Source organism: Rutidosis leptorrhynchoides, chromosome 11 (genome assembly GCF_046630445.1).
Source record: "Rutidosis leptorrhynchoides isolate AG116_Rl617_1_P2 chromosome 11, CSIRO_AGI_Rlap_v1, whole genome shotgun sequence".
In the NCBI taxonomy this organism is placed as follows: Eukaryota; Viridiplantae; Streptophyta; class Magnoliopsida; order Asterales; family Asteraceae; genus Rutidosis; species Rutidosis leptorrhynchoides.
The window spans coordinates 311,223,423-311,295,511 of NC_092343.1; positions in this window are offsets into that span (position 1 = coordinate 311,223,423).

Consider the following 72,089-nt stretch of genomic DNA (forward strand, 5'->3'; position numbering starts at 1 on the left):
AGGACTCTCAACGGAAAATAGCGAAGCATTAAAGATGAATGCTGGTCTTATTTGGGTGCCTCACCATAATCAATTTAGGTCGATAATTCCTAGTCATGCAATGCTCTTTTAGAAATTTGGTTCATCCCAACAAGATTTCTACCTTACTTAAGCCTTAATTTTATTTACAAACGTTTCAAGTTTTCGAAAGTATTTTTTCAGAAAGGCTTTCTCTTGTTAAAAGTTTTTGAAATTTGGCTTAAGAACTTGGAATCTTTGTAATAGGTTATTTTAATATAGCATAAAAAGATTATAACAACATCCCACACTTAGACAAACATTGTCCTCAATGTTCCTAGTGTATCTCACACTTAAGAGTTTTAATTTTGGGAATATGTGTCTAGTGTTTATTTGGGTTGGAATCTCACAATTAGTGATAAGCTAGGATGTGGCATAATTAAAGTTTGAGCTAATAACGAGGAGAAAGGAGTACCCCTATTAGATGGTCGTGGTTGCTTGTGAAGAAACTGCTGGACAATCTTGGAAGTTACATCCTTTATTGATCGGCTCATTTGTCATCCCTTATTCTTTTACTCTAATTTACTGCACGGGTTGCCTCCCAAGAAGCGCTTTTATTTAAGGTCGTTGGCTCGACCGTGAGGACGCCTAAAAAGCAGACATTCCCCGCTGGTAGTTGTAATCTTGGTCTTCTCGAGGGAATGTGAGTCTTGGTGTATAAATCCTGAGAAAGTTTCAGACCAAAAGTGGTAGTAGATCCAGCACTTCTCTTGAAGATCTTCTAAAAGATAGGTAATGTGCAGTTTCAGCTCGTGACAAATCTTGAATTCCGATGAGAATATGATCCACGGCTTTGCTGGTTGACCCATGAATGTCAATCATTGAGGCAGTGCTGGTGGTGATTATTTCTCTGATAGGATGTTCATTTCGGAGGTCTTCAAATAGTGTCAGAAATTGTATCTTTAGTATTTCAAAATCTTTGGAACGGTGATCTCCATAGTAGGATTCTGTAGCTTTCCACGGATTGGTCAAGAGGAGAAGCTGAAAAGAAGTGAACAATAGTACTGACCTAAGCATTAATGTCACCGTCTTTGAGTATATCTCCCAACACCCAGCTTTAAATATGAAACTAGGATCTATGGATTCGTGGAAGATACGTTCTATCTTCTTCGTAACGTATGTGGCAATGTTAACTTGGTCGGGTTCAAGATGTGAAAATGGATTGTTACGTCTTACTTCTTCCAATACTACGTCTCGTAACTCTTTGATAATCAAATCAGCATGGTGATCAATTGTTACGTAAATCACTAGCCTGTCTGGTGTGCTTTCGAAATTATCTCTTTCCAAGAGGGCGAAGAGGCTGTGAATATCTTCGATCATTTGCAAATCAGAGTGATAAGTCGGGCGTCCGGTGGAAAGATCCATATGCTTCCGGATGAGAGTTAGTAGTGCTTGTTGATTTGCTGAGAATGGGAGTGCAGATCCTGCTAAGGCGTTATAAACCTTAGAGTAAATGATCTTCTGATCTCGAGAAGATCTTGTTTTGTGAATAGTGTGAACCACTGAATTGTGCTCTCGTTGCCTTTCTTCATAGTAGATATGCTCGTGAAGAGTGTTGATGAAGTTTTGAATGGGCCCTTCTAAGATTTCAACATTGTTATCTTCTCTCTATAGGTAGAGGTTGTATTCATCTCGGATAGCCATGATCTGTTCTGTTAAGCGTAGTATGAAATCAAATGTTGATTTACGGATGGCTTCGAGAATATCTTCAAATTCATCGTTGTTTTGATGAAAGTTATCATGTCGGCGTGATTAGATATGACCGGAATCTGATCTGAAGAAGAGTCCAGCTCCTCATGATCTAGTTCGGGTGGAGAATATGAGTCATCCAGAATGTCTTCATCTTGCTTTTCCTCATCATCATCGGTATAGTATTCTTCTGTGGATTCGTCCGATGAACGGGCTTCTTCAGGGTGCTTCACTTCGACACTTTCAGGGTCAATTTCTATATCTTTAACCTCAGCCTTATCAGTTTCCTTCTTGAAATGAATGATTAAACTGTGATCATCCGTCTCGAGCCTCATTAATTCTTCGTGACGTTCCAAGCTTAAAGAGGGTATTATCGCAGTTTCTTTTACGTCTCCCATTTCCTCTTCCTTCTCATATTCTTCCTCTTCCTCTATTTCTCCGATGGGATCCTCTTCTTCCATTTCTGGGTCATTAGCAGACTGTAATTTGACACCCATCTCGATATCATCGACTGATGGTGGAGACTCATAATAGAAAGTGATCCGTCCGGTGGAAATAGCAAACATCTCTCCCTGTCCAGAAAGATCGGTATGTCGGTCAATTTTGAAGGTAACGCTCTCCCCATGTGATCGCAAGATCAAGGTTTGATTGTACACATCAATGACAGTCCTAGCCGTATTCATGAAAGGTCTCTCTAATACTATTGGTGTATGTAGGTCTTCCTTAATGTCCATTACTACGAGATCCGTAGGGTATAAGAATTTGTCGACTTTCACCAAGACGTTCTCAACTATGCCTTTACGATAGCGAATTGTATGATCGGTAAGCTAGATCGTCATTTTAGTAGGTGACAAGTCTCCTAGCTCTAATCTCTTGTATAAAGAATAGGGGATTAGGTTGATACTTGATCCTAAATCTACTAGCGCATGAATGGTTCCAGACTGGTAGATTGAACACAAGAAAATGAATCGGTCGTATCTCCTAGTTTCTTTGGTAGAGAGTTTATGAGTAATGCCGAGCATTCTTCGTTCAGTGGAATTTTGTTGGAATTTGGTATCCTTTCCTTCATAGAGCAATGCCTTCTGATGTATCTCTTCTGGTTAGGGACTTTGGACATGGTGTCTAGGAATCTTTCATCAAGTTTGTAGGTATCGAGCTTGGATGGTTCTTCCTGTAGCCTCCCAGAGTAAGGTATACGAACTGGAGTTGTAGTGGGCAGCTTCTAAGTGTATGTCAACTTGTTCTTGAGCCTAGCTGACCTTCTCTGTGGTTCTTCCTATGGGATTATGGAGTCTATTTGCTTAGCTTTCTCTATGTGGGGATTTTGGTTAGTATTACTAGGTAATCTTCCATGTGGTCGGGTTTCAAGGCGTTGTGATAACTGTCCGAGCTGCGTTTCTAGACTTTTGAGTAGAGCCAATTGATTTCTCATTAGTATCTCCGTCTGATCTTGTCAAGATGTAGTTCTCTGATTTAGCTGTTGTTGTCCTTGAATGAACTGAGTCAACTGATCATCAGTCCCGAGAGTTTGGTTGGTTACTTTTGTAATTTGGATGGTTAGGGAATTTTCCTCAGCTGGTGGACCAGTGAGTGGAAGTAGTTGATCATAGGTCAATTGATATTGTTGGGGTGGATAAGGTGGGTAACGATAACAAAAAGGCTGGTTGTTTCGTTGAAACATGTTAACCCTAGGTTATTGATTGAATCCGTGATTTGATTGACGAGTGATGTGACGTGGGGATACCATACATAACTCTCTAAATTTATACAAGATGCAAATATTACAAGAAGCACACACAATCTATCGGGCACTTAAAACCCGGTTATTATAGCACTTAATGTAGGTATTCTTATCAAGTTCGTCCCGTGAGAGCAGTGTAAATTGTGTATTTGAAACTAATAGTTATCCTAGGGGTTTGTTTGATTGGGGGGGTTTTGCGAGAGATTTTAACTAGCAACTAAACTTTTCAATAAACAAACTAAAACTTAATTAGCAACAAGTAACAAGTAATCAAGAAATGAGAATAAATCAATATGATAAATAGTATTCACTTATCTAATCCACTTTATGCTTAGATAGCCCTTGTTTTACCCAATTTGTTATCACTTAAGTTGTTTGAACTAGTAAATGTTCTTAATCCAATTATACCTTGCAAATTCACACAAGCTTAGTATCATAAGATCAAGTAATGTATGAGTTGATTATTGAGATTATGCTCGGGTTAAAATCACTTAAAACCCTTTAACTATCAAAGTCACCTAAGATAGTCAAACACCACTATGATGAACAAAGGTCAATTGAAAATCAACTTAGACTAGAAACACAATCGCTTGAAATCCCTATTCTAGTTGTCTAGATCACCTAAGGTGTTGAAGCACAAGTTGATTCACTTCTTAAATCACTTAGAGAGCTACTCAACCTATGTAATCAAAATAAAACCAATAACAAACATAGCAATGGACCTCATAGCTAACTCAATAACACTAGCTCATGTATTTTCATTCAAAACAACCTCATTCAATAGATTAAGGGCACATCTTATGCATTAAAGATTCATAGATAAGCAAACACAAGTGGTTTAGCCACTCATAGCAAAGATTACACTAGCAGTAATCATAAAAGCATCAATAAACATCATCTTGAGTGATTACAAGCAAAGATTCAAAGATAAATGAAGATAAACAAAGATTACAAGTAAAGATTCAAACTAGATGAAGATAAAGTGAAGATTACAACTAATTAGTGCAAGATATCTAAAAGTAAAGTAAAGATTACAACCCAAAATGATAACAATAGAAAGATCTAGCAATAATGATGATGAAACTTGAGCTTGCTTCCTCCAAATCACCTTAGAACTCTAATGGATGATGAAATTAGGGTTTAGTGTGTGAAATTTGGAGTAAAACTGCAGCTCTCTTGCAAAATGACCTGTCACTTTCTATTTATAGTACTGAGAATTCGGGCTGGAACAGCCTCAGGAGCGCCACTTCTCCCTCAGGAGTGGCGCATTTGGCTTGATTCTGTAACGACGCTTTTAATGTTGGTGCGTCGCTTTTGGCTTGACAGTGTGACAACCCGGAAATTTCCAACCAAATTTAAACTTTATCTTTATATTATTCCGACACGATAAGCAAAGTTTGTTAAGTTAAATCTCAAGAATTTTAAATTGTGTTCATACATTCATTATAACCTCGACCAAATTCCGACGATTCACGAACCGTTATATATAAATAAATATGTATATATATATGTATATATATATTATAACTTGAGAATATTAATAAAGTATTAAACGTATAATACTTTACATGAACGTATTTGTTTCAATATGTTTATCGATGGAATTAGAAGATAATATCAAATGATTGTTTTATCAGATACATTATGATATGATTACGGGTCTATGTTATGAGGTCCACTGTGATTTAAGAAATCTATTCTTTTTGACAACATTCGAAAAATGGTAAAGTGATTTATAAGTAAGAACGTGAAGTGTAAATAACTTAGATGTTGGATATCGACAAGTTATGTAACTCGACATTTTTCATTAAGATGATTTCATACGTTTATTTAACTTTTGAACTTTATCCCATGCTTCACCAAAAAACTGTAATTTAAAAACTTGAAACCTATTATGAATATATATGATTCTACTTTTCTAAAACATTTTATGATATAACGATTTCCATTATTTTAACCTTTAAACAAAATGATTCTTAAAAATATATTTGGTTTTGGAAAACAAAATTATTATATTTATTTGATTTAGTTTCAAACGTACAAAAACGTTTTCAGTTTAATAAGAACTTTATTATTAAAACGTATATAACTTTTATAAATATCTAGAACCACTTTTGACAACTCATTACTTAACCAGTATGATAAAGATAACGATATTTTTATTTTATTTTATTAAATATATATAACGATTTAAATTAATATTATATATATTTATACGCGTATTATACGTACATAGTTTTATACTTTTACTATACTTAAACTTTACCTTTACTTTATTTTTACTTTACTTTAACTTTAATAATTCACTTTAATAATTCATACTTTAATAATTCACTTTAATAATTCATACTTTAATAATTCACTTTAATAATTCAAAAATCTATTATAAATAGAATTCAATAGGTTTCATTATTTCATAAGAAACTTGAAAATATTTTTCTCTAAACTCTCTCAATCAATTTACATATATATATTTATTCCGTATTATTTCAAGATATTATTAGTATACATAAAATATTACGTCAGAGTGCTGTCCTAGTGATTTCGAAATTGTTTTTCGAGTGGGATTGGATTAAGGAAATTATGGGTTATAGCTGTGGAGGTGATTGGGTATGGTTCATGGGTATGCTCGTGAGATCAATATAGTGTTTATCATCTCCGTTGCGTCTACGTACCTTTCCTACAATATTGAATCTCAATATTGATACGTGAGTACTCATAATTTAACTTTTACATACTAATAGTGTATCCCTGACTAGTGCTCGAGTATATAGGATTATGCATGTTTGTACTTTTGATATTGCCTTTAGTTAGGTTATGTTGAATCCTGAATTAGTTATATATGCAACTGAGATAAGGTATAAGATATGCATGTCGTTGGAAAGCTAGTGAAAAATTAAGAACTTTTCATTTAGATATCGAATGATTTCGATGAACGGATTTGAAGTTAAAGTCTATCGAATTTTTGTATTATTATTAAAAATGATTATTATTATCGTCGTTATTATCGTCGTTCTAGTTTTATCTTATTATTATTATTATTATTATTATTATCTTTATCAATAAAAGGATTTATCATTAAAAATTGTTATTTTTTTATTATTACTATCATTATTATCGTTAAAGTTATAATTAGAATTATTATTATTATCCAACTATTATTATTATTATTATTATTATTATTATTATTATTATTATTGGTATTATTATTATTATTATCATTATTAATATATATATCATTATTTAAAAATGGTTATTGTTATTGTTATTATTATTATTACTATATTATCATTAAGATAATTATTAGTATTATCGTTAATAATGTTATAGTAACTATCATTATTAATATTAGTGAAATTAAAATAAATATTTGTAACACCTAATTATTTTGATTACTATTATCATTATTACGAAAACGATATAAAAGACGATTAAAAGCTATTAAACGAAACGATTAGGAAATAATGGGTAAGAGTATCATGATGAAATTAAAATATTATAAGATATTGATTTAGATAAAATTATCGTTCTTATTATTTTTATCATTACTATTATTATTAAAATTATCGTTAGTATTAAAACTATCATTTTAACAAAAATTATCATTTTAATAGAAATGTCATTGTTACTATAAAATATCATTATTATTATTATTATTTTAAATAGAATTATTATTTTAAAGATAATATTAAAAATTATCGTAAATATTAAAGTTATCATAATTAGAATTATCGTTTTATCATAATGTCATCTTAGTAATTATAAATATTGATATTTTAATAATAATAATTATTATTACAAAATAATACAACTTTTACTTACTATCATTATAGATATTATTTTATCAAATAAATATTTGATACAAACATATTTTACTGCGTGTAATAACTTACTTTAATAATACCTATCATATTATCTTTATAATATTAAATGAACCCTATAAATTTTATTACTTAATATATATAAAAGTATATTTTATTATATAAATATAATATAAAATTTTATTTATTAATAAATAAATTATATTATTTACTCTAATAAATCTTTTAAAAATATTTAAAAATATAAAATGACGATATTTAAACTATATATTAATCATGTATAGATTTTTGGAAATTATTTTGAGCCAAATTTACTTTTGTTGACTTTTGCATATTAGTCTCGAGCATTAGGATTGTGGTACACTATGACTTGACCTAATTTGTTAGACAAATATTGACCAACACATAAATATATATAATTAATTTAGGTTCGTGAATCCGAGGCCAACCTTGCACTTGTTCAATGACGTTATATGTATTTTTACTACGAAATACAGTATGGTGAGTTTCATTTACCTTTTTACCCTTTATATTTTTGGGACTGAGAATACATGCGCTTTTATAAATGTTTGACGAAATAGACACAAGTAATTGAAACTACATTCTATGGTTGAATTATCGAAATCGAATATGCCCCTTTTTATTAAAGTCTGGTAATCTAAGAATTAGGGAACATACACCCTAATTGACGCGAATCCTAAAGATAGATCTATTGGGCCTAACAAACCTCATCCAAAGTACCGAATGCTTTAGTACTTCGAAATTATATCATGTCCGAAGGAGGATCCCGGAATGATAGGGGATATTCTTATATGTATCTAGTTAATGTCGGTTACCAGGTGTTCACCATATGAATGATTATTTTTTGTCTCTATGCATGGGACGTATATTTATGAGAACTGGAAATGAAATTCTTGTGGTCTATTAAAATGATGGAAATAAATGATTATGATAAACTAATGAACTCACCAACCTTTTGGTTGACACTTTAAAGCATGTTTATTCTCAGGTGTTAAAGAAATCTTCCGCTGTGCATTTGCTCATTTTAAAGATATTACTTGGAGTCTTTCATAGCATATTTCGAAGAACGTTGCATTCGAGTCATTGAGTTCATCAAAGATTATTATTAAATCAATTTATAGTTGGATAGTGGATATTATGAAGTGGTATGCATGCCTGTCAATTTTTGATGTAAAGAAAGATTGTCTTTTAAAAACGAATACAATGTTTGTAAAATGTATCATATAGAGGTCAAATACCTCGCAATGTAATCAACTATTGTGAATCGTTTATAATGTATATGAACGGGTCCTTTCAGTTGGTATCAGAGCGGTGGTCTTAGCGAACCAGTTCTGCATTAGTGTGTCTAACTGATAAGTCGTTAGGATGCATTAGTGAGTCTGGACTTCGACCGTGTCTGCATGTCAAAAGTTTTGCTTATCATTTCTAGTCGGAAATCATCTGCTTATCATCCATAAGAAATTACTTGCTTATCATTATTAGTCTAGACACATCTTGCTACATTAATTGCATGAGTAGTGTATTGACAAAATTCATATCTTAGCGTATCTACTAAATCATATCTTATCGTATCTGTTACTTAAACTTTGCCTGACATATCCCGCAAATTCCTCCGTAATCTATGAAATCTGTTGATCTCTATATATAGATATCCTATGTAAATAGAATACCACCCGATAGCCAAAAAATCATTTTATATCGAAAATCCTTTATCCAATCGTACGAAATGGAATTTGTCATCAGTTCAAGTCACTCGGATTCCGAAATGGAATCTCACTCAAGCTCCGAACGCAGTGTGACCGAAATGGATCAACCAATCAATCATCACCTATTCTGGATGAATTGGGGATGGGTTCGTAGCCTCCTCAATCATTGGAAACAAGAAGAAGGCGATCCTTTCCATCCACCACATTGCCCTCTTGGCGAAGAACCTGAAGCACTTACCGGCGAACCTGTTCGAGACACCATTTTCTCTCTCATTTCTAGGGTATCTCGTCATGATTATATACTACATCAAATTCTAGATTTTATTTATCCGCTCGTTTCGACCGACAATCATCCTGGAATGATAGAAGAAGTCAATGAACTTCGCGCTCGGGTAGTGGCTTTGGAGAATATGGTGCAGAGATTACAAACACCAGCAGCAGCACCAGCAGCATAACCAATACCACCATCATCAACGCCAACAGTACTATTACCACCTCCAACCACAACCGCGTTGTAAACCTCAACTTCACAATCTGTCCCACGAGCATCAACGTCATACGCACCATAGATACCATGGAGTACCAACAACAATAACTGACGAAGTATTAATTCATAACTTCATTGGAGAAACATTCCGCAGCGATTATATAATCTCTAAAGTCTTAGAGATTATCTAATCTAGCCCTAACCATAAATCATTTAAGCGAACCAAAATGATAGAAGGAAGAGTAGAAACCCTGACAAAAATGGTGTGTGATTAACAAGTTAAAATTGTTTTACCAACAGCATCAACAGTACCGTCAACGTCACCAGCATCGTCAGTACAGTCAACATCAGAATCAACAACACCTATAACATCACAAACTCCGTTAGTTCAAGAATCACTATGGACATCATTACGAATCAATAACGTGTATATTGTATCAACAAGTTATGAAGAATTAACTCATTCCCTCTGAAGAAATTATATATATTTTATATATATATATATATATATATATATATATATATATATATATATATATATATATATATATATATATATTTGAAATAAAAAATAAATCTTTCCGTGCTAAGCTATTGTGTGTGAATCTTAACTACTCGGTTAATTCATATTACAAATATGCAATAATGTACGTCCCTCGCCCGCAACTTAAACATCGTTAACTACAATCTCTGTCTCAATTCAACAAGTTCCAATTCCTAATAAATCAAGTATATATTTGATTTTACACTTCATCATTGATGTAACCGAAACTTTTCAGATAACATCATTCGTACTTTGCGAAGTTCACAAGAATTTAACGAAAACCAACATCACATCTCAACAAATAACGAAGTACTGATTCATAATTTCAATATTATTGAAGAAATACTTATGTAACCTCTAAAGCCTTCAAGGAATTATTCAATTCTAGTTCCAACCGTAAATCGAATGAGTTTAATTTAGTATTAACTCATTAAAATCTATGTTACATCTGAGGAGAATATATACATATATATTTTCATAAAGACTGTAATAAAATTCTTATGTACAAAATATTAATTGTGAAAATTTTTTAACGGGTAGGTAATACCCGAGAGAGATATATAAATTCACAATTAATATGTTACATTCTTCGAATCAGATTAAGCAAATTATCAATTATACTTAATACTTTCACAATAATATACATTCTTTCATAGAAATCAAAACAACCATACTCATTCAAACCCAATTACATATTCTGATTTTAAAATCTCAGAATTCAATTCGAGATATAACCGGTACCATCACTTTTAGATTCCTACATATTTCAAAGCTATACTTTGATTTCAAAAGTGTGTTAGAACATCAAATGTATACAAACGATTACAATCTGTGTTCAAACTCTTCGAAAATCTCTGAAGACACTTCAAATAATGAGCAACCGAGATGATGATCCAACCATATATTACCCACAGTTATGTACTTAAAAAGCTCTCGAAACCAAAGTCATAATTCAACAAATATCTGTGTCAGATCTTTTGGCATTTATTAGCCAAAATAACCTTGCAATTCCTTTGCAAAGTAGCAAATTATATCACAGCTCCAGCAAGACAACTTCGATTTTTTCATTCGGAGTAGCCTTATCATAATTTTGATATATGTGATTACCCTTTTGTTACCGGAGAACCTTTCATATTCCACCACATTAGCAATAAACTTACCAACAACTTCACTGATCTTGGGCATTCCGAATAATCTTTATATTTATCGAAACCTCATCATTTACTCATCTGCCTCTTGTAACGAGAATTGCCATACGAATCATTGGGAATTAGCAATCAGTATTTTGAAATCTCACAGCATGTTGAAGCCAACAGTTATACATAACGTCTATTTCCAAGGCTTACATACTTCGAATGTGAAGTTTCTGAAAAACAATCTGAACCGCGAACTAGTTCTCGAAATGCTGATGAAGCAACAAAAACTGTAAACGACCTTAGCAGTAAAAAGTTTGATGATAAAGATTAGTGTATTAACAAAGCTCAGAAATAGAGAAGTTTTGGAACTGGAAAACGGATTGAGCAAAGTATGAAGGAGGCCGTGGACAAATCACAAAGACTGAACCTGCCTTCAAAGAATCCAAATGATTCAGTGTCTGCTGAAGTCATTAACGAATACCTTGCTCCTGACACTAAACCCTTACAGACAATATTTTTCATCATCCTCTGATATTAGAAATTCTAAGATATCATCGTATCTTTCATTATAAATATCCTCCATATTTCTGAAGATATTTCCATAACTATTCTTATCTGGAATCATTTATCTCTTTGCGCTATCTGTATTACATCAAAAAGGAAACTGTTTAGTTCCTATACTCTGTAAACCTTTGAGTTTAAAATATGAATGTTTTTGAAGTAGTGTAGGAAACTGAAGCATGAGTTAGTATAATATAATGACACTTGATCAACGTGATTATATTACAGTAATTCATGCTGAGTTTCTAAATGAAACGTGATGATTCACAGATCATAACATCATCATGTGCCATGTTATACGACTCTTGTATTCTATTTAACCTCTAAAATATCAAGAAAATATTTCTTGATGATTCGGCCTTTTACAAGGTATTCTAGTAATTTGACAAGTCAAGATCGTGCCATCACAATTTCCTTCCTAGAACATTAACAATGTTCATTCCAAAATTCATATCTGTGAATTCTGGACCATTACAAGCGGTGCTTAATCGCAAGAAGAAGAAACGAAAGGACAAAACTCCGAAATAGAAATTGGGGTATAAATTGCAGCAAATAAAAGAGAGCATTAACTGTGGATGACAATGATTATAGAAGATAGAAACAGAGACTTTGAAATATAAGGGAAGATATAAAGCCCAACGACAAACCAAAAATTATAAACCATATATATCGATGCATATAGAAATATAAAGACACGGGAGAACTAGAAACACTATAAACCCAAGAGTATAGTAGAAGTAAATAGATTCTTCCGGCGGTAGATGAAAAAGAAGAATGACCGATATGAAAGTTATAAGTATATCGAGAATCAGAACTGGATGGAGCATATTGATGAATACATTAAAATATGAGTTGAGGGGGAAAGAATAGAAGGTGATGAAATATGACTAGGAACTTAGAAATCAACAGATTTAATACACACAATGACGGAATAAGTAAATCAAACCCTCTAGTGAATAGGTTAAGCTTTTTGGGATTAATTTAGTCATACCACAACTAAATCAAGTGTGATTAGATCAACACCTAGAGCTATTATTCACCACCTGGGTGATTTGGGTTGAGAGAGAATCGGAGGAGCTCACCAGATCTGAGTGTGTGTAACAAATGAGAGGCTTAACCTAAAATGAAGAACATAAGACTTTATATACCCCTGCTGTTGACTCACCCATACGATTCATCCATCACACATACGAGTTGGCTTCATCAGCCATACAGGTGATCACTCACTCGTGTCTTCTCATTTAGGTTGTAATTGTGACTTAGCTCAGCATCAACCTTGCGTATGAGCCTGTCAGCCTTACGAGTGAGACTTCACTCGGACGTCTGACTAAGTCTAACATCGTCAAACATCCAAATCTCGTTCCTGCAGTTGCTGTAACCACATACAAACACGGATAGGATAATAAAGAACGATCATGGTAGCCTGTAAACTGTTGTACCTGCAATGGACATGGGTAGATGTCTAGGGACTTGCGTAAAATGCATCAACAGAAGGTGTGAGTTGTAAGAAAATGAAGGAGGTGAATTTATAAGAAAATCTCCGACAGAAGAATTAAAATGGACGATCGCATTTAAAGCGGATCCTAATTCCTTTTGTTACCGGAGAATCAAATCTTATTACAAAGATTTTCTTCAAATCCCTTGAAATCTGGAAATCAATCATATCTACGTCAAATGATAAGATGAATCTACACTTACTCATTTCACTCTTCTATGTTAGCTTCATTCGTACTCTTCATATAAATGGATTGTTTATCCAAATTATTCGCTGATGATAAAACTCTAATTTTCAGCCTGTATGCATCATGAAAACATACTTATTATCATTCGCGACCTTTCCACTCAAATTTCGGGACGAAATTTCTTTAACGGGTAGGTACTGTGACAACCCGGAAATTTCCAACCAAATTTAAACTTTATCTTTATATTATTCCGACACGATAAGCAAAGTTTGTTAAGTTAAATCTCAAGAATTTTAAATTGTGTTCATACATTCATTATAACCTCGACCAAATTCCGACGATTCACGAACTGTTATATATAAATAAATATGTATATATATGTATATATATATTATAACTTGAGAATATTAATAAAGTATTAAACGTATAATACTTTACATGAAGGTATTTGTTTCAATATGTTTATTGATGGAATTAGAAGATAATATCAAATGATTGATTTATCAGATACATTATGATATGATTACGGGTCTATGTTATGAGGTCCACTGTGATTTAAGAAATCTATTCTTTTTGACAACATTCGAAAAATGGTAAAGTGATTTATAAGTAAGAACGTGAAGTGTAAATAACTTAGATGTTGGATATCGACAAGTTATGTAACTCGACATTTTTCATTAAGATGATTTCATACGTTTATTTAACCTTTGAACTTTATCCCATGCTTCACCAACAAACTGTAATTTAAAAACTTGAAACCTATTATGAATATATATGATTCTACTTTTCTAAAACATTTTATGATATAACGATTTCCATTATTTTAACCTTTAAACAAAATGATTCTTAAAAATATATTTAGTTTTGGAAAACAAAATTATTATATTTATTTGATTTAGTTTCAAACGTACAAAAACGTTTTCTGTTTAAAAAGAACTTTATTATTAAAACGTATATAACTTTTATAAATATCTAGAACCACTTTTGACAACTCATTACTTAACCAGTATGATAAAGATAACGATATTTATATTTTATTTTATTAAATATATATAACGATTTAAATTAATATTATATATATTTATACGCGTATTATACGTATATAGTTTTATACTTTTACTATACTTAAACTTTACCTTTACTTTATTTTTACTTTACTTTAACTTTAATAATTCACTTTAATAATTCATACTTTAATAATTCACTTTAATAATTCATACTTTAATAATTCACTTTAATAATTTATACTTTAATAATTCACTTTAATAATTCATACTTTAATAATTCACTTTAATAATTCATACTTTAATAATTCACTTTAATAATTCAAAAATCTATTATAAATAGAATTCAATAGGTTTCATTATTTCATAAGAAACTTGAAAATATTTTTCTCTAAACTCTCTCAATCGATTTACATATATATATTTACTCCGTATTATTTCAAGATATTATTAGTATACATAAAATATTACGTCAGAGTGCTGTCCTAGTGATTTCGAAATTGTTTTTCGAGTGGGATTGGATTAAGGAAATTATGGGTTATAGCTGTGGAGGTGATTGGGTATGGTTCATGGGTATGCTCGTGAGATCAATATAGTGTTTATCATCTCCGTTGCATCTACGTACCTTTCCTACAATATTGAATCTCAATATTGATACGTGAGTACTCATAATTTAACTTTTACATACTAATAGTGTATCCCTGACTAGTGCTCGAGTATATAGGATTATGCATGTTTGTACTTTTGATATTGCCTTTAGTTAGGTTATGTTGAATCCTGAATTAGTTATATATGCAACTGAGATAAGGTATAAGATATGCATGTCGTTGGAAAGCTAGCGAAAAATTAAGAACTTTTCATTTAGATATCGAATGATTTCGATGAACGGATTTGAAGTTATAGTCCATCGAATTTTTGTATTAGTATTAAAAATGATTATTATTATCGTCGTTATTATCGTCGTTCTAGTTTTATATTATTATTATTATTATCTTTATCAATAAAAGGATTTATCATTAAAAATTGTTATTTTTTTATTATTACTATCGTTATTATCGTTAAAGTTATAATTAGTATTATTATTATTATTCAATTATTATTATTATTATTATTATTATTATTATTATTATTATTATTATTATTATTATTATTATTATTATTATTGGTATTATTATTATTATTATTATCATTATTAATATATATATCATTATTTAAAAATGGTTATTGTTATTGTTATTATTATTATTACTATATTATCATTAAGATAATTATTAGTATTATCGTTAATAATGTTATAGTAACTATCATTATTAATATTAGTGTAATTAAAACAAATATTTGTAACACCTAATTATTTTGATTACTATTATCATTATTACGAACACGATATAAAAGACGAGTAAAAGCTATTAAATGAAACGATTAGGAAATAATGGGTAAGAGTATCATGATGAAATTAAAATATTATAAGATATTGATTTAGATAAAATTATCGTTCTTATTATTTTTATCATTACTATTATTATTAAAATTATCGTTAGTATTAAAACTATCATTTTAACAAAAATTATCATTTTAATAGAAATGTCATTGTTACTATAAAATATCATTATTATTATTATTATTTTAAATAGAATTATTATTTTAAAGATAATATTAAAAATTATCGTAAATATTAAAGTTATCATAATTAGAATTATCGTTTTATCATAATGTCATCTTAGTAATTATAAATATTGATATTTTTATAATAATAATTATTATTACAAAATAATACAACTTTTACTTACTATCATTATAGATATTATTTTATCAAATAAATATTTGATACAAACATATTTTACTACGTGTAATAACTTACTTTAATAATACCTATCATATTATCTTTATAATATTAAATGAACCCTATAAATTTTATTACTTAATATATATAAAAGTATATTTTATTATATAAATATAATATAAAATTTTATTTATTAATAAATAAATTATATTATTTACTCTAATAAATCTTTTAAAAATATTTAAAAATATAAAACGACGATATTTAAACTATATATTAATCATGTATAGATTTTTGAAAATTATTTTGAGTCAAATTTACTTTTGTTGACTTTTGCTTATTAGTCTCGAGCATTAGGATTGTGGTACACTATGACTTGACCTAATTTGTTAGACAAATATTGACCAACACATAAATATATATAATTAATTTAGGTTCATGAATCCGAGGCCAACCTTGCACTTGTTCAATGACGTTATATGTATTTTTACTACGAAATACAGTATGGTGAGTTTCATTTACCTTTTTACCCTTTATATTTTTGGGACTGAGAATACATGCGCTTTTATAAATGTTTGACGAAATAGACACAAGTAATTGAAACTACATTCTATGGTTGAATTATCGAAATCGAATATGCCCCTTTTTATTAAAGTCTGGTAATCTAAGAATTAGGGAACAGACACCCTAATTGACGCGAATCCTAAAGATAGATCTATTGGGCCTAACAAACCCCATCCAAAGTACCGGATGCTTTAGTACTTCGAAATTATATCATGTCCGAAGGAGGATCCCGGAATGATAGGGGATATTCTTATATGTATCTAGTTAATGTCGGTTACCAGGTGTTCACCATATGAATGATTATTTTTTGTCTCTATGCATGGGACGTATATTTATGAGAACTGGAAATGAAATTCTTGTGGTCTATTAAAATGATGGAAATAAATGATTATGATAAACTAATGAACTCACCAACCTTTTGGTTGACACTTTAAAGCATGTTTATTCTCAGGTGTTAAAGAAATCTTCCGCTGTGCATTTGCTCATTTTAAAGATATTACTTGGAGTCTTTCATAGCATATTTCGAAGAACGTTGCATTCGAGTCATTGAGTTCATCAAAGATTATTATTAAATCAATTTATAGTTGGATAGTGGATATTATGAAATGGTATGCATGCCTATCAATTTTTGATGTAAATAAAGATTGTCTTTTAAAAACGAATGCAATGTTTGTAAAATGTATCATATAGAGGTCAAATACCTCGCAATGTAATCAACTATTGTGAATCATTTATAATGTATATGAACGGGTCCTTTCAGACAGGAGCGTCACTTTTGGCTTTATGAACAGCGCTTCTGCTTACTGAGAAGAAATGGATACAAATCGTGTGTAATTGCGTCGCTTTTAATTATGGAGCGGCGCTTTTGGGCTTTGAGGAGCGACGCTCCTTGACAGGAGCGGCGCTTTTTGAGCTGTTTCATACACTTGTCATTTTCTTTGCACTTTTTGAGCATTCCTTGGTCAATTTTACACCAAGTTAGGCATTTTGCCCTGAGTTGACACTTTGGCGCAGGAAAACAACTTTTGAGCCCAACGATCATCAAAACCGAATAAAATGAGGTCGATATTGCATAATAAAACATATCTAAATGGAGCAATATCAAACCCCGTACATTTGAACCTTGCTTGTCGTCAAGCAAGCAAATCAATAGAACAAGGCTTGGAGAAGATTAACGTTCAATGATTAAAGCCAAAGTGCAATGATTAGGTAGCAAGTGATACCTTTAAGAATGAGCACTTTGTTGGCTATAGTGAACTCCAAAACCCTTTAAAATTGCCGAAGACCAAGCATTCTTCTACTCTCCTTCTTCCACTAGTGACATGAGCACAAATCAACGCTTCCATAATCTTCAATCACCACCAAATCAACTACAATTCAAACCTAGGTCTACCCGAAACAATCATTCCCCGGTCAAAGTCAACTACATCACCCAAGAGGCCATCAAACACCAAATCATCAAGCCGAAGATTTTTCACAATCAAAACTTGTACCCCTTTGACTTTGACCAATTATGTAGGATTCGCGGGATAGCCATCAATTCAACCAAATCAAATATCAACGCTATTCACAATATAATCAAATTCACCACAATATAAACAAGGTGAATCATAATATAGGCAACAAGCTCAAATCACCATAAAGCTCATAAAATGTACCCCAATTGAGAATGGGTCATGAACAATCATCAAAGTTACCGTTCACCAAGGATTCCTTTGTGTAATAAGCGTATGCCCTGATAAGTATGATCCTTTAGTCAACCCCGCGATGACTATCCCTCTTCCACCTCCATGCCCCCAAAACACCTATTTTTCGTCAATTCCAAAAATAATATCATCAATTCTACGTTTAGGGTTAAGGTAGGTGCGCCAAAGCTAGGGGACTGGGTACCCCTATCTTTATTGGTCAACCCGGGATCGAGTCAACCGGCACTCATCAAGCTTTCTATCACAACTCTATGGTTTCTCTCATAGTAGGGCGAAAGCATTGATGGAGGTTTGTGGAATTAGGGCCTCACGTGGCTAAAATAAGAGATCCATCAATTCCAAATTTTTGGGCAGAATTTGAATTCCTTGACGAGCGGGTGTGAGCTACTCAGGAGTGATAAAGATGAATCCTTTACCACCCGGCTAGGGAGACTTTACTCCCTAAGTGAGACAAACTTAACTTGGGAGACTTTACTCCCAAGCTTGGAACAAAAACTTGACTTGAAAGACTTTACATTCAAGTTTGGTACCCGAGAATACTTAGAAGACTTTACTTCCAAGTGTTTGTTGTTCTACTTCCCACATAACAAGCTTTTATGTTCTACTTCCCCGTACAAAACCATCGTGTACGGATCATCAACAACAGGATCATTACAAGGTCAAACACTATATGCTGTTTGAAAACCAGTTTCGCATTCATGAAAAGATAACGTTTTACAAAATATAACGTGCTTCCTATGAATAGAAGCTTAAACATAAGTATGTGACCCAAAGGTCGTTACAAAGCCATTGTTTGAAAATAACATAAATTACGAATTCAAAAGAAAAGTTCCATGATTGAGACATCTCTAAGTAATGCAGCGGAAATCTAACACAGCAGATCCATAACAGCAAGTCTATAACACCAATACAGTAGGTTTAACAGCGGAAGCAACAACGTCTAAGCACCTGAGAAATACATGCTAAAATGTTAACACGAATGTTGGTGAGCTATAGTTAATTTGTAATCAGTAATGTAATGTAATCCACGAGATTTCAGTGCTTTAACCAGCAGTATAAATCAGTATTTCAAATCAGTATGATAAAGTATATGTTTAACTGTGGGCACATGGTAACTAGACTTAACGTAAATATAAATATCACCCCCTAAAAGTACACCTGGCGAGTGCGTATGTCCTCAAAGTATTAAACACCCGTAAATGCTAGCGCGACTAGCCCGAGTGGGGATGTCAAACCCTATGGATCCGTATCTAAGATTCGCGTCTACCGGTTCAAAAACCAATAGTTAAACGTTACCGTGCTAAGGGGAAAGTTTATGCCGTTATATAACCCACACATATGTAAAGTTTAAGTACTCGTGTCAAGTAAGTAAAACATAAAAAGGCACATGTATTCTCAGTCCCAAAAATAGTAAAAAGTAGTAAAAAGGGATGCTATAACTCATAGTGAATAAGCAATACAAGTAGATACGAAAGTGTGCAAGTAGTAAGTCGGTCCGAAAGGTCGTCAACCTAAATCAGAGGTTACTAGGTCAGTATGTTGTCCTTATAAGTTCTAATAGTGCATAAAATAAGTTTAAGTGTCATCATCACCATCATTCATCATCGTAAAAGCTAAGTAAGTTTAACAAGTATAGAGGTCGTAAAAATAGGCTGAATTTGATCAGCTGCTACGGCCTCTACGTAAATCGAAAAGACGCGAAATCAGTGTCCATGGCTCCGTATGGGAGTCCTCTAGTTGCTGACCAATTTCTAGACTCAAACTCGTCTTAGTTTGACCGTGGCGACGGTTTAAGTGCGAGTAGGTCCGAATTTTCAGCACAACGTTACAAAGTTGTAGTGATTTAGAAAAGGCCATAAATCCCAAACCGTAACTCGGATTGAGACGAGTCTTAAATGGAAAGTCATATACTCGAACCAGGATATCTGATAATCAACTTTTCTAGTAGCTCAGGAGCCTGATCAGATCCCGAAAATAGTAAGCAAGGTGCTCCGGTGGGGTTCTTAGTACTTGATGCTCATCACGGTTCTCATCCTTGATGCTTGTAGCCTCAAGTGTACAACTCGTTGATGGGTTAGCATCACCTTAACCAATATTCTACCATTAACACACAACATGTTAAAACCAAGTAAGAACACAACTCATTTAAGAGTCTTAGATGGATGATGAACCAAGGTTACATCATATTCTTAGTTTTAACACAATTACATGTTACATTTACAACTAAAGCTACAAACTTTACCTCAATCAAACAAGTATGAACATATTTTAAGTCAAATGAAGTGATGGAACCCTAAGCTAGAGAGCTTGGATCATTTTCACACAAGTTACAAGATTACAAAGCTAGAAAGCTTGAACATTTGGTGTTCTTGAAGATCTTGAAGCATAAAGCTTGGATCTTTAAGTTACATGAAGATAATAAACACAAGTTTTGATCTTTATAACAAAGTAATGAGATCATAAGTTAGAAAACTTAGATCCAACAAAAAGATATGAAGATTCAAGCTAGAAAGCTTGCACCTTGGTTGTTCTTGAAGATCTTGAAGCATAAAGCTTGGATCTTTAAGTTACATGAAGATTACAAACACTAGTTTGAATCTTTATAAACAAATAACAAGATTAAAGCTAAAAAGATTTAGATCTATAAAGTAGGTGAAAATTCAAAGCTAGAAAGCTTGAATCTTCCATGTTCTTGAAGGATTCAAATCCATGTTTGAATCTACAAGATGTAACAAGAACAAAAGCTAAAAAGCTTTGATCTTCAATGATGATGATGAATGTCGAATTTAAGAAGGAGAAAAGAAGAAGAATAAAGTTTGAAACTTACACTTTTTAGAGTGAGAAAGACTAGAAAGAAAATGAGAGAACTAGTGTGTGTAAATTGTGAATAAGAGCAAGTGTGAATTGCATGGAATAAGCTTAGTATTTATAAGAGAATGAGGGTGTGGGGAGGCCTCTTGGCCATGGGTTTTGGTAGGGGCAAGGGGGACCAAGATTTACTTTTTGGTTAATGGTTGTCTAAAGTTGGTGCTTATGTTGGGATCCCATGCAACATTAAGGATAATACTTGACAAAAATGCTAGCATGTTCCCTCTAATAAATGGGAATTTGTCTTACTTATTAATGGGTCACTAGTCATTAATAATTGGGCTAATTAAATAGTCCACTAACTAGAGTAGGGTGGGCTTAAGTCCAACAAGGTAGAAAGTCCAACAAGACTAACTAGTAAGCATAAGTAAATTACTAAGCGTAATTAAGCATCCAAAAACCCAAGTAATTGTTATTATAAAATAACAATTAATATTTCATAGTCATAATATTCCGATTACAACAAAAGTTAAACGTGTACGCAGTACGCAGTTTGTTCGAAACGTCAAGTGACACTAACGGTCATAAAGGCTTCCGGTGATCAAGTTAAGTATCCTACGTACTCAAAGGCACGTTTTAACATATAAATGAAAGTAAACCACGTGTATTAAGATTTCAGAGTATAAGATAGCACAGTACGCATAAATACGCAGTTTCGCAAAAACACAAGGCACAAAAGCAAGTCAAAAAAGACGGGTCGTTACATTTAAACACATGGTTTTTGTAGCAATGTGCATGAAAGACTTTAACTTTCAAGCACAAGTTTTTATTTCTCTTTGAATTTTATCATTTGGAGCACAAAATCATATGAAAAGTAAAAGACTTTACTTTCACTTGGTATTGCAATTGCCAACACAAGGGAAGACTTTACTTCCCAAATTTTGAAGCACAAAAAGAAAAAAGACTTTACTTTTCCCAAAAATTTTGAAAATTTCACAAGTTTTAACCATTTTAAGTGTTTATGATGTAAGTTTATGTAATGGTTAAAAACTTGTTCCAAAAAGTTGATCAACAATGCAATTTTTAATCTTTATAGAGTGTATATGACAAGTTTAACCCGAAAAAGTTCAAAATGACCCGAGATTTACTCTCCCCCTACATTTAGTTTGATGCAATGCCCTCATTGTATTAAACAAAAAAATTTCAAAAAATTGAGGGACATTTTGAATTAGAATAGAGAAGAGAAGAGAAAATAAAAACCTGAGTAGCTCAATTGATCTTTGTGGTCACCATTCGAGAAACTTAATCACCAAATAGCATGAAATACTATTAAATACGATACAATTTTACACAAGATATTTATTTATTTAGAGAATGGATATACTTAAACCTTGCTACAACACTTATAGGCAGTGTACCTAATCGTACAGTAGTGTAGTTTTTAGTAAGTCCGGTTCATTCCACAGGGAATCTTTTTAAACAAAGCTTAACACTATATTAGTTTACTTTTATAAAAATACAAATATATATATATATAAGTAATATTATTATTATAAAGGGGGGTTTTTACCGTTTAATGACCGGTTTGTCGATTTTAAAACTTTAGTCGCAGTAAAAACCAAATGTAAAATAATAAATAAATACAAGACTTAATTTAAAGTGTAAAGTAAATAACGATAATGAAATTGCGATTAATAAAAATGCGATAAAATAAACTTGCGATAATTAAAAAGTACGATAATTAAAAGTGCAATTAAATAAAATAACAAAAAAATGCGATAATTAGAAGTGCAATTAAATATAAAATAAAGGAAATTAAATATGAAATAAAAGAATTATGCTTATTTAAACTTCCGTAATCATGATGTTTGACGTGTTGATTTTAGTTTTATGCCCATGGGTTAATTGTCCTTTGTCCTGGATTATTTAATATGTCCGTCTGGTTTTTGTCCATAACAGTCCATCAGTCATAAATATAAAGTGCGAGTGTCCTCGTCAAATTATCCTTATACCCGAAGTTAAATATTCCAACTAATTGGGGACTTAAACTGTAACAAGATTTTAATACTTTGTTTAATAATTACACCAGGATGTCGACTGAGTGTAACCCAAGGTTTTAATATTTTGTTATCAATTATACCAAGTGTCCTTGTACATAATTTCACCCCTGTTTTAATTATTCTAGTGGCTATTAATCCATTCCCGTGTCCGGTTAAATGAACGATTATTCGTACATATAAATACCCCGCCCATCGTGTCCGATTGAGTGTATATGGTAATTTATAGGGACGCCCAATTGTAAATCTTTATATTAACATTAACAAACTATCATTTAGTTAAAAAAATATAAAGCCCATTAATAGCCCATAGTCTAATTTCCACAAGTGTCGTTCTTTTGTCCAAACCCCAATTATGGTACAAAGCCCAATTACCCAATTTTAGTAATTAGCCCAACATCATGATTACTTCGGATTAAATAAGCATAATAATAACTTAGCTACGAGACATTAAATTAAAAAGGTTGAACATAACTTACAATGATTAAAAATAGCGTAGCGTTACACGGACAGAATTTCGACTTACACCCTTACAATATTCGCTAACATACCCTTATTATTAGGATTAAAATTAAAATTAAAATTAAAATTAAAATATAAATATAAATATATACGATATAGATAGAGAGATGGATATATTGATGATGAAAAATGACCAGAATTCGGTTGGCTTTATAGGGAGTTTCAGACTTTGGGGCTCCGCGACTCGCGGCATTTTTTACCTTCAAACTCCGCGAGTCGCGGAGTTTGAAAATACAGCTCACATTCTTTGGAGTCTTTCTTGCCGACGATTTATTTATAAATATAATATATATATAATTAATATAATTAATTATATATTATATTATATTTATATACATAGTTAACTTGTAATTTTTAGTCCGTTGCGTCGAGCGTTGAGAGTTGAATCTGGTCCCGGTTCCGGATTTTCGAACGTCCTTGCGTACAATTTAATATCTTGTACTTTGCATTTTGAATCTTGTACTCTTGTAATTTCGAGACGTTTCTTATCAATAATTGGAACCTCTTTGATTGTCTTTTGTACTTTTGAGCTTTTTGGTCGTTTGCGTCTTCAATTCGTCGAATCTGTCTTTTGTCTTCACCTTTTATTATTTAAACGAATATCACTTGTAAATAGAACAATTGCAACTAAAAGCTTGTCTTTCTTGAGGAATAATGCTATGAAATATATGTTCGTTTTTAGCATTATCAAATATTCCCACACTTGAGCGTTGCTTGTCCTCAAGCAATATCGTCTTGAAATACTAGAATCACTTCTTTATTCTTCACACTTTGTACATCAGTGATTTCTATACGGCGGTATAAACAATGGTAGTAACGATATGGTTTACAGTCCCACATGACTATAAAAATTTAGATCCATTAAGGAAATTGGATCTTTATGAAAACATTGGATCTTTTGAAAATTAAATCTATTTTTTACCCTAGATAAGTTTTCCAGAATAACCCTTTACCGGTGTTTGCAAAATATTTTTGTGGGTTTGGTGGGTTTCAGATTTGAAAATTTTAGCTCAAAGCTTGCAGTTTTGTGTCACCCACTTGCTAACCTTGTATTTGGAAAGCAACACGTCCAGTTTACTTGTCCCGTATATTACCTTTCGGTAAACTACCGTCTGGTTGTAAAGGAAAGCGTTGAACAAGCAACTGTTAAGGCAATGTCTAATGACATGCATTTGATTATGGTCTATAACGTGTCGGACGCAATTACTATCCTTGGTAGGAGCAATAGTAAAGCTCACCCTTATAATTTTTTGGTCTGGCACAAGGTCCTGTCTTTGACCATGCTATGCAACCACCATTCTTACGGTTGACACCCGATTTAGTTCAGGTGACCTAATGAATTCCATGTGAATTCCTAGGATTTTACGTTCAATGGTAATGAACGCATTGAAAATAGGGTTTTCAGAAAACAAATCGGTTTGTAATTTTTGATCAAAATATTTTCTCGTTCAAGCTCGAGTTTAGATATCATTGAATTCCATGAGTTTGTAATTCTCAATCTTTAACGTCAATCTCAAGGATTGAGTAATATCAGTCTTAAAAGCTGATTTTTGATCTTTAAGGAGATTATCCTTTCTGGGGATCTGATTCATTAGTCTTATCAAGCTAATTTGCATGGTGCCCCCCATTGTACGAGATAAATCCTTCTCATGGTTAGGATAAATCTGACCACTTGGCGACCCTGTTTAATTCTGAGGTCCGTGGATTTCCTGCTGATTTTAGTGATGACTTTTCTAGATTTTTCGTCAACCTACAGCTGGTCTGGACGACAACTTCATGACCTAAATCAAGAAGCGCGTTTCTTTTTCGGAAGACTTTACTTCCTTTTAATGATGAAATTGATTCATCGTGTAGATCCATCTTTCTTACATTAAATCAGGTAAAACGGTTTAGTTTAGCCCAAAGCAAAAGTATTTTCAGTTATTTGTTACAGATATATGTGACATATGTTTAAGATAACTTGGTAAATTTTCCCACACTTGGCTTTTATTTTCCTTTTTATTGTCCTCTATTCCATTTTAAATGAATTTTAACATTTTGGTTTGTTTCTCAATTTATGTCCTTTCCGAGGTAACAATAATTTCGGTGTTAAAACCTAGTTTTATCGTTCATAAATATGTATAAACAAGATTTTGAGTTCATTTAATTGAAAATTTTGAAATTTTTTACTAGAATTGGGTAGTCAGTATATAAGACTAGGGCTGTTCTTTATTATCAGAGAGCACTAGATTCTAATACAACTACTGCTTTACTAGTATTTTTAATGGTAACCAAGTGTTTAAGATAAAAATTATAAAAATCCGAAAGAATTTAACCCCTTCCCACACTTAAGATCTTGCAATGCCCTCATTTGCAAGAAATCAGTAACAATTTAAATTATTGAGGGTGATTTGTGTGAAAATGATTAAATTTTTACCAAAGTTTCCAAATATATTGGCGTTTGTTTGCTGAATGATAAATGGTGCACATCATTTGTTCATTCCGTCTTGTTGTTATTTCACATATATTTTGCATCTTGTCGTCAAAATTAGTTGCTTTTGCTGAACTTAATGCCAGTCTTTGAAAATGCGTTGTTTTACCCTGTTGTGTACATAAGATAAACTGCAAACATATATACATATTTTTGAAGTTTGGTATATTACCCCACATTCAAAAATTATTAAAATCTAAGAATAAAAGTTAGAAAATTATAAAAACTATTACAATATTAACATAAGTATTAAACGTATCAACATTATAAATTACAAAATAAATAAGACTAAGTAGACTAGGGATGATACTGATACCAATAGGGGTTCCAAGCTTAACCATAGGTGCTATAGAATGCTTCGGCAGGGTTATACGTAGGATACGGTGGTTGCATCTCTATAGACCAGGGAGGGAATATGGGTTTCGGTGTAGGAATATAGTTTCTACCTATATGTTGGCAATGAGCTATGATTTGGTTTTGATGAACTTGCCAATCTTCAAATGCTCTCTGTCTAGCATTTTCGTACTCCTGTGCAGCTATAAACCTTTGCATTTCTTGCATTTCATTTCTCCCTCCTACATTACCTTGCTGTTGGTTTCTCTCAACCTGTGGATGTCTACCATGGTATTGTACTGCGGCGTTATTTCGCCTCTTCAAAACTTTCACACCATGGTATACATTTAAACCTATAGTATCGCGGGGTTCTGGTTCTTCGACTAATAATCCCCCCCGACTTATATCCACACCGAGATATTCAGCAATCAAAGTAATAAAAATACCACCTCCTATTATGCTATGCGGTCTCATCCCCCTAACCATAGCTGATAAATAATAACCTACACAATAAGGTATACTTACAGCGCTTTGTGGGTCTCGAATACACATATGGTAAAACAAATCCTGTTTATTTACCTTTTCCTTGTTCTTACCTCTTTGTGTAATCGAATTAGCTAAAAACCTATGAATCACTCTTAATTCAGCTCTATCTATATCCAAATAAGAGTAATTTCCCCCTTTGAATCGGTGATGGCTTGTCATTTGACTCCATACACCGTGTGTATCAAAATTTTCATCTATCTTTCTACCATTTAGTATCAATCCTCTACAATCGGCAGATGCTAACTCATCAGGCGTATATATACGTAAAGCCTGAGCCATGTCTAGTAAAGACATGTGGCGCATCGAACCTCCTAACAAAAATCTAATAAAAGATCGATCGGTTAAACTAGCTACCCGATCATTTAATTCTATACTACACAACAATTCTTCACACCATACTTTATATACAGGTCTACGCATGGTGAATAAACATACCCATTCATTAAAAGTAGAATTACCATACCTCTGTACAAGTAATTCCCTAATTGGCCCGGCCAATTCTACAGCTTCTAAGGGTCCCCATTCTATGACCCTAGGTACCTCAACAACTTCGGAATGAAGAGTATGCAAACCCCTTTGATTTTTTGGATAATCTATCCAAAGTCTGTCAAATCTCAGGTTCGGATGCAAATCTTCCAAGTGCATATCAGAAAATGTCATGACTGGATGAGGTATATCTTGCTTGTAGTAGTTATCCACCTCCTGTTGTTCCGCATTCTCAGCAGGAGCATTGCGAGCTTGGGATGAAGATTCACCCCTTTCAGTCGTTTTTCTTGAGTAATTCCTTGATAGCATCCTTCTCAACATGATTTTAGTAAAAGATTTGATGATTAACGGTTAAAAATTGTGATTTTGGGGGTGTTTTTGCGATTTTTTCGGCAGTTTTTCGGCTGTTCTTTGCAGTGTTTTTGAGTTTTGTGGTGTGCAACTGATCAGTTCTGCGTTTTATTTTTTTTTCTGATTTTTAGTCCTCCCGCGAGTCGCGGTGTTTGGACCCTTCAAACTCCGCGACTCGCGGAGGTTTGTTTGTTTGTTTTTTTTTTTTTTAAACATCTTATACTAATTAAAATAATTAAGTAATTAATTTTAAAATTTTGTTTCCCTTGTTATTTAGGACGAGGTCGTTTCGGATCGATGTCCTAGTCAGTCCTTCGACAAAATTTTAAAATTTGTCTTTTTGTAGCGATTGTTTTAAAAGCTAAGATTTTTGGGTTTTTTTAATGTTTTTGGCATACTTTAATTCAATAAGATTAAAAAATAATGATAATAAAAGTTCTCGTCCCTCCCACGGGTAAAGCAATTTCGGTTTAAAGACCTAGTCTTCAACTTACGACGAATTTTAAAAATCATATTTTTAACTTAATGAGATAAAGTAAATTTTTGTTTTTAAATTCACACAATTTAAATATAAAATTCAAAATTAATATTAAAAATTCACACCAAACTTAAAATTTAAAATGCATAAAAATAAAATTCATATTTTAAAAATAAAAAATTTACACCAAACTTATATTAATTTTTCAAATATTTACAATTTTAAAAATATTGTTTTTACAAAGTTTACAATATTAATTTAAGATTTATATATTAATTTTAAAAACATGGTAAAAATAAAATTAAAAATCTTTTTGGCTTTTTATCCCACTTTAATCAATCAAATATTATCAAAAATATGCGCCCCTTTTTTCGGTAAAGTAATTTCGGTTCCAAGACCTAATTTAACTCATGACGAATTTTTGAAATATTTTGGGTTGATTGATTAAAGATATTTATACCTTAAGAATAAACATTAAATTTTGCAGTGATGTAATAAATTTTTGAATGATATCAATAATTTCGGTCGCCAAACCTAATTTTATTCAATACCAATTTAATACTTTATAGCGAACAAATTAGCGTTTATTATCAAAAGGTTAAAAATAAAAAATAAAAATAAAGACTGTACAGACTTACCTGTGAGATAGTATTCTTAGTTATATGATCTATCCCATTCATAAGATAGTCGGTTTAATTGGTTTTCCATAGCTACATAGGCGTAACCTCGAGCATTCAGTGTCTTTTCTTCTAAACATATGAACGGTCCGTCTCTGCATAAAGTAACAAATTCGGTATTTGAATAGGTTTGATTATTTGAACATTTACCTCCATGTGACCATTTTCCGCATTTGTGACATCTTTCTAGGTGTCGTGCTCTTCTTTTCGCTGCGGATTTTGATTTTCCTTTACCAAATTGTAACTTATTATCTTCGCATCTGGATTCTTTTCTAACTCCGTCCATTCTTTCTCTGATTACTGATACTATTTCACTCGGTAGTGTGTCATTATTACGTTTAGTGATCAAAGCGTGTAGCATTAGACCATGGTTTAGTTCACAGGCAGTCTTCATTTCCTAAAAAAAATAAAAATTCAGAATGGGGGGAGAAGACTAGTTCTTTAGGGTCTGCTAGGGAAAGACCATTCGGGTTCCATTTTCGAGAACTACACGAAAACAGACAATCTAACTCTAACAGAAATACATATTATCCTTTAAAGACTTGATTCTCCCCACACTTAGTTAGCTGTGGTGTCGAAATTGTGATTAACTTCGTTGTCGACTTCCATCGGACTATCTATGTAGTGTTTAACTCTGTGACCATTAACTTTAAATTCAATCCCATTTGAATTTATCAATTCTACTGTTCCGTATGGGAAAACTCTTTTGACTATGAATGGTCCAGACCATCTTGATTTCAATTTTCCAGGAAATAGCTTGAATCGTGAATTGAAAAGAAGAACTCTGTCTCCTTCTTTAAATTCTTTTGAACTTCTGATTCTTTTATCATGCCATTTCTTCGTTCTTTCCTTATAGATTAACGAATTATCGTATGCTTCATGTCTTAATTCTTCTAATTCGTTTAGTTGACTTAATCGTAGATGTCCGGCTTCATGTAAATCAAGATTACATGTCTTCAAAGCCCAAAATGCTTTGTGTTCAATTTCTACTGGAAGATGACATGCTTTTCCATAAACAAGTCTAAAAGGTGTGGTTCCAATTGGAGTTTTGTAGGCTGTTCTAAAATCCCAGAGTGCATCCTCCAATTTAATGGACCATTCCTTCGGATTTGATCCTACGGTTTTCTCTAGAATACGTTTTAAAGCTCGGTTGGAATTTTCAACTTGTCCACTTGTTTGTGGATGATATGCGGTGGAGATTTTATGAGTTACTCCATATCTTTTAAGAACTTTCTTAAGTTGATTATTACAGAAATGAGTTCCCCGATCACTTATTAAAGCTTTCGGTGTTCCAAACCATGCAAAAAGACGTTTTAAAAAGTTGACTACAACTCGTGCATCGTTAGTTGGGAGAGCTTGTGCTTCCGCTCATTTAGATACATAATCAATGGCTACGAATATATATAGATTATTATGAGATTTTGGAAATGGACCCATAAAGTCAATACCCCAAATGTCAAATACTTCACATACTTGGATGACATTTTGTGGCATTTCATCACGTTGACTTATTTTTCTGGCCCTTTGACAAGCATCACAGGATTTGCAAAGAAGGTGTGCGTCTTTGTAAATTTGTAGGCCAATAGAATCCAGCATCATAAACTTTTCTTGCTGTTAGTTGAGGCCCATAATGCCCTCCTGTTGGTCCTGTGTGACAATGGTTTAAAATTTTACTAGCTTCATCTCCAAATACACATCGGCGTATTATTCCATCGGGACAACTTTTAAACAGATGTGGATCTTCCCAAAAATAGTGTTTTATATCACTGAAGAATTTCTTTCGTCTTTGGTACGATAATCCTTTTTCAAGGAATCCACGTACTAAATAGTTTGCATAGTCTGCAAACCATGGAATTTCTTTATAATATATCTTCAATAGATATTCATCAGGAAAGTTGTCTTGTATGGCCGATTCATTTAGAACTTCTAACTCAGGATTTTCAAGACGAGAAAGATGATCAGCGGCGAGATTTTCTGCTCCTCTTTTATCTCGGATTTCAATATCAAACTCTTGTAAGGGTAAGATCCAACGGATTAATCTTGGTTTAGCATCTTGTTTTGAAAATAGGTATCTAAGAGCAGAATGGTCGGTATAGACCACCGTTTTTGCTAGAACGAGATATGATCGAAATTTGTCAAAAGCAAAGACAATAGCAAGGAGTTCTTTTTCAGTAGTTGTATAGTTCGTTTGTGCTCCTTGTAACGTCTTACTAGCATAATATATAGGTTGAAATCGTTTTTCAATCCTTTGTCCTAAAACGGCTCCCATTGCAAAATCACTTGCATCGCACATTAGTTCAAATGGTAGATTCCAATTTGGTGTTATCATGATCGGCGCATTAGTGAGTTTTTCTTTAAGAATATTAAAAGATTTGATACACTCATCTGAAAAGATGAATGGAGCATCCTTTTCTAGGAGTTTATTCATAGGAGTGGCAATTTTAAAAAAATCTTTTATGAAACGTCGGTAAAAACCGGCATGCCCTAGAAAACTCCTAACTCCTCTAACATTGGTGGGATGTGGAAGTTTAGCAATTACATCTACTTTAGCTCTATCTACTTCAATTCCTTCTTTTGAAATTTTATGACCAAGAACGATGCCTTCTTTAACCATGAAATGGCATTTCTCCCAATTAAGTACTAGATTTGATTGTTCGCATCTAATAAGAATTCTTTCCAGATTAACTAGACATGATTCAAATGTATCACTGAAGACTGAAAAGTCATCCATGAAAACTTCCATGCATTCTTCTATCATGTCGTGAAAAATCGCCATCATACACCTTTGAAAGGTTGAAGGGGCGTTGCAAAGTCCAAATGGCATGCGTTTGTAAGCAAAAGTACCATAAGGGCACGTGGATGTGGTTTTCTCTTGGTCCTCGGGTGCTATTGGAATTTGAAAATATCCGGAAAATCCATCTAGAAAATAATAGTAACTATTTCCGGCTATTCTTTCCAACATTTGATCAATGAAAGGTAAGGGAAAGTGATCTTTTCTGGTGGCGTCATTTAATTTTCTATAATCAATACATACACGCCATCCTGTTACAGTCCTAGTAGGAATAAGCTCATTTTTCTCATTTGTAATGACAGTCATGCCACCCTTCTTAGGCACGCATTGAACTGGGCTTACCCATGGACTATCAGAAATTGGATAAATTAGACCTGCATCTAGCAGTTTAATAATCTCTTTCTTAACTACTTCTTGCATATTAGGATTTAGTCTTCGTTGGCGTTGCACATAAGTTTTATGACCTTCTTCCATAAGGATTTTATGTGTGCAATACGAAGGACTTATTCCTTTAATATCATGAATCTTCCATGCAATGGCTGGTTTATGAGCTTTCAAAACAGAAATGAGTTATGATTTCTCATTTTCAGTAAGAGAAGACGATATTATTACAGGTAATTCAGATTCACCATGTAAATAAGCGTATTCCAAATGGTTTGGAAGTGGCTTTAATTCTAATTTCGGAGGTTCTTCTATCGATGATTTGTATCGATATCTGTCTTCTTCTTTTAGCATTTGAATTTCTTCTGTTGTTGGTTCATATCCATTAGCTATAAGTGTAGCTAACATTTCAGCTTCATCAATTGGTTCATTACCTTCTCCTAAAGAACATTCTCCTGTTCCTTGTAATTCTGGAAATTCTTCTAATAATTCTGCATGTGCATCTATAGTTTGAATATAATAACATGTATCATCTGCAGATTGTGGTTGTTGCATTGCTCTATCAACTGAAAAGGTAACACTCTCATCCTCTATACTTAGGGTCAATTTCTTACCGAACACGTCTATCATTGCTTTAGCCGTGTTTAAGAATGGTCATCCTAATATGAGAGGAACTTGAGAATCTTCTTCCATGTCCAGAACAACAAAATCTACTGGAAATACTAAAGTACCAACTTTAACTAGCATGTTCTCCATTATCCCTCTAGGATATTTTATTGATCGATCGGCTAGTTGTATGCTTATTCGTGTTGGTTTCAATTCTCCAAGATCTAGTTTAGCGTATAGTGAATATGGCATTAGATTTATACTAGCACCTAAGTCTGCCAATGCTTCTATTGAACTAAGACTACCCAGAAAACATGGAATTGTGAAACTTCCTGGATCAGATAGTTTTTCTGGTATCTTATTCAACAGCACTGCTGAACAATTAGCATTCATAGTAACGGCCGAGAGTTCTTCCATTTTCTTTCTATTTGAAATTAGATCTTTCAAGAATTTAGCATATCTAGGCATTCCTGAAATCACATCAATGAAAGGAAGATTTACATTTATCTGTTTAAACATATTCAAGAATTTGGATTGCTCGGCTTCAAGTTTCTCTTTCTTCATTTTACTCGGGTAAGGAAGTGGTGGTTGGTATGGTTTAACATAAGGTTTATCCTTAACTTTGTTATCTTCATTAACCTTTTCAACTACCGGTTCTTTTTCCTTATCTTGATCAGGTTGTGGTTCTTGTGGAGTAGGAATAGCTTCATCAGAAGTTACAGGTATTTCAGGTGGTTTAAGTGTTGTACCACTTCTTGTGGTAATGGATTTAGCTGTTTCATTTCGGGGGTTAGCATTTGTATCACTAGGTAGACTTCCCGGTTTTCTTTCACCTATTAACCTTGCTAGGTTACTTACTTCTTGTTCCAGATTTTGAATAGAAGCTTGTTGATTTCTAAATACTTGAGCATTTTGTTCATTAGTTTGTTTCTGAGATGTGAAAAATTGCGTTTGAGTTTCAACTAGCTTCGTCATCATATCTTCTAAATTCGGCTTTTTATCATCGGTTTGTTGTGGTGGTTTGTTTTGAAAATTTGGTCTTTGCTAATTGTAATTATTATTAGATACTTGTTGATTGCTAGGACCTTGTTGGTTGTTGTATGGAATATTTCTGTTATAATTCTGGTTTTGATTGTAAATCGGTCTTGGCAGTTGATAATTATTCTGATAATTATTTCCAGGCCTTTGGTTTATGTATGAAATATTCTCTCTTTGTTCCATTGTTAATTCAATACTGAGACAATCTTTTGTCAAATGTGGTCCTCCACACTGCTCACAACTAATTCGTATTGAGTGAATATCTTTAGTCATCTTTTCCATTCGTCTCTCGACAGCATCTATCTTTGCGGAAATGGAATCTAAGTCATGGCTAGAATCGGCTCTAGCTGCTTTAGATGATCTAACGATATCTTTTTCTTGGTGCCACTCATGTGAGTAGGAAGCAGTGTTATCAATAATTTTGTAAGCATCAGTTTCGGTTTTCTTCATAATAGAACCACCAGCTGCTATATCTATGTCTTTCCTTGTAGTGATGTCGCATCCTTGGTAGAATATTTGTACTATTTGACAGGTGTCTAAACCATGTTGCGGACATCCTCTTAACAACTTTCCAAATCTAGTCCATGCCTCATATAGAGTTTTATTTGGCTTATGTGTAAATGTAACAATTTCTGCTTGAAGTCTTACGGCTTTAGATGCTGGAAAGAATTGTTTAAGAAATTTTTCAACTAAAACGTCCCATGTATCAATCGCCCCTTCAGGTAACGATTCCAACCAATCTTTGGCTTCTCCACTTCTCAGATTTTAAATAGTGTGCAGATCCTATTAAAGGTACGTAGATGTTCATTTAGATCTTTCTTAGGCGCACCACTAAATTGGCATTGATTAGTCACCATGTGTAAAATTTTTCCTTTGATTTCATAATCTGGCGCATTAATGTCTGGATGAGTAATTGCGTGACCTTGGCCAGTGCGTTTAGCTCTCATTCGGTCTTCCATACTTAAAGGTTCCAGATTCTCCATAATTGAATTTGTTGAATCGGAATCACTAGAGGATTCTGATTTAATGGTTCGTTCCTCAACAATCTCTGTATGAATGATTGGTAGTTCCGGAGGAAAATTTAATGGTTCAGGATCTATGAATCATCCCTGAATATTCTCCGGATTCTCAATTGTGAGGTCGGGTTCAAAAATTGGATTATCGAAAATTTGAACTGGAGTACTTGGTTGACTGGATGACGATTCTAAAGAAAAATCAACGGCAGTAATATTTGCTAAATGTCTTGATCTAGTTACAGGTGGTGAACGTACAAAAGGTGGTGAACGTCTTGCTCGGTGCATTCACTGAATATCCTATTAGTTTTTAAAGGGAAAGAAAAATTATAATAAGTTATCCAATCAATAGACTTTTCTGATTTTGCCCACGTTTCGAATAGCCAAAAGATGCAGCAGAGGGGCAGGATTCGTTTGGTCTCAATATAATTGAGGACTGTTTGGCTCCAATAACCCGGTCCACGTACAAATCCAACTATTACTACGAACCAGAAAATTTTGATGTCTATTAATTTAACCACTTAAAATAAATTTTCGTAATTTTAAGAAATTTAGATAAGAAGTAGATTAAAAATCTATGTCCTAAAACTAGAATAGCGAGAAATAAGAAAGAAAAAGTGTTCGTCGAAAAAGGTCGAAAAAGAAAATTGGTTGAAAAATAAAAGGTGACGGAAAAATAAAAGAAACTTATAAAACTTAAAAATACTTGACTAACCTAACCTTATAACTACAACTAACTTAAAATTATAATCGCAAATTGAGATTACTAATTGGAATGATAATTGATACATAGGTAAAAGTTGTCTAAAAATATTAAAGCTTACAGGAAAAACTAAATCCCAAATGGAAATAACTTAAAAAGAAACTAAAACTTAAAAAGGCGTCGCAAAATTCTAAAGTACCTAAATCTTAGTCTAAAGAAAAAGCACTTAAGGAATTTTACGGCAAAGCCTAAAAATCTAGAAGTAAAAATAATTATGGCAAAAACTAAGTTTAAAACTAAATATGAGCTAAATATACAAATATTACGCTAAAACAATTAAAAAGGGACAAAATATAAAAATATACTAAAAGTTGTAAAAAATACAATTTTTATAAAAATATTATTTTTATATTATTTATTTAATAATAGTATTAATTTTTATATATATATAAAACTAATTAAAATTTAATATTACAAATTAATTAAAAACTTAAACTAAATAATATTATATATAAAACCTAATTAGGTTTAATAATAATAATAATAAATAATTAAAACCTAAATCGTATTAATTGCTGGACCAGGTTCGTGTCAGACGGCTCCGCGAGTCGCGGTTCCCAAAGCTGCAAGCCCCGCGAGTCGCGGGGTTCCAGAATTCAACTCGGGTGCAGTTCAAAATTTGACGTTTTTTTTTCTTTTTTATGTTTTAAATGAAAACAAAATACTTAAATATAACTTATATAAAAATAAAGAAACTTTATAAAACTTAAATATTTAACAAAATCTTAAAAATACTTATATTTTTGTTTTTCTTTTTATATTTTCGAATATTTAAAACGTATTTTTATAAAAACGAATTTTAATAAAAGTAAACTAAAAATCTGTTTTTTTATATATATATATTAGTGTTGCGCTTCCGGCTTTTAAGTGGATCCCCGGCAGCGGCGCCAAAAATACTTGATGTTTTAGCAGAGTAGTATATAAAATAGCTTATATTTTAGCAGAAAATACTATTAAATACGATACAATTTTACACAAGATATTTATTTATTTAGAGAATGGATATACTTAAACCTTGCTACAACACTTATAGGCAGTGTACCTAATCGTACAGTAGTGTAGTTTTTAGTAAGTCCGGTTCGTTCCACAGGGAATCTTTTTAAACAAAGCTTAACACTATATTAGTTTACTTTTATAAAAATACAAATATATATATAAGTAATATTATTATTATAAAGGGGGGTTTTTACCGTTTAATGACCGGTTTGTCGATTTTAAAACTTTAGTCGCAGTTAAAACCAAATGTAAAATAATAAATAAATACAAGACTTAATTTAAAGTGTAAAGTAAATAACGATAATGAAATTGCGATTAATAAAAATGCGATAAAATAAACTTGCGATAATTAAAAAGTACGATAATTAAAAGTGCAATTAAATAAAATAACAATAAAAATGCGATAATTAGAAGTGCAATTAAATATAAAATAAAGGAAATTAAATATGAAATAAAAGAATTATGCTTATTTAAACTTCCGTAATCATGATGTTTGACGTGTTGATTTTAGTTTTATGCCCATGGGTTAATTGTCCTTTGTCCTGGATTATTTAATATGTCCGTCTGGTTTTTGTCCATAACAGTCCATCAGTCATAAATATAAAGTGCGAGTGTCCTCGTCAAATTATCCTTATACCCGAAGTTAAATATTCCAACTAATTGGGGACTTAAACTGTAACAAGATTTTAATACTTTGTTTAATAATTACACCAGGATGTCGACTGAGTGTAACCCAAGGTTTTAATATTTTGTTATCAATTATACCAAGTGTCCTTGTACATAATTTCACCCCTGTTTTAATTATTCTAGTGGCTATTAATCCATTCCCGTGTCCGGTTAAATGAACGATTATTCGTACATATAAATTCCCCGCCCATCGTGTCCGATCGAGTGTATATGGTAATTTATAGGGACGCCCAATTGTAAATCTTTATATTAACATTAACAAACTATCATTTAGTTAAACAAATATAAAGCCCATTAATAGCCCATAGTCTAATTTCCACAAGTGTCGTTCTTTTGTCCAAACCCCAATTATGGTACAAAGCCCAATTACCCAATTTTAGTAATTAGCCCAACATCATGATTACTTCGGATTAAATAAGCATAATAATAACTTAGCTACGAGACATTAAATTAAAAAGGTTGAACATAACTTACAATGATTAAAAATAGCGTAGCGTTACACGGACAGAATTTCGACTTACACCCTTACAATATTCGCTAACATACCCTTATTATTAGGATTAAAATTAAAATTAAAATTAAAATTAAAATATAAATATAAATATATACGATATAGATAGAGAGATGGATATATTGATGATGAAAAATGATCAGAATTCGGTTGGCTTTATAGGGAGTTTCAGACTTTGGGGCTCCGCGACTCGCGGCATTTTTTACCTTCAAACTCCGCGAGTCGCGGAGTTTGAAAATACAGCTCACATTCTTTGGAGTCTTTCTTACCGACGATTTATTTATAAATATAATATATATATAATTAATATAATTAATTATATATTATATTATATTTATATACATAGTTAACTTGTAATTTTTAGTCCGTTGCATCGAGCGTTGAGAGTTGACTCTGGTCCCGGTTCTGGATTTTCGAACGTCCTTGCGTACAATTTAATATCTTGTACTTTGCGTTTTGAATCTTGTACTCTTGTAATTTCGAGACGTTTCTTATCAATAATTGGAACCTCTTTGATTGTCTTTTGTACTTTTGAGCTTTTTGGTCGTTTGCGTCTTCAATTCGTCGAATCTGTCTTTTGTCTTCACCTTTTATTATTTAAACGAATATCACTTGTAAATAGAACAATTGCAACTAAAAGCTTGTCTTTCTTGAGGAATAATGCTATGAAATATATGTTCGTTTTTAGCATTATCATTGTTGCACCACTTGTTGAGCCAAATGAAGGAGCCAAGTGCATATGGCATTCTCTACAATTGAAGTATGCTCACAAGGTACAAGAATGTGCGGGGCCATACTCGGAGGAGTATGAGCGCCTACAATAAAGTCACGATGATTCAAAGATATCAACCAAGTTATACAAACATCTATCGTCATAATGATATACTCAACCAAACTACCTACTTTAACAACATCACACGCAAAAGGTAATCTCAATGCTTCAACAAACAAGCACAATATAGCAATAACAATGATCAACATCACACATGCATAATTCGAAGAATCAACCAACATATCAAATTGAAATCAAACACACAAGCAGCCATAAATAAAAACATCACAATCCTACATAGTGTTGAGTTATTACATGCCAAGATCAAATTCAAATTGTTTTATTCGGGAAACACATGGCCTCCGGATACGAATACCTAAATCCTTACCAACATTCAAAACACAAATTAAAATGTTTTCAAACACATCATGATCACTGATATGCTACTTACGATATGGCCAAAATGGACGGTTATATTCGTGCAGTGTCGTTAGGCCGCAAGACACCTGATTCAGTTGATCAAGGTAGCACATAGTGGTTTTGTTTATTTATATTATGCGGGGCCTAAATTTACTTTTACTTTCTAAGGTGTAGAAGGTGTAAGTTAACCTAGTGACATATTTTATGATGATTAACGAATTGAAGATCAAGTGGATAATTTTCTTTTAGTTAAATTACCTGGATAAAAGATAGTAGTTGGTTTTAGCTAAAAGTCCTAAATGCAGAAAAGTAAATAAAGTGGAAGGATATCCGGAGTATGCAGATCAGGGAAATGTTGACCAAGATATCAGTATTGGGTTAGGAAAAGATAATTATACTTATGTTAAGACTATGCTTGGATTGATGTAGATCTGGTTGGATGAGCCAATTACATAGACCTACTTATCTCTGAACTCTCGAAGTTCTCTTCGAGCAGTGAGAAGTATGTCACTTGGTCGTATAACTGAAGTGTAACAATACCTTGGAGGTTATCCTCAGTAAAGTACTAGGTTTATTAGTGAGTTGAGCTCTAATCCTAACCCTTGTTATCAGTTTAGGTAACTGAATAACAACGTGCCGTGTTGATTGAACACTGATCACAAACGGAAGGAATCCGTCGATTTAAGTTGGCAAAACCTTAAATGAAAACTAACAACCATTTCATCATACTAATGAGATCACAACAATTCAAACATTATACAGCATCACAGTTAATATACTGAAAGTAAAGTAGATAGAAACCTAATGAATACCTAAACAGTTGATATGACTAAGACCTAGGGCAACAATCAGACAAGAACATGCAATAGGCTCGGGTCATACAGTAAAGGCACTAACTAGATCTTAACAGCTCCTAAGAGGTCTCTTCGAAACAGTCAATAGGCATACTAGGTCATTCATGTCTCAATTCCTAAGTGATGTGTCCTAAAAGTGCATTAGATGCCTCTCGAGAACTCCGGCCATACCGAGTTCATAGAAACTTTAGATACAGTATAACCAGGGGTCTTAATCCTATGAAGTAGCTAATTTCATATAGGTGGACAAGTCCTAATCCCAATCTAGGTTGGTCAATCCTTAAGATGCTAGCATACAAATCTATCAGACTTCCTAGTTCAGTATTATAACAGTAATCGTACTAAATTAACATAATTACGCTAACCCAAACTTCTATCATGGAAACATACAGATTAATTAAGCTATTATGGCAATATCGGAATGCATTATTAAACATAAAAAGTAAGAATACATGTTTAATACAAAAGACAAGCGTTTCGGATAAAAACCTGAAAAGGTCGAACAAATCTGCCCGAGATCGCAGGGACTCGCCGGGATATCCTCCGGAAAATAAAAGCTAGGCTAACTACTACTAAAACTAACTAAAAGATTGAAAATATAAAATGAATTGAAAATTGAGTGTGTGTTGGAATGGATGGAGAGAGCCCTTTAAATAGACCACATTTTTGCCTGCAAACGGCTGGCAAGCCGTATGGCAGGGCGTTTGGCCGGCCGTATTTGGCAGGACGTTTGCATGGCAAGCCGTATTAAGGGGCCGTTTGCTTTATCGTTTGGCAGGCCGTACCCCATACTGGCAGGCCGTATTTGGTGCTGGTCAGCCTTGATTCACTGGATCGTAACTTGATTTCTTGTCTTTCACCGTTTTCGCTCTAGAATCTTTATTTTAGCTCCGTTTTACTTGATTCTTTTTGCATCGCCTTCGTAATTACTTAATCTACAAAATCAATCGAAAAATCGATAATTTTGCCAACAAATTTTTAATGTTTATTGTTTTAGGGCTTATATTAGGGGATAAAAACGTGACTTTTTGCCCGATATCAAATACCCCACACTTGGCTTTGCTTGTCCTCAAGCAAAAAGTGAGAATATAAGGATCTTTCTAATAGATTTTCCCTTGCCCTACTCGTAGATCTTTTTATTATGCCTTCATCAGAAGTCAGCACATCTTTCGAAAGTATTAGAAAAAGTTTCGAGCTTCGATGATTTGTTCGCTAGATTTCAATTGCGTCCATAGTAGAAAAGGCGTACTTTCCAACTCTCTGATGTAAAGTATACATGATCAGGCTCCTCACTAACGGATCACTCTTATCACTCAAGTGTTTATGGTGTCCTATTTTAATTGTATTGTCGCTCAGAAGCTAGTCGTGTAACAGTTCTCATCATAGGCTTGGTAAAGCATCGGTATCTTCACCGGTTAAGTAAGGACGGCACTGATCTTCTTCCTAAGCATTCTTTCAAGAGGAAGACGGGTTATAGGGTTGGTTGGATATTTATGGATTCGGTGAAAGGTATCCAGATCTTTTGATTTTTGAGAGAATTGATAGACTTTGATTCTTTAGAGTATCCATTTTGGATAGAGAATGGCTGAGAATTCCGTAAAGGTTTTCTTCGGAAGAGGCAGATTTTGCTAAGAATTTGTCTAGAATTTTTCTTTTGCTCTTCCAGCATTCTTCTTCACTAACCATTGGCCTTGAAACGTATGTCTGAACCAAGTTCTAACTTGAACCGTACACCGGCACGCTCATCAATTGAAATAACCAAGTACTGTAGATTTGATTGGTCATACAAATACTTTGGGTCCAAGATTCCTCACTTTTTTAGGAGTAGGGGTCATGCTTGATCATGCGTAGCCTTTTACATATTTTCTTAAAAGAAATCTTTTGACACAAAACATAAGTTTTAGCTTAATCGTTCCGTTCTAATAAATGTTCCAAAAACCGATTTCTAGCAACTTTATTAGATCTTCTGGGCAAAAACAAAGTTTGAATTTTTCAAAATCACCCAATATCCATTGCTTAATTACTTTTGGACAAAAGAATTTTTCAAAACTTGACGATTTATGGTTACTTGACTATTAAAACCCCGACCTTTAAAAACCTTATCCATTACCCCACACTTAGAAGAACATTGTCCCTAATGTTCTCTAGAAAGAATATTTTAATACTTTATAAATTAAGGACATTGACTTCTAAAATTCTAAGTTAGTTGCGGGGGTTACCTCACACTTAGATATTTTAGTGTGTTATAATCGAAATAGGTTTAAGGAAGGATTACTTCCCTATGGTTGTGTTACTTTCCTAGTGCTGGGCCTTCCTATGGTCAATCTCCTAGGGACCAGTCTCTTTTGATAATATTTCTGCATGAAGAACAAAAAGTGAAAGGCAGCATTTCCACTATATATAACTTTTTCAGTACAATGCTTCAAAAAGATAAAAATTAAAGTAAAATAAAGATAAAGTAGTCTATGGGATACTATCCTGGTCAATGCGCTGAGTCGGCTCTGCGAAGTATCTGAAGATCTCATCATCCTCTAAGTTCGGCAAGTACTCGAGAGGCTACCCTATATCCAAATCAGGGCCTAGTAGTGAATCCAGACATAAGTCTGAAGGCATCTCCAGGTGGGATAAGTATGGGAAAGGCTCCTCGTCAGGTATGCTCCCAGTGATCTCAAATGCCTAGGCCGTTGGTGGCTCTACTGAAATGGGAATAGTGACTAGGTGACAACCCTCTGGTAACTCAGTGACTGGAACTGGCTCGGTGACTGGGGCAGGCAGCGTGATAGGAATAGAAGTAGCGTGTGCAGGAATGGCAGCTGAGGCAACTGAGTGAATTGAGGCCGGTGTGGAATGCCTAGGCGTTGCTTATCGCGTCGATTGAACACAGCACGCTAGCCTAAATGAAGATGGGCCCGAAGTACTGCGTGGCATCCCCTCGCACTGGAGGTATGCTCTCAGAGCTCTGTAGAGTCTCTGCTGATCTCTGAGGAGTGCCCATGCAACATCAGGGTCACTCAAAGTGGCTCCGTAATGTATCACTATCTTTGGCTCGTGCGTATCTGGCAACTGTGTGTGCTCGGCAGGTCTCCTAGCTAAACGTCTAGATCATCGAATGGGAGGAGCTGGCGGTGCTTTGACGATATCCTCCTCAACGCTCTCCAATATCAATCACCTTGGGCCTATTTGCCCTGTTGATGGCCTGTTCTGATCAGCACTACTTCCGGAAGAGTAAACTCTAGGAGTCCTCCTCCTGCGAACTGGAATGTAAGCTGAGGCTCTTGAACTTGGCATTTCACCTGAACACATTCAACAGACTTGTAAGTACTAAGCGCAAGTATGGTGCTTAGTTGTTAGTACAGAGATAATATCTTAAGACTGAAAATAATTGAAATGAAAATAATAATAAGTAATAAAAAGGATAAGCAAGGGGTGCCTCCCAAGAGCGCTTTGTTTATCAAGTCGTTACAGCTCGACTTTTCCTTGTCAGATCTTCAGAATGGATCAAAGGAGAAGAGATGCTCCTCCTTATCGTGGTCTTCTAGATAAGCTTTCAACCGGTGGCCATTAACTTTGAAGTTACCAGTAGGTCCTTCCAATTCCACGGCTCCGTATGGAAAAGCATGTACAACTTTGTATGGGCCACTCCATCTTGATCTAAATTTTTCCGCGAACTTCTTGAACCGAGAATTGAAGAGAAGAACTTTACCTCCAGGGGTGAACTTTGTAGGGATCAATTTTGCATCATGTGTAAGCTTTTTTCATTCCTTGTAGATGTATGACGTTTCATATGCTCGGTCTCTCAATTCGGCGAGTTCGTTCATTTACATTTTCCTATGTTTTTCGGAAACTGAGGGATCGAGGTTGCAGGTCTTCAGCGCCCAGAGAGCTTTATATTCAAGTTCCAGCGGAAGGTGATAAGCTTTTTCATAGATCATTCGGTAGGGTGTAGTTCCTAGAGGATTCTTGTAAGCAGTCCGGAATGCCCACAGAGCATCATCTAGCTTCTCGGCCCATTTATTTCCATGATGGCTGACAGTTCGTTCTAAGATTCTTTTGAGTGCTCTGTTCGTGACCTCTGCTTGTCCGTTGGTCTGCGGATGATAGGCAGTGGACATCTTGTGAGTAACTTCGTATTGTTGCATCACCTTCATAAACTAAGTATTACAGAAGTGTGTGCCTCTATCACTTATTATCGCACGGGGAGCTCCAAATCTGCAGAAGAGTTTCTTCAGGAAGTTGGTGACGACTTTGGCATCATTAGTCGGAAATGCTTGAGCTTCGACCCATCTGGGGACGTAATCTACTGCTACGAGGAAGTATTCTTTCCTGTTAGACTTTGGGAATGGGCGCATGAAGTCTAATCCCCATATATCGAAGATCTCGCAAGCTTGGATATTAGTCCGAGGCATCTCATTCTTTATAGAGATAATACCTTGCCTTTGGCATGCATCGCAACGCTTTACAAGCTCTTGCACATCTCGGAATATAGATGGCAGTAGAATCCTGATTCGTAGACTTTCCTCACGGTTAAGTTTGCTCCATGATGACCTTCAGTTGGTCCAAGGTGACATTGGTGAAGAATCCTTGCTGCTTGTTTTTCATTTACGCACCTCCTGATTATCTGATCAGGGCAAATTCTAAACAGGTAAGGATCTTCAGAGTAGTAGTACTTGGCATCCCTGAAGAACATCCTTCTTCGGGAGGTACTCATTCCCCTTTATACTACTCTGGCAACTAGGTAGTTGGCCATGTCGGCATACCAAGGAGTGTCAGTAAATTATGATCCTATGTGAGTTTGTCCTAAACTCATAAGCTGTTCTTCCGAAAATTTATCTCTGATATCTTGTTCTGCAAGTTTTTCCATTGCTGGTTTCTCCAAACGACTAAGATGATCTGCTGCGACGTTCTCTGCTCCTTTCTTATCTTTAATCTCAATATCAAATTCCTGAAGGAGTAAGATCCATCGTAGGAGTCTTGGTTTCGCATCTTGCTTAGTGAATAGATATTTGAGAGCTGAATGATCTGTATAGACTGTAGTTTTGGACAGAATGAGATAGGAACAAAATTTGTCGAAGGCGAATACTACGGCTAGCAGCTCCTTCTCCGTGGTAGTGTAATTCTCTTGAGCTCCGGTTAAGGTTTTGCTTGCGTAATAGATTGGATGAAAGTGTTTATCTACCCATTGTCTAAGCACGGATCCAACCACAAAATCACTCACATCACACATGATTTCAAAGGGTAGACTCCAATCAGGAGCTATCATGATGGGCGCATGTGTTAGCTGTTCTTTCAGATAGTTGAATGCTTTTTGACATTCTTCATCGAAGACAAATGGGACTTCCTTTCCTAGGAGGTGAGTGTGAGGTCGTGTGACCTTTGAAAAATCTTTAATGAAACGTCGGTAGAAACCAGCGTGTCCTAGGAAACTCCTTATCGTTCTTACTGTGGTAGGTTCGGGAAGTTTAGTAATGGTCTCAATCTTAGCCTTATCAACTTCTATTCCTGCTTTTGAGATCTTATGTCCTAAAACTATCCCTTCTTTTACCATGAAGTGACATTTTTCCCAATTCAGAACTAAATTTGACTCTTCACACCGGATGAGCATCTTGTCAAGGTTTGAAAGGCATGAATCAAAGGTACTACCAAATACTGATAAATCTTCCATGATGACTTCCATATAATGCTCAATCATGTCGTGGAATATTGCTACCATGCATCGCTGGAATGTAGCTGGTGCATTGCATAACCCAAAGGGCATACGTCGATAAGCAAATGTTCCATAAGGACAGGCAAAGGTTGTTTTCTCTTGGTCCTTTGGATCGAGGGGAATTTGAAAGTAGCCAGAAAAACCGTCAAGGAAACAGTAGTATTCATTTCCTAATAGACGTTCCAACATTTGATCGATGAAAGGTAATGGAAAATGATCCTTCCGGGTTGCATCGTTTAATTTACGATAATCTATGCAAACCCTACAACCGGAGACTTCCCGAGTTGGAATAAGTTCATTGTTATCATTTTGAATTACGGTTGTCCCTCTCTTTTTGGGTACCACTTGAACAGGACTAACCCATGGTGAATCAGAGATGGGATAGATCAGACCAGCGTCCAGAAGTTTGATTACTTCTTTCTTGACGACTTCTTGAATCATAGGGTTAACCCTTCTTTGCCTCTGAACTGATGGTTTGAAATCATCTTCCATGAAGATCTTGTGGGTGCAATAGTTGGGGCTGATTCCTTTGATGTCGGAGATCTTCCAAGCAATTGCCTTCTTATGTGATTTCAAAACTTGAATCAATTTTGCCTTCTCTTGTGGCGTGAGGTCTTTCGATATGATCACAGGGAGTTGCGATTCTCCTTCTAAGAATGCATACTCTAGATTGTCGGGTAACTTCTTCAATTCCAATTCTGGAGGCTCCTCGATAGATGGCTTCATCCTAGCTATCTCTGATGTGCGTAGAGGTGTATACGAAATAGTTATATTTTTATTACGAAATACTATTAAATATGATACAATTTTACATAAGTTATTTATTTATTTATAGAGTGGATATACCTAAACCTTACTACAACACTTATAGGCAGTGTACCTAATCGTACAGTAGTGTAGTTTTTAGTAAGTCCGGTTCGTCCACAGGGAACTAGCCAAGTTTAACGCTATATTTTTAAAACTAAATTTGTATAAATATATATATAAATATAAGTAGTATTATTATTATTATAAAAGGGGGTTTTTTACCGTTTAATGACCGGTTTGTCGATTTTAAGACTTTAGTCGCAGTTAAAACCTAATGTAAAATATTAAAAATAAATATAACTTAATTTAAAGCGTAAAGTAAATGACAATAATTAAAGTGCGATAATTACAAGTGTGATAATTAAAATGACAATAAATAAAATTGCGATAATTAAAAGTGCAATTAAATAAAATGACAGTAAATAAAAGTGCGATGAAATATGAAATAAAGAAATTATGCTTATTTAAACTTCCGTAATCATGATGTTTGACATGTTGATTTTAGTTTATTACCATGGGTTAATTGTCCTTTGTCCTGGATCATTCAATATGTCCATCTGATTTTTGTCCATAACAGTCCATCAGTCATAAATATAAAGTGCGAGTGTCCTCGTCAAATTATTCTTATATCCGAAGTCAAGTATTCCAACTAATTGGGGACTTAAACTATAATTACACCAAATTTCCTTGTATATAATTCACCCCTGTTTTAATAATTCCTTTGACTATTAATCCATTCCCGTGTCCGGTTAAATGAACGATTATTAGTACTTATAAATATCCCGCCCATCGTGTCCGATCAAGTGTATGTGGTTATTTATAGGTACGTCTAATTGTAAAACTTTATATTAAATTAACGAACTATCATTCAATTAAACAAATATAAAGCCCATTATTAGCCCATAGTCTAATTTCCACAAGTGTCGTTCTTTTGTCCAAACCCCAATTATGGTACAAAGCCCAATTACCCCGTCTTTAATATTTTAGCCCAACATCATGATTACTTCAATTTAAATAAGCTTAATAATAATTTAGCTACGAGACATTAATTTAAAAAGGTTGAACATAACTTACAATGATTAATAATAGTGTAGCGTTACACGGACAGAATTTCGACTTACACCCTTACAACATTCGCTAACATACCCTTATTATTATTAAATTAAAATTAAAATTATATATATATATATATATATATATATATATATATATATAGATATAGATATAGATATATATATATATATATATCGTAGAGATAGAGAGGATAGAAAAAGTGTAACACATTCGTCCGAAAATGCTGAAATTTATAGATGTGGCCAGGTATCTGCTGCCATGTGAAATGTCCCGTTCTTATTGATTAAAAACGTTCCATATTAATTGATTTCGTTGCGAGGTTTTGACCTCTATATGAGACGTTTTTCAAAGACTGCATTCATTTTAAAACAAACCATAACCTTTATTTCATCAATAAAGGTTTAAAAAGCTTTACGTAGATTATCAAATAATGATAATCTAAAATATCCTGTTTACACACGACCATTACATAATGGTTTACAATACAAATATGTTACAACAAAATAAGTTTCTTGAATGCAGTTTTTACACAATATCATACAAGCATGGACTCCAAATCTCGTCCTTATTAAAGTATGCGACAGCGGAAGCTCTTAATAATCACCTGAGAATAAACATGCTTAAAACGTCAACAAAAATGTTGGTGAGTTATAGGTTTAACCTATATATATATCAAATCATAATAATAGACCACAAGATTTCATATTTCAATACACATCCCATACATAGAGATAAAAATCATTCATATGGTGAACACCTGGTAACCGACTTTAACAAGATGCATATATAAGAATATCCCCATCATTCCAGGACACCCTTCGGATATGATATAAATTTCGAAGTACTAAAGCATCTGGTACTTTGGATGGGGTTTGTTAGGCCCAATAGATCTATCTTTAGGATTCGCGTCAATTAGGGTGTCTGTTCCCTAATTCTTAGATTACCAGACTTAATAAAAAGGGGCATATTCGATTTCGATAATTCAACCATAGAATGTAGTTTCACGTACTTGTGTCTATTTTGTAAATCATTTATAAAACCTGCATGTATTCTCATCCCAAAAATATTAGATTTTAAAAGTGGGACTATAACTCACTTTCACAAATTTTTACTTCGTCGGGAAGTAAGACTTGGCCACTGGTTGATTCACGAACCTATAACAATATATACATATATATCAAAGTATGTTCAAAATATATTTACAACACTTTTAATATATTTTGATATTTTAAGTTTATTAAGTCAGCTGTCCTCGTTAGTAACCTACAACTAGTTGTCCACAGTTAGATGTATAGAAATAAATCGATAAATATTATCTTGAATCAATCCACGACCCAATGTGTACGTATCTCAGTATTGATCACAACTCAAACTATATATATTTTGGAATCAACCTCAACCCTGTATAGCTAACTCCAACATTCACATATAGAGTGTCTATGGTTGTTCCGAAATATATATAGATGTGTCGACATGATAGGTCGAAACATTGTATACGTGTCTATGGTATCTCAAGATTACATAATATACAATACAAGTTGATTAAGTTATGGTTGGAATAGATTTGTTACCAATTTTCACGTAGCTAAAATGAGAAAAATTATCCAATCTTGTTTTACCCATAACTTCTTCATTTTAAATCCGTTTTGAGTGAATCAAATTGCTATGGTTTCATATTGAACTCTATTTTATGAATATAAACAGAAAAAGTATAGGTTTATAGTCAGAAAAATAAGTTACAAGTCGTTTTTGTAAAGGTAGTCATTTCAGTCAAAAGAACGACGTCTAGATGACCATTTTAGAAAACATACTTTCACTTTGAGTTTAACCATAATTTTTGGATATAGTTTCATGTTCATAATAAAAATCATTTTCTCAGAATAACAACTTTTAAATCAAAGTTTATCATAGTTTTTAATTAACTAACCCAAAACAGCCAGCGGTGATACTACGACGGCGTAAATCCGGTTTTACGGTGTTTTTCGTGTTTCCAGGTTTTAAATCATTAAGTTATCATATCATATAGATATAGAACATGTGCTTAGTTGATTTTAAAAGTCAAGTTAGAAGGATTAACTTTTGTTTGCGAACAAGTTTAGAATTAACAAAACTATGTTCTAGTGATTACAAGTTTAAACCTTCGAATAAGATAGCTTTATATGTATGAATCGAATGATGTTATGAACATCATTACTACCTTAAGTTCTTGAAGCTCGAATTTCTTGTCCTCTTCAATGGATCCTTGGATGGCTCGAAGTTCTTGAAGCAGAATCATGACACGAAAACAAGTTCAAGTAAGATCATCACTTGAAATAAGATTGTTATAGTTATAGAAATTGAACCAAAGTTTGAATATGATTATTACCTTGTATTAGAATGATAACCTACTGTAAGAAACAAATATTTCTTGAGGTTGGATGATCACCTTACAAGATTGGAAGTGAGCTAGCAAACTTGAAAGTATTCTTGATTTTATGTAACTAGAACTTGTAGAATTTATGAAGAACACTTAGAACTTGAAGATAGAACTTGAGAGAGATCAATTAGATGAAGAAAACTGAAGAATGAAAGTGTTTGTAGGTGTTTTTGGTCGTTGGTGTATGGATTAGATATAAAGGATATGTAATTTTGTTTTCATGTAAATAAGTCATGAATGATTACTCATATTTTTGTAATTTTATGAGATATTTCATGCTAGTTGCCAAATGATGGTTCCCAAATGTGTTAGGTGACTCACATGGGCTGCTGAGAGCTGATCATTAGAGTGTATATACCAATAGTACATACATCTAAAAGCTGTGTATTGTACGAGTACGAATACGGGTGCATACGAGTAGAATTGTTGATGAAACTGAACGAGGATGTAATTGTAAGCATTTTTGTTAGGTAGAAGTATTTTGATAAGTGTATTGAAGTCTTTCAAAAGTGTATAAATACATATTAAAACGCTACATGTATATACATTTTAACTGAGTCGTTAAGTCATCGTTAGTCGTTACATGTAAGTGTTGTTTTGAAACCTTTAGGTTAACGATCTTGTTAAATGTTGTTAACCCAATGTTTATAATATCAAATAAGATTTTAAATTATTATATTATCATGATATTATCATGTATGAATATCTCTTAATATGATATATATACATTAAATGTCTATACAAAAGATAATCGTTACATATATGTCTCGTTTAAAAATCATTAAGTTAGTAGTCTTGTTTTTACATATGTAGTTCATTGTTAAAATACTTAATGATATGTTTACTTATCATAGTATCATGTTAACTATATATATATCCATATATATGTCATCATATAGTTTTTACAAGTTTTAACGTTCGTGAATCACCGGTCAACTTGGGTGGTCAATTGTCTATATGAAACATATTTCAATTAATCAAGTCTTAACAAGTTTGATTGCTTAACATGTTAGAAATATTTAATCATGTAAATATCAATCTCAATTAATATATATAAACATGAAAAGTTCGGGTCACTACAGTACCTACCCGTTAAATAAATTTCGTCCCGAAATTTTAAGCTATTGAAGGTGTTGACGAATCTTCTGGAAATAGATGCGGGTATTTCTTCTTCATCTGATCTTCATGCTCCCAGGTGAACTCGGGTCCTCTACGAGTATTCCATCGAACCTTAACAATTGGTATCTTGTTTTGCTTAAGTCTTTTAACCTCACGATCCATTATTTCGACGGGTTCTTCGATGAATTGGAGTTTTTCGTTGATTTGGATTTCATCTAATGGAATAGTGAGATCTTCTTTAGCAAAACATTTCTTCAAATTCGAGACGTGGAAAGTGTTATGTACAGCCGCGAGTTGTTGAGGTAACTCAAGTCGGTAAGCTACTGGTCCGACACGATCAATAATCTTGAATGGTCCAATATACCTTGGATTTAATTTCCCTCGTTTACCAAATCGAACAACGCCTTTCCAAGGTGCAACTTTAAGCATGACCATCTCTCCAATTTCAAATTCTATATCTTTTCTTTTAATGTCAGCGTAGCTCTTTTGTCGACTTTGGGCGGTTTTCAACCGTTGTTGAATTTGGTTGATCTTCTCGGTAGTTTCTTGTATAATCTCCGGACCCGTAATCTGTCTATCCCCCACTTCACTCCAAAAAATTGGAGACCTGCACTTTCTACCATAAAGTGCTTCAAACGGCGCCATCTCAATGCTTGAATGGTAGCTGTTGTTGTAGGAAAATTCTGCTAACGGTAGATGTCAATCCCAACGGTTTCCGAAATCAATAACACATACTCGTAGCATGTCTTCAAGCGTTTGTATCGTCCTTTCGCTCTGCCCATCAGTTTGTGGATGATAGGCAGTACTCATGTCTAGACGAGTTCCTAATGCTTGCTGTAATGTCTGCCAGAATCTTGAAATAAATCTGTCATCCCTATCAGAGATAATAGAGATTGGTATTCCATGTCTGGAGATGACTTCCTTCAAATACAGTCGTGCTAACTTCTCCATCTTGTCATCTTCTCTTATTGGCAGGAAGTGTGCTGATTTGGTGAGACGATCAACTATTACCCAAATAGTATCAAAACCACTTGTAGTCCTTGGCAATTTAGTGATGAAATTCATGGTAATGTTTTCCCATTTCCATTCCGGGATTTCGGGTTGTTGAAGTAGACCTGATGGTTTCTGATGCTCAGCTTTGACCTTAGAACACGTCAAACATTCTCCTACGTATTTAGAAACATCGGCTTTCATACCCGGCCACCAAAAATGTTTCTTGAGATCCTTGTACATCTTTCCCGTTCCAGGATGTATTGAGTATCTGGTTTCCGAGCTTCTCTAAGTACCATTTCTCTCATATCTCCAAATTTTGGTACCCAAATCCTTTCAGCCCTATACCGGGTTCCGTCTTCCCGAATATTAAGATGCTTCTCCGATCCTTTGGGTATTTCATCCTTTAAATTTTCCTCTTTTAAAACTCCTTGTTGCGCCTCCTTTATTTGAGTTGTAAGGTTATTATGAATCATTATATTCATAGATTTTACTCGAATGGGTTCTCTGTCCTTCCTGCTCAAGGCATCGGCTACCACATTTGCCTTCCCCGGGTGGTAACGAATCTCAAAGTTGTAATCATTCTACAATTCAATCCACCTACGCTGCCTCATATTCAGTTGTTTCTAATTAAATATGTGTTGAAGACTTTTGTGGCCGGTATATATAATACTTTTGACCCCATATAAGTAGTGCCTCCAAGTCTTTAATGCAAAAACAACCGCGCCTAATTCCAAATCATGCGTCGTATAATTTTGTTCGTGAATCTTCAATTGTCTAGACGCATAAGCAATCACCTTCGTTCGTTTCATTAATACACAACCGAGACCTTGCTTTGATGCGTCACAATAAATCACAAAATCATCATTCCCTTCAGGCAATGACAATATAGGTGCCGTAGTTAGCTTTTTCTTCAATAACTGAAACGCTTTCTCTTGTTCATCATTCCATTCAAATTTCTTCCCTTTATGCGTTAATGCAGTCAAGGGTTTTGCTATTCTGGAAAAGTCTTGGATGAACCTTCTGTAGTAACCAGCTAGTCCTAAAAACTGGCGTATGTGTTTCGGAGTTTTCGGGATTTCCCACTTTTCAACAGTTTCTATCTTTGCCGGATCCACCTTAATACCTTCTTTGTTCACTATGTGACCGAGGAATTGAACTTCTTCCAACCAAAATGCACACTTTGAAAACTTAGCGTACAATTCTTCCTTCCTCAATACTTCTAACACCTTTCTCAAATGTTCACCGTGTTCTTGGTCATTCTTTAAGTAAATAAGTATGTCATCAATGAAAATAATGACAAACTTGTCAAGGTATGGTCCACACACTCGGTTCATAAGGTCCATGAACATAGCTGGTGCATTAGTTAAACCAAACGGCATGACCATAAACTCGTAATGACCGTAACGTGTTCTGAAAGCAGTCTTTGGAATATCATCTTCTTTCACCCGCATTTGATGATACCCGGAATGTAAGTCAATCTTTGAATAAACAGGCGAGCCTTGTAGTTGATCAAATAAGTCGTCGATTCTCGGTAGTGGGTAGCGGTTCTTGATGGTAAGTTTGTTCAACTCTCGGTAGTCGATACACAACCTGAATGTACCATCTTTCTTCTTGACAAACAAAACAGGAGCTCCCCACGGTGATGTGCTTGGTCGAATGAAACCACGCTCTAAAAGTTCTTGTAATTGGCTTTGCAGTTCTTTCATCTCGCTGGGTACGAGTCTGTAAGGAGCACGAACTATTGGTGCAGCTCCTGGTACAAGATCTATTTGAAATTCAACGGATCGATGTGGGGGTAATCCCGGTAATTCTTTCGGAAATACATCGGGAAATTATTTTGCAATGGGAGCATCATTGATGCTCTTTTCTTCAGTTTGTACTTTCTCGACGTGTGCTAGAACAGCATAGCAACCTTTTCTTATTAGTTTTTGTGCCTTCAAATTACTAATAAGATGTAGCTTCGTGTTGCCCTTTTCTCCGTACACCATTAAGGGTTTTCCTTTTTCTCGTATAATACGAATTTCATTTTTGTAACAAACGATCTCTGCTTTCACTTCTTTCAACCAGTCCATACCGATTATCACATCAAAACTCCCTAACTCTACTGGTATCAAATCAATCTTAAATGTTTCGCTAACCAGTTTAATTTCTCGATTCCGACATATATTATCTGCTGAAATTAATTTACCATTTGCTAATTCGAGTAAAAATTTACTATCCAAAGGCGTCAATGGACAACTTAATTTAGCACAAAAATCTCTACTCATATAGCTTCTATCCGCACCCGAATCAAATAAAACGTAAGCAGATTTATTGTCAATAAGAAACGTACCCGTAACAAGCTCCGGGTCTTCCTGTGCCTCTGCCGCATTAATATTGAAAACTCTTCCGCGGCCTTATCCATTCGTGTTCTCCTGGTTCGGGCAATTTCTAATAATGTGGCCCGGTTTTCCACATTTATAACAAACTACATTGGCATAACTTGCTCCGACACTACTTGCTCCGCCATTACTCGTTCCGACACCATTTGTTCCTTTCGTTCTATTAACCCCTGGTCCGTAGACCTCACACTTCGCCGCGCTATGACCATTTCTTTTACACTTGTTGCAAAATTTGGTGCAGAACCCCGAGTGATACTTTTCACACCTTTGGCATAGCTGCTTCTGATTGTTGTTGTTGTTGTTGCAGTTATTATTATTGTTGGGATGATTGTTGTAGTTGCTGTTGTTGTTGTTGTTGTTGTTGTTGGGCCATTTGTTGTAGTTGCGATTGATGTTGCGATTGTTGGGATAATTGTTGCGATTATTGTTGTAATTGCTGTTGTTGTTGTATTGGCGATTCTTATCACCGTTTTCCTCCCACTTTCTTTTGACTTGCTTCACATTGGCCTCTTCAGCAGTCTGTTCTTTAATTCTTTCTTCAATCTGGTTCACGAGTTTGTGAGCCATTCTACATGCCTGTTGTATGGAGGTGGGCTCGTGTGAACTTATATCTTCTTGGATTCTTTCCGGTAATCCTTTCACAAACGCTTCGATCTTCTCTTCCTCATCTTCGAATGCTCCCGGACACAATAGGCACAATTCTGTGAATCGTCTTTCGTACATGGTAATATCAAATCCTTGGGTTCGTAACCCTCTAAGTTCTGTCTTGAGCTTATTGACCTCGGTTCTGGGACGGTACTTCTCGTTCATCAAGTGCTTGAATGCTGACCACGGTAGTGCGTACGCATCGTCTTTTCCCACTTGCTCTAGATAGGTATTCCACCATGTTAACGCAGAACCTGTGAAGGTATGCGTAGCGTACTTCACTTTGTCCTCTTCAGTACACTTACTTATGGCAAACACCGATTCGACCTTCTCGGTCCACCGTTTCAATCCGATCGGTCCTTCGGTTCCATCAAATTCTAAAGGTTTGTAGGCAGTGAATTCTTTGTAGGTGCATCCTACACGATTTCCTGTACTGCTAGATCTAAGGTTATTGTTGGTATGTAGCACAGCCTGTACTGCGGCTATGTTTGAAGCTAGAAAAGTACGGAATTCCTCTTCATTCATATTCACGGTGTGTCGAGTAGTCGGTGCCATTTCCTTCAAAATAGTCAAATGGAACAAGTTAATCATACAGAATATTAAGAGTAGTTAATAGTATTTCGTAGCATAATATGAACTCATTTATAAAAGCTTTTTCTTCTTATTAGCATTTTATAAGTTTAAATTTGGGTAGTACCTACCCGTTAAGTTCATACTTAGTTGCTAATATACAATTCAACTACTACAATTCTATATGAAAAACTGATTATAATAATATTTCGCGTTCAAACTTTTACATAATATTTTACAAACTTACAATACCGCTTATTTTACATATAGCATGAAATATAGCACACAATAAATTTGATACAAGATGGTTGTGAAGATAATTCTAGCTAGTACACAAGTCGTTCAGCAAAGGCAATAAAGACACGTAATTCATACGTCCAGAAACAAGTCATGCATTCTGGTTTTACTAGGATTACTTCCCATCCTTGGTCTTATGGAACATAACCGTTATGGCCGTTGATAAGACAGCATGTTATAACGTCGTCAAAGGGACGAGGGTTACGTAATGTCCAACAGTCCCGTAACAATCTAAAAACCTCATTTCTTACCCCAATTACCGACTCCGTCACTTGTGGGAACGTTTTGTTTAATAGTTGTAGCCCAATGTTCTTGTTCTCACTTTGGTGAGAAGTGAACATTACTAATCCGTAAGCATAACATGCTTCTTTATGTTGCATGTTAGCCGCTTTTTCTAAATCACGAAGTCCAATATTCAGATATATTGAGTCAAAATAATTTCTTAACCCATTGCGTAAAATAGCATTTGGGTTCCCCGCAATATATGCGTCAAAGTAAACACATCGTAACTTATGAATTTCCCAATGTGATATCCCCCATCTTTCGAACGAAAGCCTTTTATTAAACAAGGCATTCTTGGAACGTTCTTCGAATGTCTTACAAACTGATCTCGCCTTAAATAGTTGTGCCGAAGAATTCTGACCGACTCTAGACAAGATTTCATCAATCATGTCTCCGGGTAGGTCTCTTAAAATATTGGGTTGTCTATCCATTTTGTGTTTTTATACTGTAATACAAGCAATTTTTACAAGCAATTTTTACATATATCATTAAGCATAAGCACACTATATTACATATATTACACCACACGAATACAACTATCTTATTCCGACTCGCTTGTTTCTTCTTCTTCGGTTTTGGTTCGTTTTGCCAAGTTTCTAGGGATATATGATGTTCCCCTAATACGAGCCATCGTTTTCCACATTGGTTTAGAAAAACCTGGTGGTTTAGAGGTTCCCGGGTCATTGTTATAACTTAAGGACTTCGGGGGTTGACGATACATATAAAGTTCATCGGGGTTGGAATTAGATTTCTCTATTTTTATGCCCTTTCCCTTATTATTTTCTTTTGTCTTTTTAAATTCAGTTGGGGTAATTTCTATAACATCATCGGAATTCTCGTCGGAATCCGATTCATTGAAGAATTGGTAATCCTCCCAATATTTTGCTTCCTTGGCGGAAACACCATTGACCATAATTAACCTTGGTCGGTTGATTGAGAATTTTCTTTTACTTAACTGTTTTAATATTTCCCCCACCGGTTCTATTTCTTCATCCGGTTCCGATTCTTCTTCCGGTTCCGATTCTTCTTCCGGTTCCGACTCTTCTTCCGGTTCCTCTTCGGGAACTTGTGAATCAGTCCACGAATCATTCCAATTTACATTTGACTCTTCATTATTATTAGGTGAGTCAATGGGACTTGTTCTAGAGGTAGACATCTATAACATAATATCAAACGCGTTAAGAGATTAATATATCACATAATATTCACATGTTAAAAATATGTAGTTTCCAACAAAATTTGTTAAGCAATCATTTTTCAAGTAAACACGGTCGAAGTCCAGACTCACTAATGCATCCTAACAAACTCGATAAGACACACTAATGCGAAATTCTGGTTCTCTAAGACCAACGCTCTGATACCAACTGAAATGTCCAGTTCTTATTGATTAAAAACGTTCCATATTAATTGATTTCGTTGTGAGGTTTTGACCTCTATATGAGACGTTTTTCAAAGACAGCATTCATTTTAAAACAAACCATAACCTTTATTTCATCAATAAAGGTTTAAAAAGCTTTGCGTAGATTATCAAATAATGATAATCTAAAATATCCTGTTTACACACGACCATTACATAATGGTTTACAATACAAATATGTTACAACAAAATAAGTTTCTTGAATGCAGTTTTTACACAATATCATACAAGCATGGACTCCAAATCTCGTCCTTATTTAAGTATGCGACAGCGGAAGCTCTTAATAATCACCTGAGAATAAACATGCTTAAAACGTCAACAAAAATGTTGGTGAGTTATAGGTTTAACCTATATATATCAAATCATAATAATAGACCACAAGATTTCATATTTCAATACACATCCCATACATAGAGATAAAAATCATTCATATGGTGAACACCTGGTAACCGACTTTAACAAGATGCATATATAAGAATATCCCCATCATTCCGGGACACCCTTCGGATATGATATAAATTTCGAAGTACTAAAGCATCCGGTACTTTGGATGGGGTTTGTTAGGCCCAATAGATCTATCTTTAGGATTCGCGTCAATTATGGTGTCTGTTCCCTAATTCTTAGATTACCAGACTTAATAAAAAGGGGCATATTCGATTTCGATAATTCAACCATAGAATGTAGTTTCACGTACTTGTGTCTATTTTGTAAATCATTTATAAAACCTGCATGTATTCTCATCGCAAAAATATTAGATTTTAAAAGTGGGACTATAACTCACTTTCACAGATTTTTACTTCATCGGGAAGTAAGACTTGGCCACTGGTTGATTCACGAACCTATAACAATATATACATATATATCAAAGTATGTTTAAAATATATTTACAACACTTTTAATATATTTTGATGTTTTAAGTTTATTAAGTCAGCTGTCCTCGTTAGTAACCTACAACTAGTTGTCCACAGTTAGATGTACAGAAATAAATCGATAAATATTATCTTGAATCAATCCACGACCCAGTGTATACGTATCTCAGTATTGATCACAACTCAAACTATATATATTTTGGAATCAACCTTAACCCTGTATAGCTAACTCCAACATTCACATATAGAGTGTCTATGGTTGTTCCGAAATATATATAGATGTGTCGAAATGATAGGTCGAAACATTGTATACGTGTCTATGGTATCTCAAGATTACATAATATACAATACAAGTTGATTAAGTTATGGTTGGAATAGATTTGTTACCAATTTTCACGTAGCTAAAATAAGAAAAATTATCCAATCTTGTTTTACCCATAACTTCTTCATTTTAAATCCGTTTTGAGTGAATCAAATTGCTATGGTTTCATATTGAACTCTATTTTATGAATATAAACAGAAAAAGTATAGGTTTATAATCGGAAAAATAAGTTACAAGTCGTTTTTGTAAAGGTAGTCATTTCAGTCGAAAGAACGACGTCTAGATGACCATTTTAGAAAACATACTTCCACTTTGAGTTTAACCATAATTTTTGGATATAGTTTCATGTTCATAATAAAAATCATTTTCTCAGAATAACAACTTTTAAATCAAATTTTATCATAGTTTTTAATTAACTAACCCAAAACAGCCCGCGGTGTTACTACGACGGCGTAAATCCGGTTTTACGGTGTTTTTCGTGTTTCCAGGTTTTAAATCATTAAGTTATCATATCATATAGATATAGAAAATGTATTTAGTTGATTTTAAAAGTCAAGTTAGAAGCATTAACTTTTGTTTGCGAACAAGTTTAGAATTAACTAAACTATGTTCTAGTGATTACAAGTTTAAACCTTCGAATAAGATAGCTTTATATGTATGAATCGAATGATGTTATGAACATCATTACTACATTAAGTTCCTTGGATAAACCTACTGAAAAAGAGAAAAATGGATCTAGCTTCAACGGATCCTTGGATGGCTCGAAGTTCTTGAAGCAGAATCATGACACGAAAACAAGTTCAAGTAAGATCATCACTTGAAATAAGGTTGTTATAGTTATAGAAATTGAACCAAAGTTTGAATATGATTATTACCTTGTATTAGAATGATAACCTACTGTAAGAAACAAATATTTCTTGAGGTTGGATGATCACCTTACAAGATTGGAAGTGAGCTAGCAAACTTGAAAGTATTCTTGATTTTATGTAACTAGAACTTGTAGAATTTATGAAGAACACTTAGAACTTGAAGATAGAACTTGAGAGAGATCAATCAGATGAAGAAAATTGAAGAATGAAAGTGTTTGTAGGTGTTTTTGGTCATTGGTGTATGGATTAGATATAAAGGATATGTAATTTTGTTTTCATGTAAATAAGTCATGAATGATTACTCATATTTTTATAATTTTATGAGATACTTCATGCTAGTTGCCAAATGATGGTTCCCACATGTGTTAGGTGACTCACATGGGCTGCTAAGAGCTGATCATTGGAGTGTATATACCAATAGTACATACATCTAAAAGTTGTGTATTGTACGAGTACGAATACGGGTGCATACGAGTAGAATTGTTGATGAAACTGAACGAGGATGTAATTGTAAGCATTTTTGTTAAGTAGAAGTATTTTGATAAGTGTATTGAAGTCTTTAAAAAGTGTATAAATACATATTAAAACACTACATGTATATACATTTTAACTGAGTAGTTAAGTCATCGTTAGTCGTTACATGTAAGTGTTGTTTTGAAACCTTTAGGTTAACGATCTTGTTAAATGTTGTTAACCCAATGTTTATAATATCAAATGATATTTTAAATTTTTATATTATCATGATATTATCATGTATTAATATCTCTTAATATGATATATATACATTAAATGTCTTTACAACGATAATCGTTACATATATGTCTCGTTTAAAAATCATTAAGTTAGTAGTCTTGTTTTTACATATGTAGTTCATTGTTAAAATACTTAATGATATGTTTACTTATCATAGTATCATGTTAACTATATATATATATATATATATATATATATCCATATATATGTCATCATATAGTTTTTACAAGTTTTAACGTTTGTGAATCACCGGTCAACTTGGGTGGTCAATTGTCTATATGAAACATATTTCAATTAATCAAGTCTTAACAAGTTTGATTGCTTAACATGTTGGAAACATTTAATCATGTAAATATCAATCTCAATTAATATATATAAACATGGAAAAGTTCGGGTCACTACACCATGCGATCGCATGTCATTTGTGCCTTCTGTCCATGCGATCGCATGGCCTTCTTTTACAGCTCACATGCTTTTGTTTGTTTATTTGCCGGCGATTTATATATATAATATAATATATATATATATATAATTTTAAGAATTATTTATATATTATATTATATTTATGTGCATAGTTGACTTGTAATTTTTAGTCCGTTGCGTCGAGCGTTGAGAGTTGACTCTGGTCCCAGTTCCGGATTTTCGAACGTCCTTTCATACTATTTAATATCTTGTACTTTGCGTTTTGCGTCTCGTACTCTTGTAATTTATAGACGTTTCTCATCAATAATTTGAACCTCTTGGATTGTACTTTGTACTTTTGAGCTTTTTGGTCGTTTGCGTCTTCAATTCGTCGAATCTGTCTTTTGTCTTCACCTTTTATTATTTAAACGAATATCACTTGTAAATAGAACAATTGCAACTAAAAGCTTGTCTTTCTTGAGGGATAATGCTATGAAATATATGTTCGTTTTTAGCATTATCAAATATTCCCACACTTGAGCGTTGCTTGTCCTCAAGTAATATAGTCTTGAAATAAAAATACTAGAATCACTTCTTTATTCTTCACACTTTGTACATCAGTGATTTTAATTTGGCGGTATGAACAATGGTAGTAACATTGTGGTTTACAGTCCCACATGACTATGAAAATTTAGATCCTTTAGGAAATTGGATCTTTATGAAAACATTTGATCTTTTTGAAAATTCAATCTAGCTTTTACCCTAGATAAGTTTTCCAGAATAACCCTTCACCGGTGTTTGCAAATTGTTTTTGTGGGTTTGGTGGGTTTTAGATTTGAAAATTTTAGCTCAAAACTTATGGTTTTGTGTCACCCACTTGCTAACCTTGTATTAGGAAAGCAACACGTCCAGTTTACTTGCTCCGTATATTACCTTTCGGTAAACTACCGTCAGGTTGTAAAGGAAAGCGTTGAACAAGCAACTGTTAAGGTAATGTCCCGTAACATGCTTTTGATTATGGTCTATATCGTGTCGGATGCAATTACTATCCTTTGTAGGAGCAATAGTAAAGATCATCCTATAGTTTTTCGGTCTGGCACAAGGTCCTGTCTTCGACCATGCTATGCAACCATCGTTCTTACGGTTGACACCCGATTTGGTTCAGGTGACCTAATGAATTCCAGGTGAATTCCTAGGATTTTACGTTCAATGATAATGAACGCATTGAAAATGGATTTTCAGAAAACAAATCGGTTTGTAATTTTGATCAAAATATTTTCTCGTTCAAGCTCGAGTTTAGATATCAACAAATTCCATGAGTTTGTAATTCTCAATCTTTAAAGTCAATCTCAAGGATTGAGTAATATCAGTCTTAAAAGCTGATTTTTGATCTTTAAGGAGATTATCCTTTCTGAGGATCTGATTCATTAGTCTTATAAGCTAATTTTCATGGTGCCCCCATTGTATGAGACAGATCCTCTCCTGGTTAGGATAAGTCTGACCACTTGGCGACCCTGTTTGATGCTGAGGTCCGTGGATTTCCAGCTGATTTTTGAGAAAACTTTTCAAGGTTTTTCGTAGACTCTACAACTGGTCTGGACGACAACTTCCTGACCTAAATCAAGAAGTGCGTTTCTTTTTCTTTCGAAAGACTTTACTTCCTTTTAAATTTCATTTATATTACAATAAACTGGGTAAAACTGATTAAAATTGTCCAAAACAAAAGTATCTTCAATTATTTGTACAAAAATATGTGACATATGTTCTAAATAACTTGGTAAATTTTTCCCACACTTGGCTTTTATTTTTCTTTCTTTGTCTTTTTATTGTCCTCTATTTCATTTTAAATGAATTCTAACATTTTGGGTTGTTTCTTAATTTATGTCCTTTTCGAGGTAACAATAAATTCGGTGTTAACACCTAGTTTTATCGTTCATAAATTTGTATAAACATGATTTTGAGTTCATTTAATTGAAAATTTTGAAAATTTTTACTAGAATTGGGTAGTCAGTATATAAGACTAGGGCTGTTCTTTATTATCAGAGAGCACTAGATTCTAATACAACTACTGCGTTACTAGTATTTTTAATTGTAACCAAGTGTATAAGTAAAAATTTTCAAAAATCTGAAAGAATTTAACCCCTTCCCACACTTAAGATCTTGTTATTCCCTCATTTGCAAGAAATCAGTAACAATTTAAATTATTGAGGGTGATTAGCGTAGAAAAATGATTAAATTTTACCAAAGTTTCCAAACATATTGGCTTTTGTTTGTTGAATGATAAATGGTGCACATCATTTGTTCATTCCGTCTTGTTGTTACATCACATTTGTTTTTCGTTTTATCGTCAAAATTAGTAGCTTTTGCTGAATTTAATGTCAGTCTTTGAAAATGCGTTGTTTTACCCTGTTGTGTACAATTGACAATATACATACATACAAATAATAACATGCATGGTAATTTGAAATGGAACTTAACATCCCACTTTCAAATTAAATATGAAATATTAGTACAACATAATAAAAATATTAAACATTACATTAAAAATATCACAATATTATATATTTAAACATAAATAAATAAAAATAATAAAAAGATAAAAATCACCACCGGGAACTATATCAATCTGGATAGGGGTTCCAGTTCATGTCGTCGGGCGGGTTCCACGGTTGGTTATAGGTGTACTGATAGGCCTGGTTAGGGTCGTAGAGAGTAAATGGTGGTTGCATATCGGGCTGGTGTGGAGGATAGTAAGCAGGTCGGGTCGGTACGTAGTTATTTGGTACCTGAGGTGATAGCTGGCTCATGATCTGATGCTGATGATAGTGCCATCTATCATGCTGTCGTTGCCTGGAATGCTCGTATACATTCTCGACTTGCCACTGCTCGTATCGACTATTTCTATCCTGGTTTGTCATTTCTACCTCATCTATACGCTGGTAGACGTCAGTCATAGCCTCCCTAATGACATCCCTAATGTCATCCGGTTCCTCCATTTCCTCATCTGAACCTCTCTCTACCTGTGGATGACGGCCATCATATGGTATTGCCTGATTGCGTCTGCTCTTTAATACCTTAGCACCCTGATAGACATTCAATCCTAAATTATCCACCTGTTCCCTACACACCATCAGTGGACCCCCTTGGTCCCTATCTATACCCAAATACTCTCCAATGAGAGCAACAAAAATACCTCCTCCTATTATTCCCCCGTCCTGTATTCCTGCTACCATTTTGGACAGATACAAACCAACACAGTAGGGGATATTAACAAAGCTTCTAGTGTTTCGAATACACTTAAGGTAAAATAAATCATGTAAGGTCATCTTCTCCTTGTTTTTACCTCTTTGTGCAATGGAATTAGCTAAAAATCTATGTATAATACGTAGCTCTGCTTTGTTAATATCTAAATAGGAGTGTCTTCCTCCCAGCGAAAAAACATTATAATTTGACATACGCCTCCAGATGGCATTCGCGTCAAAATTTCTATCTACCCGCTCCCCATGATAAATCAAATTTGTACAATCGGGTAGTAGTAATTCACCAAGAGTGTAAATCTGTAAAGCCCTGGCCATGTCCAGCATGGACATTCTGTACATCCTACGGCCAAGTAAAAATCTAAGAAAACTTCTATCATCTAACCTAACTACATCCGTATTTAACGCTATAGTACTCATAAGCTCAACACAACATTCCTTATATACAGGCCTACGAATGGTGAATAAACGTTCCCAATTGGGAAAAGAAGAGCTGCCATACTGATAATGCTAAAAACGAACATATATTTCATAGCATTATTCCTCAAGAAAGACAAGCTTTTAGTTGCAATTGTTCTATTTACAAGTAATATTCGTTTAAATATTAAAAGGTGAAGACAAAAGACAGATTCGACGAATTGAAGACGCAAACGACCAAAAAGCTCAAAAGTACAAAATACAATCAAAGAGGTTCCAATTATTGATAAGAAACGTCTCAAAATTACAAGAGTACAAGATTCAAAATGCAAAGTACAAGATATTAAATTGTACGCAAGGACGTTCAAAAATCCGGAACCGGGACCAGAGTCAACTCTCAACGCTCGACGCAACGGACAAAAAATTACAGGTCAACTATGCACATAAATATAATATAATATTTAAATAATTACTAAAATTATTTATATATTATATTATTTATATAATCCGTCGACAAGCTAGGAGCCAAGGCTTGGTGAGCTGTAAAAACAAACTCCGCGACTCGCGGAGTTTGAAGGCAAAAAATGCCGCGAGTTGCGGAGACACCCTGGACGAAAATCCCTATAAAAGGCAACGCAGTTTGATCGTTTTTTATATCATATATCCATCCTCTCTATATCTATACGTAAATATTTATATTTATATTTATATTTTAATTTTAAATCCTAATAATAAGGGTATGTTAGCGAATGTTGTAAGGGTGTAAGTCGAAATTCTGTCCGTGTAACGCTACACTATTTTTAATCATTGTAAGTTATGTTCAACCTTTTTAATTTAATGTCTCGTAGCTAAGTTATTATTATGCTTATTTAAAACGAAGTAATCATGATGTTGGGCTAATTACTAAAATTGGGTAATTGGGCTTTGTACCATAATTGGGGTTTGGACAAAAGAACGACACTTGTGGAAATTAGACTATGGGCTATTAATGGGCTTTATATTTGTTTAACTAAATGATAGTTTGTTAATTTTAATATAAAGATTTACAATTGGACGTCCCTATAAATAACCATATACACTCAATCGGACACGATGGGCGGAATATTTATATGTACGAATAATCGTTCATTTAACCGGACACGGGAATGGATTAATAGCCACTAGAATTATTAAAACAGGGGTGAAATTATGTACAAGGATACTTGGCATAATTGTTAACAAAGTATTAAAACCTTGGGTTACACGCAGTCGATAACCTGGTGTAATTATTAAATAAAGTATTAAAATCTTGTTACAGTTTAAGTCCCCAATTAGTTGGAATATTTAACTTCGGGTATAAGGATAATTTGACGAGGACACTCGCACTTTATATTTATGACTGATGGACTGTTATGGACAAAAACCAGACGAACATATTAAATAATCCAGGACAAAGGACAATTAACCCATGAGCATAAAACTAAAATCAACACGTCAAACATCATGATTATGGAAGTTTAAATAAGCATAATTCTTTTATTTCATATTTAATTTCCTTTATTTTATATTTAATTGCACTTCTAATTATCGCACTTTTATTGTTATTGTATTTAATTGCACTTTTAATTATCGTACTTTTTTAATTATCGTAAGTTTATTTTATCGCACTTTTATTTATCGCAATTTCATTATCGTTATTTACTTTACGCTTTAAATTAAGTCTTGTATTTATTTTAAATATTTTACATTTAGATTTTAACTGCGACTAAAGTTTTAAAATTGACAAACCGGTCATTAAACGGTAAAACCCCCTTTTATAATAATAATATTATTTATTTATATATTTATATTTTTATAAATTAAACTAATATAGCGTTAAGCTTTGTTTAAAGATTAGGTACACTGCCTATAAGTGTTGTAGCAAGGTTTAAGTATATCCATTCAATAAATAAATAAATAAATATCTTGTGTAAAATTGTATCGTATTTAATAATATTTCCTAGTAAAATTTAAGCTATTTTATATACACCTCGCATAACATCAAGTATTTTTGGCGCCGCTGCCGGGGAACATCTAGCTTAAAAGCCGGAAGCGCAACGCTAATATAAAAAAAAAAATTATTTTTAGTTTACTAATATAAAAAAATACGCTTTTGTAAAAATACGTTTTAAATATTCAAAAATATAAAAAGAAAAACAAAAATATAAGTTTTTTTAAGAGTTTGTTAAATATTTAAGTTTTATAAAGTTTCTTTATTTTTATTTAAAAAAAAAATATAAGTTTTATTTAAATATTTTGTGTTTATTTAAAATATAAAATTTTTTAAAAAAATCAAAAAAAATAAATATATATAAATCTATTTTTTTAGATTATTATTTTTATAAAATTATAAAGTATTTCTATTTTTATTTTAGTTTTTAAAACATAATTTTTATTTAGTTATTATAAATATTTTATTTAAATATTTAAACAGAAAATATAAAAAAAAACTGAAACGAACGATTTTTGGCCTGCACCTAATCTGAAATTTCGAACCCCGCGACTTGCGGAGTTTTTCAGCTTCGAGAACCGCGACTCGCGGAGTTCTCTCTGACATGGGTACACAGAAACCCTAACAGCATCATTACGTAATTATTATTATTATTAATAATTAAAAAACCGTAATTAGGTTTTAATTTTTAATTAATTAAGTTTAGTTTATTTATTTAATTTGTATATTTAGTTTAATTAATTTAAATAAAATATAAAATTAATAGTTTTATAAAATAAATAATATAAAAATAATATTTTTATAAAAATTGTACTTTTTACAACTTTTAGTATATTTTTATATTTTGCCCCTTTTTATTTGTTTTAGCATAATATTTATATTTTTCGCTCGTATTTAGTTTTAAACTTAGTTTTTGCCATAGTTATTTTTATTTCTAGATTTTTAGGCTTTGCCGTAAAATTCTTTAAGTGCTTTTTCTTTAGACTAAGATTTAGGTGCTTTAGAATTTTGCGACGCCTTTTTAAGTTTTAGTTTCTTTTTAAGTTATTGCCATTTGGGATATAGTTTTACTTGTAAGCTTTAATAGTTTTAGACGCAATTTTTAGTTTTTAGTTTTTAGTTCCTTTTTAAGTTTCAACGCGCTACTTTCTTATTTTTATTTTTCGACGCCTTTTACCTATGTATCAATTATCACTCCAATTAGTAATCTCAATTTTCAATTTTAATTTTAAGTTAGTGATAGTAATAAAGTTAGGTTAGTCGAGTATTTTAAAGTTCTATAAGTCACTCTTTTTCTTTCTTATTTTTCGACGCCTTTTATTTTTCAACCGTTTTCTTTTTCGACCTTTTTCGACGCGCTCTTTTTCTTTCTTATTTCTCGCTATTCTAGTTTTTAGGACATAGATTTTTATTCTACTTCTTATCTAAATTTCTTAAAATTACGAAAATTTATTTTAAGTGGTTAAATTGATAGACATCAAAATTTTCTGGTTCGTAGTAATAGTTGGATTTGTACGTGGACCGGGTTATTGGAGCCAAACAGTACTCAATTATATTGAGACCAAACAAATCCTGCCCCTCTGCTGCATCTTTTGGCTATTCGAAACGTGGGCAAAATCAGAAAAGTCTATTAATTGGATAACTTATATAATTTTTCTTTCCTTTTAAAAACTAATAGGATATTCAATGAATGCACCGAGCAAGACGTTCACCACCTTTTGTACGTTCACCACCTGTAACTAGATCAAGACATTTAGCAAATATTAACGCAGTTGATTTTTCTTTAGAATCGTCATCCAGTCGACCAAGTACTCCAGTTTAAATTTCCGATAATCCATTTTTTGAACCCGACCTCACAATTGAGAATCCGGAGAATATTCAGGGACCATTCATAGATCCTGAACCATTAATTTTTCCTCCAGAACCACCAATCATTCAAACAGAGATTGTTGAGGAACGAACTATTAAATCTGAATCCTCTAGTGATTCAGATTCAACAAATTCAATTATGGAAGTAACAGAACCTTTAAGTATGGAAGACCAAATGAGAGCTAAACGCACTGGCCAAGGTCACGCAATTACTCATCCAGACATTAATGCGCCAGATTATGAAATCAAAGGACAAATTCTACACATGGTGACTAATCAATGCCAATTTAGTGGTGCGCCGAAGGAAGATCCAAACGAACATCTTCGTACCTTTAATAGGATCTGCACACTATTTAAAATAAGAGAAGTGGAGGATGAACAGATATATCTCATGTTATTTCCCTGGACTTTAAAGGGAGAAGCCAAAGATTGGTTGGAATCGTTACCTGAAGGGGCGATTGATACATGGGACGTTTTAGTTGAAAATTTTCTTAAACAATTCTTTCCGGCATCTAAAGCCGTAAGACTTCAAGGAGAAATTGTTACGTTCACACAGAAACCGAATGAAACTCTATATGAGGCGTGGACTAGATTTGGAAAGTTATTAAGAGGATGTCCGCAATATGGTTTAGACACCTGTCAAATAGTACAAATATTCTACCAAGGATGCGACATCACTACAAGGAAAGACATCGATATAGCAGCTGGTGGTTCTATTATGAAGAAAACCGAAACTGATGCTTACAAAATTATTGATAACACTGCTTCCCACTCACATGAGTGACACCAAGAAAAAGATATCTTAGATCATCTAAAGCAGCTAGAGCCGATTCTAGCCATGACTTAGATTCTATTTCTGCAAAGATAGATGCTGTCGAGAGACGAATGGAAAAGATGACTAAAGATATCTACTTAATACGAATTAGTTGTGAGCAGTGTGGAGGATCACATTTGACAAAAGATTGTCACAGTATTGAACTAACAATGGAACAAAGAGAGAATGTTTTATATCTAAACCAAAGGCCTGGAAATAATTATCAGAATAATTATCAACCGCCAAGACCGGTCTACAATCAAAACCAGAATTATAATCGAAATATTCCATACAACAACCAACAAGGTCCTAGCAATCAACAAGTATCCAATAATACTTACAACCAGCAAAGACCTAATTTTCAAAACAAACCACCACAACCCGATGATAAAAAGCCGAATTTAGAAGATATGATGACAAAGCTAGTTGAAACTCAAACGCAGTTTTTCACATCTCAGAAACAAACTAATGAGCAAAATGCTCAAGCATTTAGAAATCAACAAGCTTCTATTCAAAATTTGGAACAAGAAGTAAGTAACCTAGCAAGGTTAATAGGTGAAAGAAAACCGGGAAGTTTACCTAGTGATACAAATGCTAACCCCCGGAATGAAACAGCTAAAGCCATTACCACAAGAAGTGGTACAACACTTAAACCACCTGAAATACCTGTAACTTCTGATGAAGCTATTCCTACTCCACAAGAACCACAACCTGAACAAGATAAGGAAAAAGAACCGGTAGTTGAAAAGGTTAATGAAGATAACACAGCTAAGGCTAAACCTTATGTTAAACAATACCAACCACCACTTCCTTACCCGAGTAAAATAAAAAAAGAGAAACTTGAAGCCGAGCAATCCAAATTCTTGGATATTTTTAAACAAAAAAATGTAAATCTTCCTTTCATTGATGTAATTTCAGGAATGCCTAGATATGCTAAATTTTTGAAAGATCTAATCACAAATAGAAAGAAAATGGAAGAACTCTCGGCTGTTACTATGAATGCTAATTGTTCAGCAGTGCTGTTGAATAAGATACCAGAAAAACTATCTGATCCAGGAAGTTTCACAAATCCATGTTTTCTGGGTAGTCTTAGTTCAATAGAAGCATTGGCAGACTTAGGTGCTAGTATAAATTTAATGTCGTATTCACTATACGCTAAACTAGACCTTGGAGAATTGAAACCAACAAGAATAAGCATACAACTAGCCGATCGATCAATAAAATATCCTAAAGGGATAATGGAGAACATGCTAGTTAAAGTTGGTACTTTAGTATTTCCAGTAGATTTTGTTGTTCTGGACATGGAAGAAGATTCTCAAGTTCCTCTCATATTAGGAAGACCATTCTTAAACACGGCTAAAGCAATGATAGACGTGTTTGGTAAAAAATTAACCCTAAGTATAGAGGACGAGAGTGTTACCTTTTCTGTTGATAGAGCAATGCAACAACCGCAATCTGCTGATGATACGTGCTATTATATTCAAACTATAGACTCACATGCAGAATTGTTAGAAGAATTTCCAGAATTACAAGGAACAGGAGAATGTTCTTTAGGAGAAAGTACTGAACCAATTGATGAAGCTGAAATGTTAGCTACACTAATAGTAAATGGATATGAACCAACAACAGAAGAAATTCAAATGCTAAAAGAAGAAGACAGACATCGATACAAATCATCGATAGAAGAACCTTCGAAATTAGAGTTAAAGCCACTTCCAAACCATTTGGAATACGCTTATTTACATGGTGAATCTGAATTACCTGTAATAATATCATCTTCTCTTACTGAAAATGAAAAATCTCAACTCATTTCTGTGTTGAAAGCTCATAAACCAGCTATTGCATGGAAGATTCATGATATTAAAGGCATAAGTCCTTCGTATTGCACACATAAAATCCTTATGGACGAAAGTCATAAAACGTATGTGCAACGCCAACGAAGACTAAATCCTAATATGCAAGATGTTGTTAAAAAAGAAATAATTAAACTGCTAGATGCAGGTTTAATTTATCCAATTTCTGATAGTCCATGGGTAAGCCCAGTTCAATGCGTGCCTAAGATGGGTGGCATGACTGTCATTACAAATGAGAAAAATGAACTTATTCCTACTAGGACTGTAACAGGATGGGGTGTTTGTATTGATTATAGAAAATTAAATGATGCCACCAGAAAAGATCACTTTCCCTTACCTTTCATTGATCAAATGTTGGAAAGATTAGCCGGAAATAGTTACTATTGTTTTCTAAATGGTTTTTCCGGATATTTTCAAATTCCAATAGCACCCGAAGATCAAGAGAAAACCACGTTCAAGTGCCCTTATGGTACTTTTGCTTACAAACGCATGCCATTTGGACTTTGCAACGCCCCTGCAACCTTTCAATGGTGCATGATGGCGATTTTTCACGACATGATAGAAGAATGCATGGAAGTTTTCATGGATGATTTTTCAGTCTTTGGTGATACATTTGAATCATGTCTAGCTAATCTTGAACGAATGCTTATTAGATGCGAACAATCAAATCTAGTACTTAATTTGGAGAAATGTCATTTCATGGTTAAAGAAGGCATCGTTCTTGGTCATAAAATTTCAAAGGAAGGAATTGAAGTGGATAGAGCTAAAGTAGATGTAATTGCTAAACTTCCACATCCCACCAATGTTAGAGGAGTTAGGAGTATTCTAGGGCATGCCAGTTTTTACCGACGTTTCATAAAAGATTTTTCTAAAATTGCCACTCCTATGAATAAACTCCTAGAAAAAGATACTCCATTCATCTTTTCAG